Below are 72,089 nucleotides of genomic sequence, written 5' to 3'. Positions count from 1 at the left end.
CAGAAGGGAAGAGGATCTCTTGTATTAATCCCTCTTCAGCATTCAGATCCACATATTATTGTCTCATCTCTCCTTCGCGCACACACACACACACACACACACACACACACACACACACACACACACACACACACACACACACACACACACACACACGCGCGCGCCTCTGTCGATCTCCAACTCCTCGCTCCTGTGTCTTAGTTTCTCCATTGGCCGAGTGTTCAAGGTCTCTGCTCAGCTTGTGCACGAGTCTGACGAATATTCATGGATAATATTTGGTGTTGTTTGGCTCGGCTGCTGCAGCTCTTGAGGACTTCTCTTTTCCCCTCTCATCTCCACGGCCACCCAGAAGCCTACAGCTTTGAAGAGGCAGCAGCTGGGCCAATGACAAGTGATGGTTTTGGCGTGTGTGTGCGTGTGTGTGTGTGTGTGTGTGAGCGTATGTGTGTGTCTGTTTGTGTGCCTGTCTTGAGTGAGTGGGTGTTTTTTGGGAGAAGAGATGGTGTTAACATTAATGTGTGTGTGTGTGTGTGTGTGTGTGTGTGTGTGTGTGTGTGTGTGTGTGTGTGTGTGTGTGTGTGTGTGTGTGTGTGTGTGTGTGTGTGTGTGTGTGTGTGTGTGTGTGTAATGGAGTCCAGCCTCTCCACTTGCCCTGGAGGGGGGATCCCGGCCTCAGGGTTTTAGCCCAATTAAAGGGCCTTTCTCTGGGATTGGACCTCCCCCCTCCGCGCTCACCTCTTCCCCCGCTCACCCCTTCCCCTTGGGCTGAAGGAGACAGGGCCTTTGTACCAGGCTCTCATATCCAGAGGGACATCCATATTCCAAAACATCTTCAATCAGTCTGATCAGCCAATCACAGAATCCGGGGATGTGACACTGAGTAAAATAGGGGAACATGATTAGACCGGCTCTCCTGCGCAATTTATCCCATGCTGCTCGCAAGGATGAGGAGAAGGAGGAGAGTAACTCATGAATATTTTAGGGGTGGAGACTTTGAACCCACCAACCCCAAGTAGGTCATGATTGGTGCACTCCAAGGATGGGCTGTTTTGAAATTTTTTGGACTTGTTTGCCTCGCATCTTCAGGAGGAAAACATCCAAAATCTGGCAAAATATATCCCAACCGCACTAATCCTCAGTCCCAAGTCGATTTCTTTTTTATAAGTCATTATGCCAGTAAACACTGAGAAGCTCATAAACATAAATTATACAACAGGATATACTAATAAATTGTTTATTAAGATTTCATTTGAGTTGTCTGCCGCAGGTCTGGGAAATATTCCACAAATGCTCCCGAATAAGTTTGCAAAAACTCTGAAATGAACACAGATTAAGGTGAGTGTATTGCAGAGAGAGAGCCCCGTGTGCTTCTCAAGTGCTATATTTTCCAACTTTATAAGAACAAAACCAAAGCAATGCAGTAATTTGGTTTATAGCTCCATGCCTCCTAATAAAAATCTCATTTGGAAAGTCTCAAAGTAATTGTTTCCGGTTCGAGGACGACAGCAGGCCTTGGTGTTTGTTGTCAGTTTGTTATTCGTTACCTAACAACAGCTGCTCAAAGACTCTTTCTTTTAGATTTAAATACATATTTTTTCTTCTTTGGGACGGAGACGTTTTCTTTTTTGTGTGTTTTTCTTTTTCTAAAGCACTCAAAGGCTTTGCTCTGTCTTAAACAATTCATGGATGGAACTTGCTGGATGCTGAGAGTGTGACTCAGCCGCTCCACCGCGGGAGACAAGCTCTTTTTCTTTACCTTGGATTTGTGTGTTGTTTTCTGTTCGTCGAACAAATTTGTTACTCAAAATCTCCGCTTAGACACTTTGAAGCGCCGGCCAAGCCTTTTTGTTTTATGACATTGTACTAACGCAGCATATAAGGCTTCTTTGGAGGGAATAGGACATGTGCTCTCAACGGTATCTCAGTGTAATATTGAATGTTGAGCTATTTATTGCCTGTGCTGATTCGACTCACAGGGAGTCGTCGCGCTGACGTCTGAGCGTGTGTGTTTGTGTTTATTTCGCTTTCTGTTTGTGTATTTTAGTCCCACAGCATTAATTTCAAGCATAGACGACATAGACATTTCCCTCAGAGCTGAAAGTGATCCCTTTTGTGTGCGTTTGTGTGTGTGTGTGTGTGTGTATGTGTGTGTCCTGGCTCTGCACTGGCCTTGGCCATGTTAATGTCATTATAGCTGGTGTACAGACGAGAGGCCTGGCCAGTTAGTGGCATTGTTGAGTATCACCTTACGCTTACGTTGCTTCCAGCTGGCCCGCGGCTGCCAAAGCTCACTGAAATAGCCACTGTGTATAACTGTGTGTGTGTGTGTGTGTGTGTGTGTGTGTGTGTGTGAAAACCTTTTTTTCATCTAAACAGCCACAAAAGACTCCCTAAACCCACTCAAAGAAAAACACCAAGTTTGAGAGACTGGCACATTACTCCTGTTAGGGATGAAAACGCCAAAATCAGTGCGTCCCTTCTTGGTCGTTCACTGCGGCTCTAATTCATTTGAGTATAAAGTGAGAACATGTAGAAGTCTGTACGGTAAGTTATCTTAAATGTTTGACAGCTCTGCAGAGGCTCTTAATAAAGTTTACATGAAATACGATAGAAAAATAACACACCGCTTTGAAACACGAGGGACTAGTTTTCCTGTTTCCATAGAAGGTGAACACAGCGGGTGATGGCAGACGGAGTACAGGTAAATCTACAGACCCCAGAGAAGAAGGAACACAAACAGTTTTTCCTCTGTTTTCTCACTTTGCGTGATTCTGCTAACAATCACTCAACAGCGAACGTGAAATGACGTGGACACGTAGATGTTTTTAGTGTCTGTGCTCACATCATTTAACGAGTTATGGTGACCGAAGGGCTGACCGGCAGAAACCATGCTCTGTAGTCAAGGCTGCCAGCGGACCCCTCGGCAGCTTTACAAAAGTGGTTGAAATCTGTAAAAAAGAAAAAAAAAAAACCTTCACTAGATAAAAAGAAAGGAATTCATGAAAACGAATGGACCCGATTCATCACTTAAACTACATTGTCCCTACCACACAAATGTTTGCACTTGAATTGAATCATAGCTCGCCACAAATGATCCAACGGCGCTCCTCTGTTGTGTCTTGAACATGCACATTTCTTACATGATCTAATCTCAACTTTTTGCACAGTCTTGAAATTTACCAGATCTCCAAATCCCTGGCTCTTTAATTGAATGAGGCCCATTTTAGCCTACCCCGTTGCACAAAGTCGGTGGGAATGCTTTCAGTTGCTGTTGGTAGAGCGGAGTGAGTCTGGAGGAAGGCGACGAGGGAGGAAACGGTTGTATAGAAGTTTATATTGGCTCTGCTGGTGAGTTTGGTCTTTGTAGGAAGTGAGCCTGTTAAACCGACAGCTCAAACGGTTCCAAGTCTTGATTAAAGGTCACCGTAATGTTGCTGCATTTGAAGCCTGAATGATATGCATTATAATAACGTATACTACAAAGCTAAGTCTGGCACCTGCAAATAGACTGTTGAGTGTCTACTTCTTTGGGTTGGAGCCTCAAGGGGTGGAGGGGTGGAGGGCTGGAGGTGGTGGTGGCGGTGTTAAGGGCTATGAATAGGAGGCATGGTGAAAAGGAGAAGGATCGGAGGGAGGGGGGGGGGGCACAGAACAGGGCTGACTGACTGACAGCTCTATCGGCCCACAGAGAAGTCTGAAGAAGGAAAGAAAGCAAGAGAGATGAAGAAAATAGGAAGGGAGAGGGAACGCCGGGAGGAGGTTGCCAAACTTGATTGGTCCGGGAGGAGACAGTAAACGGTTGCGGGTCAGCTGGAGGCAGGCCGTGTTGGCGGTGGGCGAAGTTGTAACTGTGGTAATGAGCTCAATACGGTGTGGATGAAAAAAGGAAAAAAAAAGAAAACAGTGATGTTTGGAGCATTACCCTGGCAACGTCGGAGAGACGCAAACGCCAAGAAGAGGAGAGACCAGGCGAAACAAAAAAGAGTCGGGTGTCTCTTAAATGTAGAAACATACATTCAGCAACAACATCGGGCTGTGGAGCGGTGGAAGCGAGAGAGTGTTAAAACACACAGAAGTGAATGTTTCGCTCCCCTCTCCCGCTGTTTTTTGTTATTTAACTTGGTATTTTTAATTAGTCGTCAGTCTCAATCTCCTGCTCGCTTTAATTATTTCCCGTCCCTGCACATGTCCTTCGCTTAGTTTAATTAATTTAGTCCTTGATTCGTCGACGTGTCTGCTTTGAAGTCAAGTGCTACTCTTTTCGCTCCAATTCAGACCTGTGTTAAATAGCAATGCAAGATCAAGTACGTGATGGGTGTTTGTTTTTTTGTTTTTTTTTGTTTACCGTGTGCGACCATTCGGATACACATACAGCATGAAAAGTGTGCGTCTTCTTCGTCACTGTGATTGCCTGAACATCAGGACTGTGATTGCCTGAACATCAGGACTCCAAAACTTCTGTCAGTGACTGTTTTCAACCAGATAATCCCTCCCTCCCCGATGAAGAAAAGCATTTAGAGGACCGCGATCCAATGGAGTACACAATACAAATGGAGTCTCATGAAAGAGAAAATAAAATTTAAAAAAAAAAGTCTATAATGCAGCTCCAAGAGGCAGCGGTCCAGTATCAAACCAGCAGGCGCACGAGCCAAACCTATTTCAATCTCGACTAAACAAAGCAAAGACAGCTCCTTATTGCATTTGCCACAAGAGCTTTCAAGTAGACCAAATGTAGACCAACCGCAAATTTTGACCCAGGTCTGCTGTTAATCTGTGTTTTGGATCCGTGTACCTCTATTGATGCTGTCCTAGTCCTTTTTCCAACTCTACTTGTGCATTCGTTTTCCATCCTCCCATACACCAGGAACATTTGAACGTCTCTAACTACTTAGGATGTTTCGAAGTTGTGCGTCTGACGGTTCTGCAGAGCAAAGCATCTTAAATTCATCTATGCTAACGTTTGAATGTTTTGAGCACCAAGTTTAAACTTCCAGAAGTCTGAAAGACTCGTCATCATGAGCAGTGGCCGCTTTCACTCGTCTATTGTTCAGCACTACAAGCTTAAAAAGTACTCCTCAGTGGCCTCAAGCCCTTATTCTTGTCTCTGGTCTACTTTTCCACTTCTTCTTTTCCTCTGCTCTCTCTATCTCCCTCTGTCGCTCCCTCTTTCTCTCTTTTCTTTAGTCCTTTGTTAGGCGGTTGCTTCCTGCGGTGAGCATGGCACTGCCCAGGCACATGTTCTGTGGTGGGCCTGATTACAGCCCTGCCGTAGTGCTGACATTGGCCCGCGCCGACTCTTCATCTATAAACACATACACACATGCACACACACACACGCACGCACACACACACACACATATACACGTTGGCCCCTAAGTTCCACCAACTCTGCCAGCGGCTACCGCGGCATGACTTCACCCGGCAACCATCCCTTGCGTCAAACAAAATGCCTCTGTCACCAGAAAGAGGAGGAGAGCCGGCCCGAGAGGGAGAGGGAGAGGGAGGGAGGGGGGAGGGAAGGCAGGGTAGAAGAGAAGAGAGGAGAGGAGGAGTGTAGATGTGCGGTAGCTGTGCGGAGGGCTCTATGTTTTCCACCACAATTTGGGAGCGTGGTGGGGTAATTTTAGCTGGAAGGCCCCAAAGAAGGCTGCTTGTAGAAGTTACTTGTCTCAGAAGTGGAGTGGCAGGCAAAAGGCAGAATCAGAGAGAACGTATTGATGATGGAAGTGTGGGGAAGACACTGTTGATAAGCACGTCCCTGAACTTGTTTGGTAGCTTATCACATAACCAAACATCATGACTCATTGCCCATCATGGCTGTTGAAAAAAAAAAAAGTTGTGAAGTGAGTAAACTGCCCATTTTGGGGGCCTGCGCCTCCCTCGGTGCCAACTCAACCCTGCAATTAGTTTTATTGTCAATACCATCACAGTCATCCCTTGTGACCCAATTTAAAATATACCAGGCAGGCACAGGGACGTCATCCAGACCTTAAATAATAAGAACAGAATTGCAATTGAAAACTTATAAGAATTCAGTTTTTGGCAGCTTGCATCGTGTTTTCTCGCAACACATGTATTCGCAGCTTGCTGTAAATAACATTTATATTTTTTTGGCCTGTTGCAGGAGCGGCTGCATTATGAGACGCTGAGCCAGCACCTGGGGAAGCTCGGGGAGGATGCTGGGAAGATGGTCCATCGAGTCATTGACCTGACAAGACCAGAAGATCTGGATGGTAAGCACCTTTGCTGCTCCGTGCTGGGTTTTGTTTTTGTTTTTTTGCCTAGTTCTTCGTTTACCCTTTTTCTAGCAGATTTCTTTTGCTCTGTTAAAAGTATTTTCTACTTTTCTGACTTCTCATTTTGGTTGCTTATAACCTTGGTGATTCAGAAATATATGCAGATGCACAAAAGACATGAGAGAAAGGAAGGCTACAGGGGTGTAAAAATGGAAGGGGTTGCCGGAGCGCTGAGAAGCAGAAGCAGTCACATCCTGTTCAGACTAAATTGATACCAGTGACCCTTAACTCCGTGGGCCCCTCATAGAAGAGGCCCTACTTCTGGTGGCCTGCCATCTCAGAAATCCACAATAAAGGAGAAAGCATCTGTCAGAAATCCAGAGCATGCAGGTATTCAGAAGATACAAATATTATTGTGTTCCTCAAGGAAGCTACGGCGAAGGACACCCTCAACAGCTAAACATTGTTCAGTGTCAACAATTCACGCTCTTGAACAATTTTTTTCACTGTTATTCTTCCTGCAATAACACGACAAGAGGCTGAGTTCTCTTGAGTCTTTGTAACACAAGATCCCATCAGGTACAAGTATGCAAACAAAAGCAGGCGAGGACAGGCGACAAAGTCTCTTGTGGTTAATGTTCTGTGAGGTTTACTGAAAATGAATGATAACAAGACTTGTTACTGTTGCATAAAATACTTTCTCCGAGCCTAGTTTAAGGACACTGACTCGGTGCTAAAGTCTTTTTTCTCCCAACCCACCTGTTACTCATAAAGCACCACTGTTTACAGCCAACGAGGAGTTGAGGAGCGCTCATTGTGGTTTAGTGTAGAATCAGAGGGACTAAACACAACAGCACAGGCACTGAGATGCAAGCAGGCGGAGGCAAGACCCCCATCAGACTTTTGTTAGACTTTTGTTAAACATCCTCTCCCGAGGATCAGGGGCTGAAGACACTAACAGGAAGGGCTTATCCATATCAGCGCAATATCCTGCCTTTCAAGCGTGAAAGTATGAGAGATAAATGTGTCAATGACGGGATATATAAAGAGTGTTGTTCCTTTTTATGTCACGTAGGAAATAATATCACGGAGGCGCGAGTGTTCAGGGAGGCGCGGGGCAGAGGCAACGCAGAGCCCCACATCAAGAGGCCCATGAACGCCTTCATGGTGTGGGCCAAAGACGAGAGGAGGAAGATCCTGCAGACTTTCCCCGACATGCACAACTCCAACATCAGCAAGATCCTAGGTGAGATATTACAGATTGATCTTTGACAGGAGAGAGAGCTTTGAGTACAAAACATCCTACAACTCCTACAAGTTCCAGTCATTCTCTAAATGCTGCCTTTGGAGGACTGGACTGTCCTCATTTTTAGCTCCTTTTGAGAATATTTGTCGGCATGGTGAATTATTTTTCCTTTTCAGCTTCTCACAAAATATAGATTTGTAAATAAATATTAGGAAATTGTTGAAAAAAAGACTTATTTGTAGTAAACTGGAGAGGCCGATCATTAGCACTTTATTTGCTTGCGCTCGCCGTTTTCCTCCAAACTTTCTGTTACTGGAAGCATTTTCAGAGCCATGTACCAGCAAACTCAGTGCCTATCGGATACGTTGGGGCATAAAATCTGGGTGAAAATCAATTTAAACCAATCTTTTAAAAGGAGAAGGCTAAAGAATACTTAACCCTCAAAATGATCATCGCGTCACGTGGCCCCCTATTACTTCAATTCTTTCCTCTTCGCGCACTGTGAAGGCATGTGTGAAATAAAATGTCTTCAAGGTAGAGCTTTTTGAGGGCGAAGAATTCCTTTAGGAAATCTGCGGATTCCTCACAAAAAAACACAGACGCACGGACACACAAGTCATCGACACACAAATATTCGTGGCTACAAAAGTGGTTTTCGCCTCCTTCAACTATCCTGTTCAAAAGCACAGCGCGGTCGACGCTTAACGGTCCTCAAACCTGTACATCGTTCTTCACAGCAGCCTCTCCGCCCGTTAGGGCTGCTCCGCCTCAATATTCTACGGTTCACGGGGTCTTTCACCAGCAGCCCTGCAGACTATAAGAAGGACTAGTGTTCTTTTAAACCTGGAACACTTTCGCACAGAGCTCCACTGTCTCAGCCTGACTAGTGTGATGGATGCATTCAGTTATAAAGCAGCCGTGTTGATACTAACCTCCTCAACACAGATAGCCATTCACGCGGTGCTGAGCGTAACGGTTGTTCGTGAAAATGTACTGAAGACCTCCACTGTCCGATGCGGCGCTCTCGTGGGCTTGAGGGTCGCCGAATGTAACATTAACTAATTGCTTTTTCCTAGGTGAGTCTGTATTCCTGAGGTGAACCTTTGAATAGGCTCTGATAAAAGGTGTTTCACGAATGCTTCCTGCATTTAGATGGTGTGCAAAGTTTTCACTGATTTAAACCAGATATGTATTTCCTTTTTCTAACAAATTGTCGTAGTGAAATTACTTAAAGAAGAATGTGTTTCCCGGTAATTTATCAAGCGTCTGCGGAAAGAAAAAGGTGAATTTAAAGTGCACAATTGTGTATGTGTATATAACTGCATGTGTACAATGCATGCCTCTCCGATGTAATAACACAGCTGGGCTTTGGGGAGTGGGTGGCAGGCTTGAGAAAGAAAAAAAACCCTCCTCTCCTGTTTCCTGTGTCACAAAAGTACAAGAGCAGTTTGTGAGAAACCTTGATAAACAGAGAAGTGAGGCGCAGTGTGTATAATCAGTTGTCAGAGAGCACTGCAGATGTGCCGCGTTCCTGCGTAAATGGCCCTGTCCACTTGTTCAGAAGGTCCTCTCACAGAGGGAAAGTACACAATGTATCATTCATCTTGAGCCAAAAGGGAGCAGAGTGTATTCCTCTCCTGAGTTTAAACAGTCTCCTTTGGTTAAAGAGTCGATGGTGTCTGTTCATATGACAATATCAACCTTAAGAAACCACCAAAAATGCTGACGTCTTTATATATATATATTTTTTTATTTTTGCTGACGTCTTCGTGTATGAACCGAGGCTCTGTGGCTCGTTTGTGTGATTGATTTCATGTGCAGCTGAAGAGACAGTGTGTTAGTATTGTCCGATCACCGACTCAGTGCTCATTACATCTTTTTCACCGCAAACTCTGTACTCAACCGTCGTCGATGAAACAGTTTAGAAAAGCACGTCAAAACCTTTTATCGTCACTGCCTAAAGTCTGTGATGCATACGCATATGTTTGATGACAACGCGAGGTCAATGGAAAACTGAAAAAATAAACAAAACTAAAAAAACACGATGATTTTCCCCAGGCTCTCGCTGGAAATCCATGACCAACCAGGAGAAGCAGCCGTACTACGAGGAGCAGGCGCGTCTGAGCAAGATCCATTTGGAGAAGTACCCCAACTACAAGTACAAGCCGCGGCCCAAGAGAACCTGCATCATCGACGGCAAGAAGCTGCGCATCGGAGAGTACAAGCAGATGATGCGGTCGCGACGTCAGGAGATGAGGCAGTTCTTTGTGGGGTGAGTCCCGCCGACGGCAGATATGGTGTCCCTGAACATCACAGTTAGCTTTCTGTTTAAGTGGTTTGAAACAAAGCTGCAGTGAAATCTGAATTTTTTCAATGGAATTCTGTATGTGACAGCGACATTTTCTTATTTCAGTATGCAATGGAAAATTCCACAGAAACAGCAACATTTCTTCCTCCATCGCTGCGTTACGTTCACGTTAGAAGGATTTCTGCACATCTCTTAAGAGGCGCCATTATGCATTGACAGCCACAAGCCTTGGATCACACACAGGCTTTGTGTCTGTCTGCTTAAGAACACTTTGACTCATTTACTGTTGCACCTGTGATCTCTCAGTTCAGCTGGCTCTTTAATCCTGCTCGCCACCTTGGCCTGAATATCTCTATTTTAGCGAGAAGAATTAGTCAGATCCACATGTAATGAATTGAGGGGGCATTTCAATCATTTTAATAACGTTCTTCGCACTCTATACAAGCTCCTTTTTAATGTCACAGTATTCATTTTTCAAATATTCTGCATTCGCTAGAGATTTGCGGGGTGACCATGAGGGTTTATGGACCATTTGAGGCTTCTTCTTGAAAACCTCCGAGTTGTATCTGCAAAACCCCTTTAAGCATTCACCGAAGAGCATTTGAGTTTTTTAGATTATAGTCAGCGCACAGAGGGGAAAAACAGTGGCATTGTCTTAATAGGAACCAGCCATGGATGTGTTTAAAGCCATCACAGTGGCCTGTGCTTGAGATGGATTTACCAGAGGCCACGGCTTTGAATAGGAGCGATTTTTAATAGCTTGTCATTTATTAAATTAGGACAATGCCGGGCGCTTGCGGGCAGTGAAATTGGACACAGACAGACATAGCGGAATATGAAATGTAAGCAGATGTTTGAGAGGGAACGAGAGCGAGGCAGACGTCACGGGCTGAATGCCACATTTACTGTGTGTGGTCAAGTAAATGCAAAAAAAAACGCTTATGATTCTCAAGGCCTGCTCTTTCAATCACGGCTAAATCAAAAAGCTACAGGGAGCCAGTACGCAGCCAGTTGTCTGGCACGTTTCGTACGGCTAAATCAGTGTTGTTTAATGTGAAAATGAGTCTGTCAGAGCTCACGGCGGTAATTGTTTCAGGAGACAGAGGGGGGAAAACTGTTAGGTGAGAAAAGTGACAGCAATTTTCCTGCTTTATGTGGCTCATTTGAGGAGCCAGAGGGCCCGTTTGAGTGATGTGCGTTTACCCTCATTCCATCTATATCTTAACAGGTTATTTAACCGACGCTGCTGTGAGCTGGCAGGAGCGCTCCGTGTTAAGACATGCCCAACCAGATGAGAAGCGTTGCTGTTTAACTTAAGTGGCCTTTAGAATTAATGTTTTGTTCAAAACAGTTTGTTCAAAGGAGATCATAATGAATCGGTGTCTGACCAAACACTGATCCATCCGCCCCGCAGAGTAACCAGCTTACATGTTAACTGTTGCTAGGATGACATTCATGAAGAGTGTTACGCAGCCTTACTTTGTTTTGACATTCCCAGAGCCACAGCTCTACTTTATTTCTAGTTGTGACTAAACTGTAAGGTTGAGATGTTAAATATCATTCCTCCTAAACATCAGCACGTTAGCGTTGCGATTGCGAGCTTCCATGTTAGCCTGCTGACATTAGCATCTATCTCAAAACACAGCTGTGTAGCCCCACAGTCTGGTTTAGTTTTATTTGTACTCATTTCTTTACCTTGATATTTATTTATTCCATTTTTTCTTATGTATATCAAAGTTGTTTATTGTGTATTAAGAAACCTCTGTCTTTGTTTTTCGTCAGGCCTCAGCCGCAGATGCCTCTCGGCAACAGCCAGGCGTAGTAGGAGTTTACCCCGGCGCCATAACCATGGCAACGACAGCCACACCATCCCCACACCTGACCTCAGACTGCTCCAGCAACTCAGCCAGCCCCGACCCACCATCCAGTCATTCAGAGCACGTATGGGATAAAGTCCGAGCCTGGCGGCGGAGGCAGCAACGGCGGTGTGGTGGTCAGAGCCTTGGACCTGCCAAGCGACCCCACCAACGGAGACGACGACATGGACATGTACGAGGACTTTGAGGACGAGCCCAAGTCAGACTATAGCAGCGACCATGAGACAAGGGAGGCCGTCAGTGCCAACTGAGCGTGCTCAGGGTGTCGGTGTAAAAGCGAGAGAGAGAGAAGAAAACACTCCTGTTATACTCAGAGATACTTTTTAAAAAACAGTTTATTATAGAGACCTTCATGCAAACTTTCAGGACATGTCGCGTCGTGCACCGAGCATGCCCAGACAGGATTTACACTCAGAGGACATGCTCGGAAAGCTCTTTGACAGCATCTCGATGGATTCGAAGGAGAGGGCCGATGGGAAAACATGCGACCGGAGAAAACAACCTGGACAGACACTCAGACATCCACCTGACAATGAACTTCAGTTTCCAACACTTTGACAATCTAACAGGAGAGAAAGAGAGAGAGAGAGAGAAGAGAGAGAGAAGAGAGAGACAGAGAGAGAGAGAGAATGGGACTACAAGGACAAACGAGCGACGAACACATTGCTGTGTGGTTTGTAAGAGCATGCATGGATTTTGAAGCATCAGGAATTGGTCTTCAACAGCTATTGGTCTTAAATGTTAAGGAGTGATTTAGTTTTTATCATTATGTATTGACTTTTTTCGTGTTTTTGTTTCTTTTTTTTGTTCTATAGACTTTTTTCCTGACAGGTCGCTGCCTGTACAAACTCTGGACTGTCGAACTTGAAATTTGAAAAAGTTTTAATATAAATCCTAGCTATTGTAATCTTATAGTCTTACTTTTGTTTCTTACGGATACAGTGCATCTACATCTTGTTTTTCTGACAAACTGCTTACATTACTGTTAGTTGTTTTTTTTTTTATATCCCAGCTCAGGTATGATGTGCCAGCTTGTGAATGTGTTTTTTTTTTTTGTTTCGTTTGTTTTCATACAAAAGAGTGGTAGGACTTTTCAGACTGTCAATGACATAAAGGGAGTAGATTCCTTATATCACATTATTATTATTATTATTTTATTATTATTATATGATTTATTATTTAGTAAGTACGTAAGTAAGTAAGTACCCAGGCATTGTACAGATTTACTTCAAATGTGCCAAACCTACATTCACATTCACTCGGGATGTTGTAGTCTTAACTTCCAATGCTGCAAAAAAGTCTTACACAATCAGCTTTTTCTATCTGATGACATGAGTTCCTACTTGGTAACTGCTGGCTCCCCTCCTGACCCAATCACGGGCAGAGCTCAGGGAGGATGTGTATTCATCACGCTTGCTCAGTCACACACACACACACACACACACACACACACACACCCACACACACACACACTCACGCACTTCGATCTTTGGCAACCCCTCCTGCTTTGAGATGTACTGTCGTAAGAAGAGTCATTTCTTCAATTCCACTGCATTGTGCTTTCACGAACCACATTGCCCATAGTTCCTTGAGGCCAAACACTTAGCTCGTTATGCTGTAAGTGCAGTACGATGTAAACAAACGCCGGCATTTGGCATTTGAGTCCCTGTCCCTTCCAAACTGGCCAAAACATTTTTTTAGGCTTCATTTCTGCTGAGACACTTTAAGAGTTCAGGAGTCTTAAAAGTGCACTGCAATAGATCTGTTCATTCAGAGAGGGCGTGGATGGCCCCCAGATTACCCTACTGTAGGATAAAAGTTTCTAATATTCTGGATCCCTTCACTGTATTTTCAATTGCGTTTTGAATCGGTACGAAAATGTACAAAATGTTACTATTTTTTATTATTGATATTTGTAAATGTCTTCTCAGCGTCGCGTGGGAAAGAGACACCAAACTTTTGTTTAAGAAATAATTTATCTAGTTACAAGAAAATGGGTTTAAGAGGTCCGTTATTTCAAGAAAAGGGTACCTTTTTTCTACGTCGCATGTATATTTTGAAGACGAGTAAGTTATTAAGAGAAGAATGGAGGGAAGAGAAAAAAGGTGCAACCAGCGTCTCAGTCAAACACCAGCCGGAGCGAAGTTTTTCCACAGTCTGAGCCGAGGTGTTCCTCTTTCGTCTCGGTGCGGCCCTGTGGTCAGCACCGCGCCGGGTGTGCGCGCCTCTTTCCCTCTATTTTACTCAAACGTCACATTCTTTCTCTGAAGACACACTTATTTTTTCTTTGTCTCTTTTCACCACGCTGCATTTTTTGAACATTTTCAACACCTGTGACCTCGGGTGGTTTCTTCGGGCGCTCTGTTTAGCTGTCAGCTGTTTCACACGTCTTCATGACTCCATATTTCTGACCGTGTCTGGCAGTTTTTGTTACTTGCTTCACAAGCTGGGACTGAACATTGGTTTTTGCTTGCATCACAGTAAAAAGAGAAAAAAAAAGAAATCCTCATGCATAGACATTTCTGTTATTGTCATACGCATCCTAAGCACTGGATATAAATTCTATGTTGTCTTTTTTTTTTTTTTAGTATTGACTAATGTGAAGTTGTTGTTTGATTTTCAACATGATAAATTAGAAACAGTCAAAAGTCACATGTTTGGACTCGATAGGAAGCTGCGTACATGCCGGGCACCAGTAAACCGCCATTTCTTTAGAAGCCTTTTCGTTTATTAAAGCACGTTTTATTGCCGCAGCTCTAGTGCCGCCTGAAGGGGTCACATCACCTCTGATCTCTTTGAAAACCTCATGCTCTTGTCAGTCGTGACCTGCAGAAGCAGAACATACGTTTCCTGGTCTCATACAATTTTTTTTGTGATGAGTATTGTATTTGAAATTCAATTGTGCGTTTTAACATTTCATTGTATTTATTAGCCAGCTTTGGCTCTAAAAAGTGTCAGTACAACTTGGTGAGAAAGACAATCAAAAAAATAAATAAATAAATGAAAAGTAAAGACTTGAGATTTCCCTTACAAATCTGTCTCTTCGTCATTGTGTTTCTTCAGCGGGTTTTTTTTTGGGGGGGGGGGGTGGGTGAGACGTGCATGTTTTGAGGTGTTCCTTTGCAGAAAAGCTACCTAAGTTATAGGTAGCACCGCATACATTTTTATTTCCATTACTCGAAATGGTGCTCTTACTTTCCAGGCATCTAATAATTTCCAACACAAGGGTTTCTGTTTCCAAAGTTGAGCTATTCCATTTGGTCTTTATATTTTTGGTGGCCCATTACAGTAAATGTGGCCTATTGTTCCACTGTGTATGTGTGTGTGTGTGTGTGTGTGTGTGTGTGTGTGTGTGTGTGTGTGTGTGTGTGTGTGTGTGTGTGTGTGTGTGTGTGTGTGTGTGTGAGGTAACGCCACACATTCTGACTGTGCTGTGGTGTATACGCCACGGCGCCGCTGCTCACTGCAGCCAATCCCAGCATTTGAGAGAGAGAGAAACAGAGGCCTCAGCCATATGCAGCCACATCATAAATCTAATTGTAATTCCCAAATCAACTGTAGCGTCACCCTGCGAGGGCGCCGGCAACTTTGTCACACACTCCTTTGTGCTCAATTGTGTGTGCGTGTGTGTGTGTGTGTGTGCGCGCTATAGCTTTAAGTTGGGAGGGGGGTTTGAAATCATACTTGTGCCGCTGCCATGCTAATCTCATTAAATAAGTCATCATAATTTACATTTCCTTTTTTCCTCTCTGCAGGATGAACGTTGAACTGTTTGCAAGTTGACAGATTGTTCCTGCGTGTGCACGGTGGCGTGAGTGTATTTAAGGTTTCAGCACCTTAACAAAGGAGAGTGTAGTTCATTACAGTGCAGTCACAGTGGCAGAACTTGATACATACGCTCATATATATATATATATATATATATATATATGCATACATAGATGTCGTATACCAGGGTGAAACTTACATAATCCGCAGTTTTCCATTAAGCTCGCATGATTTCCCGGTTGTTAAAACTGTTAGCTCAACGTAACGAGCACGAGCAAATTCTAATGGAGTCAAATTTGCAAATAATTGTAAGAATTTGTGTGCATGGAGTATGAGAGGTGGGTGGGATTTGCAGCATCTGATCAATGCAAAATGTAAACATTCTTAATTTAAAACATAAAATTTCTGGAAACAAGATGTCCTTACATGTGTGAAACTAAAATGTAAGGTGAGCGCAGAGAAGCCCCCCCTCCCCTCAGTAGATGAACGTGAAACCTCTGCACATTTCTCTGAAACATCCAAGTGAAATGACAAAGAGAAGCACATTTTTTAAAGGTTTTTTGAGAACTGACAAGAAGATCCACATTTGTACATATTGTTATGTAACTAACGATGAGTCAGATTTGCAGCAACCCTTTGTTTTTGTAAAATGGATCAGCTGCTTTGTTTATTAACCGGGAAACACTGTGAGAGGTTACTGAACACACCGGATCGGCACCAAGACCGGGAAAAACGAGACAAAAAGAAGAGAGTTAAAACAGATATTTAGCAGAAAAGCTTGACAGTTACTGTGCTAAGTGTTCTGCGAAACTAATGTGGTGGTAAACTGAGCAGTGATTACGCAGACTTTGAATGTACCTTCCTTTTCTTGTGGGTTCGGTTGTGTGTGGGGATGATGAGGCATAATGACACACTTCCCTAATGAAAGGTCAGTCTTGGATCGGTCCTCTCGGCAAATTCACTTTTTAAAAAAACATCTTGAAGTGAAGAGAGAACACAATCCTTTCTTTTTTCCCCCCTCTCCTTACCAATCAAGCCTTTCACATCAAGAGAATTATAAATTGTTATTATAAAGGAGGAGCCCCCTTCGACCGTGTTGGATAGACTCTTTCAATGGGGCATCAAAGCCACCCTGTTTGTGGTCATGGAGCCTCCACCACTCATTACAGCCCACAGAAGGATCCTGGTGCTGCAGCACGCTACCATCCTCTTTGAGCTCATAATGCTTAATCATTCAGATGCTTTCGACTCAAAAGAGGAATAACTGACCCTCCATCTTCCACTGAGCTGGCCGCGCTTCACAATGAGCACAGTTTGCTTCATCTTGCAGGTAAAAAGTCACCTATAGAATATTTTTTCTTTAGACTTTCAGGTTATGTAAAACTGTTGCTGTCTGCACTTCCGCGTGAGGCAGGTTTAGTCATGGGCAGGATACATGAAATTAATCTAAAGTCATTGAAAGGTTTGGGTCATTTAGGGCAGGCAAACATTCTTTGTCTTATCATAAATCTTTATTTGCTCAGATGTGTCACAGTGTAGGTTTTTACTTTCGTCTCTTTGTGTTTTTGCCCTTTTCCTCCTGATACCGGTTCATTCACCTCACCTGCCCAGTCCGCACAGCTGCCTTCCATCAACTCATCAACTCCACTTCTTCACCTACTCCTGGCCTGATTCTTGTCTCAACCTGCGGTAGGCTATATACACTTCAGGCCTCTCTAGTTCATGTGTTTTTGTTTTTTTTCAACCTGTGGTCTTTCCGGGACACAAAACTCAAAACCTAAAGCTGTGCTAGTGAGCCTGCATTTTGGCACGCAAACAGTTGCTAATTAGCAATAAACACAGAATTCAGCTGAGGCAGATGGCATTAGTTTCGCATTTAGTCACAAACCAAAGTGAGGATGGTGCTCGATATACAAGTCACCGTTAGCTGTGTTTCCATAAACAGAACTTTGGAGATTTGCATTGAGAAGCTGAATGGAAATGGCCAAACGCGATAAGACTCACTCAAAATGCGCGTAAAAGTTTTTATGCTCACTTGATGTGGTTTTTGCCTTTTTCAAAATAGTGTTCATGCACCAAATGGGATAAGGAAACACCTCTGCCGAAACATTTAACTCACATGGAATAACATTAGACTCATCCTCTGGGGACCATAAATGTGACGGACTCTGCCATCTCTAGAGCCATAACATCAGATTCATCCTCTGGGGACCATAAATGTGACGGACTCTGCCATCTCTAGAGCCATAACATAAGATTCATCCTCTGGGGACCATACATGTGACGGACTCTGCCATCTCTAGAGCTATAACATAAGATTCATCCTCTGGGGACCATAAATGTGACAGTCTCTGCCATCTCTAGAGCCATAACACAAGATTCATCCTCTGGGGACCATAAATGTGACGGACTCTGCCATCTCTAGAGCCGTAACATAAGATTCATCCTCTGGGGACCATAAATGTGACGGACTCTGCCATCTCTAGAGCCATAACATAAGATTCATCCTCTGGGGACCATAAATGTGACGGACTCTGCCATCTCTAGAGCCATAACACAAGATTCATCCTCTGGGGACCATAAATGTGACGGACTCTGCCATCTCTAGAGCCATAACATAAGATTCATCCTCTGGGGACCATAAATGTGACGGACTCTGCTATCTCTAGAGCCATAACACAAGATTCATCCTCTGGGGACCATAAATGTGACGGACTCTGCCATCTCAAGAGCCGTAACATAAGATTCATCCTCTGGGGACCATAAATGTGACGGACTCTGCCATCTCTAGAGCCATAACATAAGATTCATCCTCTGGGGACCATAAATGTGACGGACTCTGCCATCTCTAGAGCCATAACATAAGATCCATCCTCTGGGGACCATAAATGTGATGGACTCTGCCATCTTTAGAGCCATAACATAAGATTCATCCTCTGGGGACCATAAATGTGACGGACTCTTCCATCTCTAGAGCCATAACATAAGATTCATCCTCTGGGGACCATAAATGTGACGGACTCTGCCATCTCTAGAGCGGTAACATAAGATTCATCCTCTGGGGACAATACATGTGACGGACTCTGCCATCTCTAGAGCTATAACATAAGATTCATCCTCTGGGGACCATACATGTGACGGACTCTGCCATCTCTAGAGCTATAACATAAGATTCATCCTCTGGGGACCATACATGTGACGGACTCTGCCATCTCTAGAGCTATAACATAAGATTCATCCTCTGGGGACCATACATGTGACGGACTCTGCTATCTCTAGAGCCATAACATCAGATTCATCCTCTGGGGACCATAAATGGGACGGACTCTGCCATCTCGAGAGCCATAACATAAGACTCATCCTCTGGGGACCATAAATGTGATGGACTCTGACATTTTTCTAGAGCCATAACATAAGATTCATCCTCTGGGGACCATAAATGTGACGGACTCTGCCATCTCTAGAGCCAAAACATAAGATTCATCCTCTGGGGACCATCAATGTGACGGACTCTGCCATCTTTAGAGCCATAACATAAGATTCATCCTCTGGGGACCATAAATGTGACAGACTCTGCCATCTCTCTAGAGCCATAACGTCAGCAGAGATAGAAACACTCCAACACAATGAGGTGTCAATTTTAGTTCTTACAGAATAAAGAAAATAAAAACTGGATCATTTAAAATTAATCTTAATGAAAAAATAACATAAACACTTGCTTCAATGTGCTTTCAGATACTTTGGTTGAAACAGACGTATGACTTTATATAACCCAAGAATATAAACTATGTGTTTTTAAGTAGGGCTTTCAACATTGTAAGAAACTCGTTTATTTTTTATATACTGTACATTAGCCAGTGTAACGTAAAACCTTCCCATGAATTCATTGTTGGAACATTTGTAGCAAAGGAAAATGGATAACAATTGTTAAATGAGAGGGGGCCTTATTGGAATTCCAAGGGTCAGCAGCCTTTGGAGGCCTTCAACAATAACTAAAAAGCTAAATGCAATTTCTGAATAAAAGGAAATCGTACAAAAAGCCCTTTGAAAGGAGTTACTTTGCTGCATTTGTGTTTCAATGTCTTTGAAACATTGCATAAAGGCCTATACTTTTTTTTTTTTAATGCAATTAGAAATGAAAGAAAAAAAAATCTACAGCACTTTTGCATGGGCAACGGACAAAAGGCCAATTTTTCCTTTTTTGAGGCAAAGTCCTTGGGTCTTTTTAAGTGTATTAGCCTGCTAATTAAATATTATATGTTTAACGAAAAATGCACTTTGAAAGCCGCCGGATTGTTTGACTCAAAAAACACGGCCGCAGCCTTGATGAGTGCAACTGTGTGTGACCGTGAGGAGGTAAAGAACGCCATTGTTGCCGGTCCTTTCCCTCGTTTCATCCGCCATAATCCTTTCTAACGATTTTACAATCACGTTCCCTTTTGTGCTTCCCTAAGGTAAAGACACTGGAAACAGTTATGCAGAGGGAGGCACGCATTGACATACGCAAGCACGCCTCCATTTTCCACAGTCGGATGTGTTTGTTTTTCTGTTGAGCTAAGACCGTTTGGTCACTTCCTTCACCGGAATATATATTTTTTAACCTTTAAAGCTCTCTTTATTATCATTGCCTGCTGTTTGTATACAACCGACGTCTTTACCTGCTTCGCCATAGTGAGAGAAGTTGCAGAATGTTTCGGTTACAGTGGGAATTATCTGAATCTGTGGCTCACATTTTCTCCTCTGTGGATTTTGGTCAATACTAAAATGTTTGAGAGGAAACACCACGATCACCGTTCAGCATTCTCATCTATTGTGTGATATGTTACGGAATACGACTTTCTCCTTAAAGCTTGAAAAGGCGACTGGAAATTAGGCTAAACTAAAGTTGGAATATGGTCGGGCAGCAAAAGGACTCTGTTATGATTAGAAAAAATGACGTGGTTTGGCTCAGCGCTTCCAGGGCACAAACACCGGTCGCCGGGTTGAAAGTCCCATGTTCTGGGACCCGTCCACCACCCAAAGCCACCTCCCTACACAGAGTTTAGCGGTCTTCTACGTATTACGTCACCTGATTTCCTTCTTTGCTCCGGACACAATTTCTAGAGTAATAAAAATGGTGATTACGCACAAATGAATGTACTTTAACTCATAGTTATATGTACGAAGTGAATGAAAAAAGCCTGCCATGACCCGCAGCTTATGCACAATTATGATGCAAAATCATCACTCTCGGCCGTTTCGTCAACTGTTCAAGAATAAACAATCTAAATGCCTAAGCCAAACGGGATGAGAAGTCCCAAAGCCGGCATCTAATCCAATTGAAAATGGGCACACTCCCTCTGCTGATGAAGGTAATGGGACATGATCAAAAGCTCCAGAACAGCGACTAAACCTTGGACCCTGTGGTCTTTACTCTCAACGTTTTTCACTTGTTTCTCCGCTGTATCTGGCAACTAAAGCACGATTAAGGGCTTCATGATTGTGTTTGGGCAACTCAAAGCTCTTGGTTAAGGTTCTGGAAATATTGTGGTAATGGCAAATACATCACAAGGGTAGGCAACCAAAGCACTCGGTAAAAGAAAGTTTGTGGCCTCAGTTTTATATTGAAAAAAGTCAACGTGGATTCGAAGGATTAGAGAGTCCGACTAATGAGCATTGTACACTCTGCCATCCAATGCTCCCTGCAGTATGACAAGGTCGCACTACTTTGCATTTGAGCAACGTCACCTGTGGACTTAACCCATTTCCTTTAAAATGTATTGAGTCACGCAATATACATGTACACATTTGTAGGAGACAAGGTTGTGGTACATCAATGTTAACTTCAAGTACAAGTCAAGTCAAGTCAAGAGATCTTTATTGTCCCCGGAGAGCAATTTGCAGCGAAGTCAGCAGCAAAAACAACAGTAAAATGCCTAATAATGACACATACGATGACAAAGAGCTAATATAAAAAAGAGATAGAATACACAACGACATGAGTGACATGGGACAACGATTAACAATCATCAATCAACAAAGTGCAACTGTGCCTCACTGGATTAAAAACTGGATAAAAAATAAGGAGTTAAAGTGACCACAGCCAACAGCCACTGGAACCCAGGATTTTCTAAACCTGTCAGTCCTGCATCTGGGCACATTAAACCTGCCAGTCCTGCATCTGGGCACATTAAACCTGCCAGTCCTGCATCTGGGCACATTAAACCTGCGTTTTGATGGACGCAGTTTAAATTCAGGTGCTACGGGATGGCTCAGGTGCTAAGGGATGGCTCAGGTCAGACGGGACAAGTCTCGCTAACTGTCACGTTTATTTTATTGTCAGTAATTTACCTGCACTACTGTCCCCTGAAGTTCTGCCTCCTGAAAAACATGCACACCGATAGAGGATTAACCACATTAACCACATTAGAAATGACTTTGATCCCTTTGAGCCACCTTCAAACAAGAAGCAGCTTTTCATCTATGATGATCTTGTAGCCTCAGATCCCCCGGTAAGCGGAAAAGTGAAATCTGACATGGGTGGAACCTATTAATTACACTGCTCATTTATCCCTTGATATTGTTTTGTTCATATTTTTACTTTAATGTAATTCTGAAGCATGAAAAGATCGTTTAAGCCATGTCCGAGTCCATGTTTAATGTCCATTTTGTTATTGTTTCAGGTGAAGAGCACACAGATCATAGTTAAAGAGCTCATGAGCAGCACTTCAGGATGCAGGCTGTTCATTCATCTAACCTAACTGACCCCGTTGCGGCCCCAAACATAGGACTTATTACATAGGACTTTCATCTGGGGACCGATGTTCATGTCCCAGAAGTTCATATACCAAACCAACCAAATTGTTTTGATTCCCAAACCTAACCGACACCGTAGTGGCTGACTTCTAGTAGCCGTTTCGTAAGCATATAAATCACACATATCGTACAAATTTCTGTGCATAACTAAGATATCGTACACACTTGTTGATAAAAATATGTTGCGGGGTGACAAAACATTCCCAGGAGGAAACAAAATCAAGTTGAATATCAATACGCCACACAACTACAAACTCTTCTGTCCCTTTTACTTTCGTTTTAATGTCCATGGGGTGCGTTCATAGATCCGCTCCACACTAAAAGGATGGCATATATATTATCAGTTATTATAAATTATTATAACTGTCACCTCATAGCGAGAAGGTTCCAGGTTTGCATCCCGGCTGGGGCCCTTCTGTGTGGAGTTTGCATGTTCTCCCCGTGTCTGCGTGGGTTTTCTCCCACAATCCAAAGAGGTGCACGTGTTAGGTGTGAATGGTTGTCTGTCTCTGTTCGCCTCTATGTGCCCTGCGATAGACTCACCTCGCCTCATGCTCCAGCGCCCCCGATAGGGATAAGAGTTTGAAGATGAATGAATGAAATGGTTGAGTTCAAACATTCACAGTGTTTCGGCACTCTGCTGCTCTGTCTCCTCTGCTCGGAGCGCGCTCTGCAGCTACGGGAGTGTGGTGCTCTGAACGACCCAATGGTATGATCCAAAAGAACGCTGAATTTATGAACAGTCCAGTTTGTGCCAAAGTGTACTCTGGCACTTGAAATGACTATTGACCTTACTGGTTAAAGGCCTTACCTTACTGGTACCTTAAAACACTGCACTGATCGCAGAAATCTACGGTTGATAGATCAATGAATGTATCAAAGCTTTGAGTTCCCGTAAAATAGTGGGACACATGGAGTCTTTCGTCATGAACCAAAACCTCTGCAGCCATTTTGTTCAGAGGATGAATGACTTAATCATAAGTACAATTTAATGTCAGTAACAAATGGAGCATTCTATAAATCAACTAGAAAATGAGTCCAAGTATGTTAGCTGTATATTGTCATAATATCTATCTATGTGCTTAATGTTCATGCTGGACACAACCTTGGTTTTACTGAGTGTGTCATATCCTCAGTACATACTAAGAGTGTTTCAGTTCCTGGGCCAAGCATACATAAACATAAATGAACCTAAATGGAACAGACCCGTCATTAATGCTATTAGTTATACTTGTGTTTTTCCTGCTCAGACAAGTCAAAATGTCTGCCGTGGAATAAAAGGCCTCCTACACTTTAAATCATTGGAAGCTGGTTCGACTTCAAACGTAAGTTTCCCCGCTGCCTCAGAAATGTGAGTTAACTGAAGAAAAGCTGAAGAAGTAGTTCAAAGTCTTCTCTCGTGTAAAGACGACTGAGGTAAATTCATTAAACTTCAGATATTTAGTTGAATCATCAACCGACCAAAGCTACAGACAGCGCCCTTAAATTAAAGAGTCAGTGCAGGACATTTAAACTCCGCAGTTGTGGCTTAGTTTGCGAAAAAGTCAGCTCTCTTTACAACGCAGTCTCCAGAATAAAATACGGACATTGCACTGTTCCTGTAAACCACAGACTTTTGGAACCGCAGCAACCCAGTCTCCTAACCTACTCGTCACATATCTGCACTTTTTGACGCTCCAAGGTCGTAGTTATAAACAAGATTAACGCTGTGAATTCAAGCAAAAACTATTAATGTGTAGGTTTGGTGTCCTCCTGAGTATATCATGTATTGTGCAGTGTGTCTTGTCTCTTCTATTTGTATTTATTTATATATTCAGTAGTATTTGTTTTTTTTCTATTTTTTTTTTATCAGGGTCTACAGATGCAAACTACTTTTCTACTGCACTGTCCCTAACTTGTAAAATACATTGACTGATGCAGACTGATGGGCACTGTCCCAAACAAATAAAGTAATGAAACTTTGGTTCAGGCATTAAAACCTGCATGATTTAGGTTTGGATTAAAACAAGTACGTCTCTTATGTCATTAATATTAATATTAATTAATTAATTCATTATATATATATATATATAGTGTAAAAAGAAACAAAAAATTAAATCTACTACATAATCGTACGTACATAATAGTTACATTGTCCTTCAAAAGATCTATGATTAAAAACAATGTGTCAATGTGTGAGCTGAATTAAGTGGTGAAGGCACTGATAATAGTCAGTTTTATAGTTAAGCAGCAACAGTAAATCAAACACATCCATTATTAATTCAATAAGCTGCCGTTATGTTTGCCATGCTGTGGCACTGATGAGTTATTATTTTCAGGAAGTGTAACAGCACAGTGAGCAAAGATGCAAATCAGCTGACATTGTTTTGTCATTTATAATAAATACTTTAATAAATTTAAGACTCGTCGCATTTCACTTCTTACTAAAATAAGGAAGAAGTTGTGACATGATTCATGCTGACATAATATAAATTATTTGTAACATATCAAAAAAAATAAGAATGCACAATTTTCTACAACAGCCATTGTTGCTATATTTAATATAAATCCGTCTGTGCTTTTGATTGTAAACGTTTCCTTTTATCACAGTTGTCTATTACTTTCTCTCTGCTCTCCTCAGATGACTCGCTGTTCAGCGCGGTGCACCCGATGATGCCGCACAGTGTTTAAATAGAAGCTGAACGACGTGTGATGATGATTAAATCAACCAAACGGTTTGAAATATCATCATAATCTATTTATAATGTTTTATAAGATGTACAACAACCGTATCCAGGCCTTCTTTAGGAATATCTTTAAAGAATAAGCAACAGTCCATCTCTTTTCACAGCCTCTTTATTCTCCATTAGCATCCAGTTTGGTGGGCAGCTCTCCTCACCCCGCACTCTTGGTGTCTTTTGGTTTCACAAACACACACATTCTCACTCATCCACTGCATTACAAATTTGCGGTACACTGCGATTTGCGAACATCCTGTATCCTGTTTATAAAAAATCAGCTTTACAACAATACTCTTACGGACGAAGACTTGAAATAATGCACTCCTTGGTTAAGTCAATAAGAATGAAATGAAAACTTGTTTTCCACCAGAAGTGTGGTACACACTGAATAAGCATGCAAATAAGCCTCTTATGGGTTTTATGATCAGGCTCAGTTTTTATGGCTTTATGCGACTCGGGTAAATGTGGGAACAATTAATGCGTTTGTGGCACCATCTTTGTCTCAGTTTGCCAGAAAGGCTTATCGGCGTACTGACTGTGGTACAGCAAATATTTCAAAAATCACAGTGATAGCAACACATTACCTCACAATCATAAACAATGGGGAGCACGTTTATCGGCTCCTTCTATGACCTTCATTTCCACTGTGGATTTTCACAGTACTTCAGGATGTATCAAAGGACGCTGGTCACTCTTCTTGGGCTGCCATCTGATTTCAAAACGGCTGCTCCTTGATCCTCGGTTTCTAGCGCACCGTCAATCCAAAATATTCCTCCTTCTTCTCAAAGTAGTAGTTGAGTCGTGCTATAGCGTATCTGGGAGGAGAGTAGAGAACAGAAAAAAGCCGATGAATCTACAAAGCTCTCAGTAAATGTTGTAAGATCTATACACCAATGCTGTCCTTGGGTGTTTATAGTGCATGGTCACAATGTAACGGCTTCACATGTGACCCAGGGACCTTTCCTGCGTATACCGTAACTTTCCTGTCTACCTCCATACAAAAAGCCAAATGTTTGCGTGAAGTTTTGAATCATCTGGAACGTTTTTTCCTCGGCAAGTTCATATTATATTTCATCATTCAGATCGTTTTATAGGATGGCCTTTTTTGTCATGTGTGTGTTCATACAGGCACCTGTGAAAGACACCGAAGCTCTGTCCGTTTTCTGGCATACAACTCCTTGAATACAATTTATATGAAGCGCATGAATAGACATATTGACTGAATCCCCATTTAACTACACCGGGTTCTGGCACAGTAAATGAGGGATTTGAGTTTCAATCGGATAATTCAATAACCTTTCATCTTCTCCGGTGTCATATTTGGTTTTTCAGAATTCCACAGTGTAATTAAATGATATGAATTGAGAACTTCCTCCTTGAGTGTCGCCTTGATCAAACACTCTGTACATGTAAAAAATGCGGCAATGTAGAGAAGCAAGTCAACTTTTATTGTTTTCACCAAAATAATAAGATGTAGTCTAGCTAAGGACCCCTTAGAGGATACAGAATAAACCCCCTCATGTATGTCCCTTGGAACTTATTTGATACCGTATTTTTCGGATTATAAGTCGCAGTTTTGGCCGGGGGTGCGACTTATACTCTGGAGCGACTATAACACATTAACACATTACGGTAAAATATCAAATAATAGGCCGGGCTATTATTTATGTCAGTCACGTAAGAGACTAGGCGTATATCAGCAATCGTCACACACACACGTCAACCAGTCAAAATTGGGCGGGGGCGGGTCATGGCAGAAGTGCGTTGTGAAAAAAAAGATGTTACCTGCTACTTGGAGTTGGCGGAGTTGTTCAGAAGTGACACAGAGGAAGAAGAGTTCATTGGATGTAGTGATTAGCAGTGACAGAGTGTTTGGTGAACGTAGTGCATGTTCTATATGTTATAGTTCTGTGTGATTAGTGACAGAGTGTTTGGTAAACGTAGAGCATGTTCTATATGTTATAGTTCTGTGTGATTAGTGACAGAGTGTTTGGTAAACGTAGAGCATGTTCTATATGTTATAGTTCTGTGTGATTAGTGAAAGAGTGTTTGGTAAACGTAGGGCATGTTCTATATGTTATAGTTCTGTGTCATAAGTGACAGAGTGTTTGGTAAACGTAGAGCATGTTCTATATGTTATAGTTCTGTGTGATTAGTGACAGAGTGTTTGGTAAACGTAGAGCGTGCTCTATATGTTATAGTTCTGTGTGATTAGTGACAGAGTGTTTGGTAAACGTAGAGCATGTTCTATATGTTATAGTTCTGTGTGATTAGTGACAGAGTGTTTGGTGAACGTAGAGCACGTTCTATATGTTATAGTTCTGTGTGATTAGTGACAGAGTGTTTGGTAAACGTAGAGCATGCTCTATATGTTATAGTTCTGTGTGATTAGCAGTGACAGGGTGTTTGGTAAACGTAGAGCACGTTCTATATGTTATAGTTCTGTGTGATTAGTGACAGAGTGTTTGGTAAACGTAGAGCATGTTCTATATGTTATAGTTCTGTGTGATTAGTGACAGAGTGTTTGGTAAACGTAGAGTGTGTTCTATATGTTATAGTTCTGTGTGATTAGTGACAGAGTGTTTGGTAAACCTAGAGCATGTTCTATATGTTATAGTTCTGTGTGATCAGTGACAGGGTGTTTGGTAAACGTAGAGCATGCTCTATATGTTATAGTTCTGTGTGATCAGTGACAGAGTGTTTGGTAAACGTAGAGCATGTTCTATATGTTATAGTTCTGTGTGATTAGTGACAGAGTGTTTGGTAAACGTAGAGCAGGTTCTATATGTTATAGTTCTGTGTGATTAGTGACAGAGTGTTTGGTAAACGTAGAGCATGTTCTATATGTTATAGTTCTGTGTGATTAGTGACAGAGTGTTTGGTAAACGTAGAGCATGTTCTATATGTTATAGTTCTGTGTGATTAGTGACAGAGTGTTTGGTAAACGTAGAGCATGTTCTATATGTTAGAGTTCTGTGTGATTAGTGACAGAGTGTTTGGTAAACGTAAAGCATGTTCTATATGTTATAGTTCTGTGTGATTAGTGACAGAGTGTTTGGTAAACGTAGAGCATGTTCTATATGTTATAGTTCTGTGTGATCAGTGACAGAGTGTTTGGTAAACGTAGAGCATGTTCTATATGTTATAGTTCTGTGTGATCAGTGACAGAGTGTTTGGTAAACGTAGAGCATGTTCTATATGTTATAGTTCTGTGAATGACTCTTACCGTAACATGTGACGTTAACACACCAGGCACGTTCTCAGCTCGCTGTTCATGCGTCATATAACACACACTTATTCAGCCTGTTGTTCTCTATTCTAGTTTGATTTTAAATTGCCTTTCAAGATGAAATGTCGTTTCTTGGTGTTGGATTTGATCAAATAAATTTCCCCCAAAAAACTGCGACTTATACTTGAGTGCGACTTATAGATGTTTTTTTCCTTCTTTATTCTGCATTTTCGGCTGGTGAGACTTTTACTCCAGAGCGTCTTTTAATCCGAAAAATACGGTACACTCTATTGTTTTTACACTTTTATTTAATTCTTCTTAAACACAAGGAAGAAATTCAATTTTTTGTGAGATTAGAATCTATGAACTATTTTCGATGCCACGGGTGTAAAGTGGTGGCCCTCTACCCCACCTCCAGCGCTCTTGTGCAGACCAGCCATCTACGCATTCTGTCTTCATTCTGATCAGAACTACACACCTGTAAAGTTTTGTGACTACATCCTACATTCTTGCAACAACACCATTAGGGTTAGGGTTAGAAATAAAGATCATGGGTGGGGTTAAAATCAGTGTTTTTAACGTGCATTTACAGTTGAAAGCCCAGTGCGTTTTAAACACATCTTGAACTGATGCTCAAGGGTCCCTCGTGCGTCAGTATCAAATGTCAAGGGCCGTGACAAAATGGCGGTATTTGATGCTCTGGTAATGACAACAGGCTGAGTGGAAACAATACCAGAGTCGAGGCTTGTTAAGAAATAAAGCAATTAAAGCCTTCGTCTTAAAAAATGTGACGGAACAATTGGGAATGAAAACAATAATGGCTTTGCCAAGTGTTGACTACAGGTCGCTCTGCAGGCTCGGCTCATAGCTCAAGGTGGGCACTATGTTTTATTTTTGTTTGTTTGCTAAACTTGCGTAACAATATTGCATCAAGTCTCTATTCAACAAAGCACTGCGTCTGAAAGCTGTGCCAAAGCCTCGGAACTTAACTGCAAGAAAAGTGGTTTCGCATTTGTTCAAACCATATTATCGAGCGCTCCAATAAATCTGATGTCTGAGTATGCTGTTGCCCTTGGCCATTATACTATACCCTTTGAAATTAAGTGAAGTTTCAAAAGCACAGAAAATGGAGGCACAAAGAGGAGTTTGTCCTTTAATCAGTGCTTTCACTGAACTCCTCAATGCCGAATCAGTTTTCTCTCTCTCTGTATTGCTCGCTGAGACAAAAAGATAATTCAGACACATGCCTTTTAGTTACTCGTATTCCATCACTCTGCTCCCCACCTGCATCTCTGGGTAAAACTGCTCTCTAATTATCGTGTCAGAGTTTGACTTCTGTTGTCTGCTCCTTGCAATTTTTCTTACACTTGTTTCTTTCTTGTCGTCGTGGTTCGGTGACGCTCAAAAGGCGTTTTCTCTGGACTGATATCATTTTAAATAAACTGTGTGCCTCATTGGATGATTGACAGTTGTCGGCAATACGAAGCCTTCCTAAACCCCAACTGGACATCAATTTCAACAGTCGTCATGAGCTGAGACTTTCAGTATTTTGGATGAAGTAGCTTGTAAAAAAAATAGCCCTATTAACTTTATATGTGTGTCGGTCAGATTTGCTTTTATTCTTAAGAAGGAAAGACATCGACATCAATCCCTTGATGTCGATCCATCGCATTTAGAGTAAAGCATTGCCGCTACAAGTTATGAGGACCTGGCTTTCCCTCTTTTGTGTTCACTGACACTATTTGTACTCCTACAAAAGTGAAAAATAATTAAATGGCACTGTTCATCTCAAAAAATGGATATTCAGTTAGTTAAGATTAAAAAATGAAAAGAGATACACGTTTCCTTTTTTTTACGGCTCATAGCATTTTTGTTCTGTTAATCTTATTACCCCGACGCACCCACGCCCTTCATGAGGCGAATTATATTTTAGTATACCCATTTAAAATAACAGCAACCTTCACAGGTGATCCAATTCATCCCTGTTTATATTAAGGCCGGCACCTAAAACCAGCGTGCTTAACATTTATCATCATCAGAGATGAAACTGAGACGTCTTTCTATTTAGCAGAACTAGGGGAAAATGAACTCCCTCCAAAGCAGGTATTTCATTTCACAATGTGCTTTTGTGCACAATTCCCTCAATTTTGCAGTGGGGCTATTCCAAACAGTGGGCCTCCTCCTCATTCATTTCCTCATAATAATGTCTTTGTCAAATAACGGCTCACCTTGCCAACACATCCACCAATCTAAACCGCTGACTCGCAGACACTTTCAACACGTGAATAAAATCATATGAGGAAAAATAAATATGAACGACAGAGGGAGGGCGGGTTTGCATTCCCCTTGTGGCTCCCTATTGTCACGTCTACATCTGGCCCTGGTTAAAGCACAAGGTCTGGGCGACGCCTGTCACTCGTTGGGAAGTCTGCAGAGATTTGGCTCAGGGGGGGATAACAGTGGGAGGAAACACACACACACATGTTCAGGGTTTAACACAAACTTCCTATCTCTTTCCTCAAAAAGGAGTTGTTTATCACAAAAGCCATAAAGCAGCGGTGCATTTTGTGTGTTCTCTCTCAAGTTAAGGGAACACTGTGTGGTGAAGCTAATGGTAATGCTTTGGTGCATTTAATTTGAAGAGGTCTTGCAGTAATTAACCCACTGAGAATTATCTCCCAACTTTCTTACTTACTAACGGGTGGCAGTAGCTCAGTCTGTAGGGACGTGGCTTCAGAACCGGAGAATAGCCAGTTCAATTCCTGGTACAGTGTCTGGACTGGTAGCTATAGAGAGGGACCAATTCACCTCTCCCAATGTACCCTTGAGCAAGAAATTTAACCTATAATTATTAAGGGCACTGAACTACACGTGTGTGTAAATCAAGAAAGATACGCTGTACATCAACTGCCCAGAACAAAATGGGGAACAGAAAAGGTAGCGGCTAACTCATGAAAAATGTTTAGCCAGCCTCTTAAGCAGTTTAGGATGTTAGATATTATTTTCAGAAATTACTGTTAACTAAAACATGAGGTTATTAAGAGAGTTGTCCAACTAAAGTAGCTAGCATGTTAGCTTACTTAAGCCCAACCTATCTTGGACCGCTATTCTCGAGTAGCCAAAAATCTTCTTGATAAACAACTTTAAACTTTTTAATTGGCTTCGGTTAAAGTAAGCCAATGTTGACTGTTGGTGGTAGACAGATCTCTGATGATGCCTCACACTTAAAGGGATAGTTTGGCTGTTTTTGCAGCGAGTGGTAGGAGGTCCAAAGTGGCGGCGTGCTAACCGACCTTTACTATACTATAGGTAACACACTGACTATCAGATAGGTACCTGATACGACCCCACTTCAAAATAGCCTAACTATCGCTTTTTAAGGGGTGGTCAAACCCGACACCTGATGACTTGCAGGGCTAGTTGGTGAACGACGTTAGCTTGGCAAGCTATTTGCAAACATGCGGGAGCACATCTTTGTTTAAAGCAATGGAAGTAAGGGGAAACTTGCCATCCGCATTGTTTCCTTCTTTACAGCAAAAATGATTAAGAAAATGAGTGTTGGCATAGGGAGCTACTGCAGGAGCTACTGTAGGATGTAGACCTGTAAATGTGCGTATGGATAGAGGATGGCTGGTAGTGATGCCTACAGACCTGGTTCCCCATCGTTACTGTTGCTCTCTGAGCTCATTTAAGTCTAAACCTCCAGTTAAAGAAAGGTAACCCGACCCTCACCATGCACTTTAGGACAACCTCAGCCGGCAGCTTAGAGGAGCAGACGTCTAGCAAGCGCATGTGGCTCAGCCAGGGATGAGAGACGTATATGTAAGGGAGGACCGACGGCACAGGAACAATAGTGCCTCTGTGCCTCGGCACCCCTCTGGATCACATTTCCTTCGAGGTCCAGATCGAAATGAGGCGGGGGCCCTGTCGCTGATCTAGCAAGCGAGCAAAGAAAGCCACACAGAGGGGAGGGTGCCGTATGTCAATAGTGATTAGGATCATGATCACAACTGTGGCGGGTGTGGGGCGCGCAGAGAAGGGAGAAGGGAAGAAAAAGTGGGGGTGAGGGGAAACTTTTTGCCCTCCTGAACTTTATTGTCTGGTTGTTGGTAGTGAGGAATGTCTCCTGGACTTGTTTAAAGATAACTACGTTGATAGTTATTCATTTAAAAAATAAAATAAATGAATTTAGACTTCTTTAGAGAGTTTTTGTGAAAGCTGAAACATTCACGTCTTCATGATTTGTGGTTTAAGAGTGAAGAAAGAAGAGTTTTCACGTGTAAATAGTTTCTCTGCTTTTAGGAGATGTGTGCTTGCACTGCCTGTTTTATACCAGATTCTGGAAACACACAGTCTTGAAAGAAATGGTGGAAAAAAAACTAAAATATTTCCACACTCCGGGCTCAAGTTCCCAGTCCTTTATTGCAATTCCTCTGCCAACACATTCTTTGTCAGGCAATCCTAATGAAGATCCTGTTTGTCTAAACATTGCAATAAAAGCGCTTGAATTCAATGGACGGGATATATTTTTCCATTTGTGAGTATTTACCGTAAGTGATGTACGATCATAAGTAATAAGATGCGTGAAAATGTACTGAAGTCATAATTTCCTTTGTGGTTTCATGTGTTTCTACATTGAATAGTTGCTGAGGGGGTGTTAATGTGAAGGTAGTGCTTAATGTCAGGAGGATGTTAATTTCAATATAAACAGTTTGTAGTGTCTCGATTTTATGCAGCATTCAGTGCAGGAAATGTCACAACCGCAGCGCTTCAGGAAACAATGTTTATACAAAGAGACACCCAGAAGCACTCCTCCAACTGTGGGCACAAGGTGACCACATGGAAAAGGTTTTTTTTTTCTACTTTATGGGACCTTTTTAAGCCGACTGTGTCAGGAATACAAACCTTTGGAAGTCAAAGTCAATCGAGGAGAACCGTGATTGCAGGATGGCCCAAAGACCCCAGAAGAAGTTGGATGCCTGGTGGAAGAGAGAGGGGGGAAACAATTAAGGACCATACTTGTAGTTTTTATGCTTTAGACCAGAGTTTCCCAAAGGTTTCATTTTTAATTGTCTCCTTTTTTAAAAAAAATGGCGATTGGTTGGAAGAGATAGTTTTGATAAACCACAACGTCTTTAATGGATGTGTTCTTGAAAACATAAGCTATGTTATGTTAAACACTTAATCAGGTAATGCATTAAGGCAGAGGTAACTGGCTCTAACTTGTATTTCCTCTCATCAGCAAAACAGACAGAATAAGTGCATTCTCCTTATTTCTTCTCGTAGTCGGAATAATAAATACATGAGGGATGGGACAATAATTCGTTTTATCAGGGGTTGTGATTTCAAAAACACTCACAATTAATTAATGAATCATGGTAAATATCCATTATGGGTGATATTTTTGTGATTTGTGAATATCCTCATGACAGCCTTGACCGGCACATTGACAGCAGTTAACTACAGTTTTTCCTCTAACTGTAGCATTAATTAAGCCATACCCCGTACGTTACAGTTCAAATCAAGAAGAGCAAGTGTTTGTTTAGTGTACAATTTAACATTGCTGTGTATTTATCAACCACAGCAACATCTGAAATAAAATACTTTTTTTTTTATTCTAAACATTTATTTGGTGACCCGAATGAAATCTCCTGCAACCCATGTCTGATTAACTGCTTTTGACCATTTACTAGTTTTCCAAGAATGTTTGGAGTGGTTTTTTTTTTAATTTTTTTTAGCTGCAACCAACTCCATAGCTTCTTCTTTCAGTTGGTTGGTTGGTCAGTTGGTCCAAAAAAATCCCACCCTTTGGCAGCTGCAGTTTTCATCCTAGGCTTGGAGGTCAAACGTATGTGAGGTTGTGTGTGTGAATGCATGAACGCGTAGATGCATGCATGCATGTGCTGTATGTTGTCGCTACTCCGTGAACATGTTTTTCTGCTTTTCCAGGTTCCAGTTGTCATGGTCGCAAGACTGTGTGTCTGACATGCAATTCTCATGTGCCATCTCCATGATTCAATTAAAGCTTCAAAAGCACACTTGTTCTTGCCCCCCCTGCAGGCGGGTCACAGTGGGGTCAGATGTCAGTGTCTTCAGCAGGGCAAATGTTGGCTGACAAAGACTGAATTGAAGCCATCTACCTAAATGACAGAGTCCTTAACTACATGCAGCTAGTCCATGGTACTCCATAGTACTGGAAGATATTTCAAGTGTGTAAATCTGGATTATGTTTGTGGTATTTGTATGTCAAAAGCTCTAAATCAGATATAAGGTGGTCCCTGTGCCACAGAGCAGAACTGTAAAAAACACGCTTCAGTGACCTCTAGTTGTCGTGTTATAGCTGCTGCTGCTGCTCCATGCCATCTGCATGCTGCTCCGTCAGAATGACAAACCTCTGTATTGAATGGTTCCCTCCTTAATGGCTTTGCTCACTTAGGCTTGTGGACTTCCATGCCTCCATAAATTTCTGTTGTTCTCCACCCTTATTGTAAATCTTCATGGTAGGACCACTAATAGCAAGTCCTAATAAGATCCAGACAGGCCTCAGTTCAGTGGCCCAGTGATATAATCACATTTTTATTTGATAATCAAATAAAGGGTGGAATGAAATACTTGAAGAGCAATGTGCGGTTTCTCCTTGGCTTTTTTCCCCTCTCTGGCAGATTTTCATCTCTAATCTCTGTCTTGAGATGGAGAGCGAGAGATTGAGCTTGTTTCCATTATGATTAATAACTGCTCTCCATTAAGAGAGCATCAGTCAAACACTAAGCAGAGGCCGTCAGTGACAGGGTGCCATTGAGAAAAACGAAGATGAGAGATGTGTGGGCAGAGTGACATCACAGGGCCGCGGGCTTTAGCCTCGACATCACGGGGGAGCCCTGCGAGGGGAGGAGAGTCGCAAAGATCCCACTGCGTCTTAGCACAGCTCGCCAGGGATTAAGCTTCGAAAGAAGCAGCTTCACGCTGTAGAGCTTTGGCAACCAGCCAGGCTTTGTCGATGGCACACAGCTTCCTTCAGTGCAGACTGGTTTCCTTGGTTTTGACTATTCATCCGTTCTCTCATCTACTGAGATTTAACTATAGTGTACATTCAATGTAGTTTGATTATTTCAAGCAATTATATGGAAATATTAAAATGACACAAAAGGATAAAATGGCACGGATCTAATTCATAAAGACAAGGGAATACAAAAAAAACCTGCACAAAACTATTAAAAGCCATCAGACTGAACTGATGATTATTTCTGTTTTGGAAATTTTCCAAAGCCGTTTATCATCTGGTTTTACCAGCTGTGATAAGAACCAATTAAAAACCTCACTGACATCTTTATGGTGCAGATACGTGGTCGGAAATAGTTTGGACACAACTTCTGATGGTAAAGGGATGCAACTAACAATTGTTTTTATTTTCATATACTCCAACAATAGTTGTCTTCATGAATTGTTTGATCCATGAATTTCAGAAAATAATGAAAATCTCCCATCAAATAAGTTGAAATTGTTTGTTTCCTCAGACAAAATTGTCCAGAACACAAAATCATGTCACTGACTATTATAGAAAATTGAATGAATACACATTTATTCTGCTTTTTAAAAAAAACGATTTAAACAATTCATCAATAATCAAAATTGTCATTGTCGTGTCAGCTTTGAAAGGAATTCTATTTTTGGGGTCATCATAATGTTTGATGTTATAAGAGGAATAGTGCTTATTTTGTTTTCTTTTGTCTCATGACAAAAGGAAAACAAGGAAGAGAAGCGTCTGAGGATACAATTAAGTTTAGTGGGTCAGATGAGGCTATTTGTGAATATATAGTTAAACAGAGACGTCTCAGCTCAGTTCCTTGACATAATGAAAAATAGACCCTGTGATTCTTTCGTTTTTTTTGGGCTCAGTTTCCCTCATTTTGACACACAGCTTGTCAAAATGAGCCGAGCTGGAAACTTGGCTTGTTAAGCATCAGTGATCAATTTCTCCCACTTCCCTCGAGTCAAGAGTCCTCCTCGGTTTGTCATAGAAAATCTGATTTCAATCAACATGATGTTATCGCCTCTCTCTCGCTCCATTCCATGCTTTATTTCTTTTCCCCGCTCTCACTTCTCCCTCTGCTTTTGGCCGAGGCACAAGTTATTTTAAAAAGTAATATGCTTCCTCATCATTTCTGGGCTATTTCAAGAGACATTCACACCAACCCCAAAATTGGTCAGAACAATTCTGCATGTTGTGTTGAGCTATGAAAGCACTTTCAGACAGATAACCCAGCACCACTTGAGCCACCAAAGAATGAAAATTGTGGTCATAAGAAAAATAATTTTGGCTGCTGTCTTTCATTTTTTCCCTGCGGCAGCTTCTAATCAACTCAGATGGAGTCCATCAAACTTTGAACATTGGTGGGTCAGCTGTGGATTGGTTCGGGGAGTTTTTTTTCTGCTTCTGGGAGCTGGAAAAGTAAATTGTTAAAATGTGATGGCGAGGTGTTGCCGCCCTGTCATTTCAGAGGTCTGCACACATATGGATATTGTTGAAATGCACACACTAATCTCATAATATCGAGATGGTTGAGTCCCTCCAAGACCAGAACTTAGAAAAAGGAAATAACTGTTGAGAGATTTGTCACTTTCCGCAGTCTTTCCAAAGTGTTGAGGCACTGCATAATGGCACATTTCAACATTTCAACAAAGTCGGCGGGAGCAGACTCTTACCAGTGAGAATTTGCAGACTTGAATGTAGAGCTGCGTAACTTCTGCCTCTGTAACAGTGACCTCACGTCCCGCGCTGTGCTTGTAACTCTCCAGATAGGCCGTCAGCCAGTCTCTCTGCAGCTCCCGGCCCGGGTAAAGGCTGTAGTTCACATCATTCACACCTCCAGACCCACCAAAAAAAAACACATTTGCACGTTAGTGGAACTACTGTCAGTGTTACAATTCAACACAACGCCTAAACTAGCTGATAGTTTTGAATATGTGCCACCGAGCTATATCAGCTCAGCACCTCAGTTCCACATAAACTGTTCCAATGTTCTTGTCCCCATCTGTGTAGAGTACTTAAACACATATATTAAGTTACAACAAGCAAGCGTGGGAACAGCACCTACAGTTGAACACGGATTTTAAAAATGAAATGAATTAATGGTTATTGTCATTGTGCCAGTTTAGGTACAAAGAGATAAGGATTCAAATAATGATTATTTTCAATGTAAAAAAGAATATTTGCAATTCATCTGCGGGCTTAAAAATGTCAGAAAATAGGGAAAAATATCCTTTGAAATATTGATGTCATATACACATACTGCCTGCGCTCTAATGCACAGATTTTACTTGAGTGTATTAATGAAACAGTACAACAATCACAGGGACAAGTGCACGCTTTCAAATGTTCGATTTTTACTTTCAAGTGAAATTCCAACGTTAAATCATCCCAGGGTCTTTAACGCCAAATACACTCAACTAATAGGCCATCGAGACAATTTTTCTTTCGTGTAACAACTATAAACGGAGAAATCCCGGAGAGTCGCTAACAGAATGCGGCTAACAGTTATTAGCTCGAGGCAGCGCAGTGAAGGCATTAAAACGGCTGCTCAAATTAACCTCAAACCTCTGCAGTAGCATGAGAAGAGTCCTTACACATTAACTGAAGCATCAATGGGCTCCTTCCTTTTGGATTGCATTTGCTAATTGACTTGACTGGACTTTACTATGAGAGGAGCTGGTACCGGAGCCAGTAGGTAAATCTTTCTAAACACTCTTCAACTGTTAGCAACTGTCTGGGATATCTCTGTTAATAGTTTTACACGAAAATAATTATTTCGATGGCTTATTTGATGAATTCATTTGCCGAAAAATTCCCTGGGATGATTTTATGCCAAAATTATTATTTACCTACATACATGTAACATGTCTTTTAATGCAGGACTGTTACATGTAAACAGAGTATTATTTTTACACAGTGGTATTGTTACTTTGACTTCAGTAAAGTCCCTGACATACTTCTGCACCGCTGACTGTATATTAAACTTTAGTGAGATACGTATGGTGCAAATGAAGAAACTGGATTGAGTTTTTTTATCATTGACTGCTTTTTAAGTTCCACCGTGTGAACAATTGTGTGCATTTTTGTGCCATTTGTCTCATTTCATCACGATTATTTAAGGGTTGAACCAACCATTATTCCCCTCATTATACCAATCATTTGAAGTTAGCATGTTTTAACATGGAAGCTGCCACGATATGCTTCTTCAAAACTATCTAAAAGTGATAAATTGATGATTGTTCCACAAATGTTCGAATGAACCCTGTCCGGCTTCGCTGTGACACAGCTGGTACATCAAAGCCACTTTTATTACCACGCAGAATACACACTGAATACAGCGATTTGTCCCGGCAGCTTCAGAAGAAGGACATTTTCATGGTACGTGATGGCAGAAAGATAAAATGATATCTCAGTCAAAGAGACAGCACAAACTGGACAAAGGTTCTGCATACAATTTACTGTATCAACTCACTCAATATTCCACATTAGGCAATCTTATATGTTCTCGCCGTGAAAGCGATTCTGAGGCAAATTGAACTTCTTCTCGTCGCAAACACACGGACCTACCGGCAAATTCATTGAAGTGATTGCCAATATCGAAAGCCTGGTAGTTGTAATCGGCATACTCGTAGTCAATGAATTTCACGATTCCTGATGGAGGAAGAGAGGGAAAGGAGAGAAGCAGCGGTTACCAGGACAACGTGATGAACTTATCTTACGTATGGACATACAACCGACGGCTCTCCTTCCTTTGTATTCAAAAGTACAGAACCTTGTGGGAGTCAAAGGAACAAGGAGTCTCTTTTGAGTATCATCCTGGGCCTCCTTGTACAAATATGAAATAAACTCATAATAAAAGCACACAACAAATGAGGTAAGATATTGAATAAAGTGAACACGTTTTTCAGTTTTGCAAATGTTTCTTTCTGTATGCAAAATAAAGGAGGAGGTATGCGGTGAGCTGCGTGCTTTCAGAGTGATGAAAAGAAACTCATTCATCCATTTTAACATTAGCTCCGGCTTAGTTTAACGGACTGAGACTCCTTTATCACAGAGGCACAACAGAAGAGTTTAGCACAAGTCAGTCTTTTATTCTCGACAGTATTCAGTTGCTTTTATCGCTTCGGTTTAATGGAAATCTGCTACATGTCAATAATTCGAGCGTGTTTGTTGTATTGTGTGCAGCATGTTTTCCAGTGTCGGTGATGTGCACGGCTGTGCCTCACCCTCTTTGTGGTTGTAGATAATGTTTTTGGTGAGAAGGTCGTTGTGGCAGAGGACAGTTGGCGAGTCGATCTGAGAGAGGTGTCTCTTCAATGACTCCATTTCGACTGACAAAGTCTCAAAGCTGGGCACCTCGCGTAGAGCCACCGGACTGCAAAAGGTAAAACCACTGAAATTACACGTTTTCACAAGGATGAGGCAAGATCGTCTTTGACAAATGTGTCACGAAAGGCGAGTGTCTTCATTGGTAATCGGGCACATTTGATGTCACCTTAAACATTCATGATTATTAACTTTACCAGTGTGTGATGTTTTCCACCAAAGGTTGCAGAAAAGACAAGAGCTGCAGATTTTGGATCACGGGATCACAGGAGCTGCCAGGGGCATCGAGTGTGTGTGGGGTGGGGCCCTTACCTACTCTCTGGGGCTCTTGCTCGGATCACACCCATCTTCAAACATAGCCTACATTTTGATCCCAACTACACACCTGTAAAGTTTTTTTGGGGCAGAAGCAACATATTGTTGATGTAGTCAAGCTGGAGATAATTTTGACTACCTTTCATATACTTTTAGGTAGTTTAATCTGTTACAGTGTGTGAAATTATAATAAGATGATCATGTTTGCTTTGAAATGTAACTTTAAAAATAGTAAGTAAATTAAAAAGAGAGAGTGCGACTGAATTGGTCTTTTGTCATCCATCCTGATGGCTCATGCTGTAATTGTATTGTGTCAGTCTATTCTGTACACATGACATTTACAGTATTGCACATTTGTCCATCCAGGGAGAGGGATCCCTGCTCTGTTTTTCTTCCTGAGATTTCTTCATTCTTAACCACTTTAATTTTTTTTGGGGGGGGGGGGGGGGGGGGTCTCCTCAACTCAATCGATGGTCTGTGCTGTCCAGATCTTGAAGCTTATTTGTAATATTGGGCTATGTAAATGAAATTGTTTGACTTTGACTGTACTTACACCCCACCAGCAGGGATAGTCTTTAGAAGTACGGGACATGGGAGGGGTCTTTCTTAATTATAACAAGACAAAGAAGACAGACTAATTAAGTTACTAGAAAGCCATTTTTAAAGCAGTATGTGTCATTGTAATGTGGTACTACGTTTTGATGTTTTTGTAAAGGCTCAGTCCATCCCGAAAAATCCCCCTCACACATGGTGACTCACCTGCCTTTAGAAATTGTTCACCGTAAAAGAATTTGAATTGTCTGGATTTCAGCAAAGTGTTTGCGTCCAGTCGTCTACTGTGACCGCTGTTTCAGAGGGTTGTCATCAGCCATGGGAAAATACAAGACGGCTTGCATAAAAACCCAGGATTTCAGTCTTAAAATCCTTGCATTTTTTTGAACATTTGACGACTAAAGCATTAGATAAAGAAAGGAAATCATCTGGAACTAAACTTGTATCAATGGAGGGGACACAACACTCTTTATGGCGTACAGTTGTCAGAGGGAGTAAGGCAGGAAACTCCGCACTCTTCTTCTCGGAGCAACATGTTTGTAAACTCCAGCAGTTCACCGTGCCTCATTGAGAGGTTACATGCCTTGTTTTTCACTCTGGTGATTACTCCATCCATCAAAAGGAGGTACTAATGTCCTTGGACGTCAGTGCAAAATGCACCTGGAAGAAATGCCGCGCAAGCATCCGTCTCCTAATTAATTTTTGTGTTTCCTTTTCAGTCGCCGGGCCACGATAAGAGGGTAATTTAAACAGTGTAATTTAAACACTACCTATTTATTCGAGGGGGGAACAAACAGACGCTCTGGTATTATACACACTCGGAGACATAATTTAGTGAGGCCTGTTAGGAACGCACAATAAAAGCAGAGGAGCACAGCCTTGTTTATAGTCGTGACAGAGGCTCTGCTGCTTTATACAACTCCTGCACGTCCTCAACAACACAAGTCATTTTTGTATATTATCCTTCATTCACTCACTTCTCCTTCCTGCTGTGGAAAGGCAGACTGAGGAGGGACTGAATGAATAAGAGTTGTACCTACAAACAAGTATGCATGAAAAATAAAATTCCTTTCCCCTGCGTTTCTATGTCTGATTTGATTTATTGTCAACCGAAATGGTGCAAATACTGTAAATATTAAATCCAAATTGCATTTTTCTAAAAAGGTCTACGGCTGGTGTATATCTGTGTTTAATTTGCATCCACTTGCCTATGAAATCTTTCTGTTATTTAAAGTCGACCCCCTCTGACATGCATAATTTATCTATCTCTTTTCTAATATGAATTAAAAACATACAGTTGAATGGTGAATCACCCTGATTCCTTTTCAAACCAGCCATTGCTTGAAACCTCACAGACTGACTTTACCATAGAAAAAACCCACGGTTGCTCCGAGTCAAAAGCGAAATGAAAGACTTTCATTGACTTTAAATGGAAACCTGTCGTCTTGCCATCAGATCTTTTCCTCTCTTTTCTGTCCTTTTCATGAGAAACAGTTTGTCGAGTGCGTTCACCTCCTGCTCCTTGTCAAGTCTCTGTAAGGTAATTAGTGGAATTTCCTCCTCTGGCGCTTCATTATCAATGTGGCTTATTTACATATGATTTCAAACACCAGCCGAGCGCTGATTTTTTTTTTTTTCTCATTTATTTTTTTCCTTTTTGCAGTTTTCTGCCATTCGTGGGAGTGCGAACGGGAGACGCAGCGGGGGGCCTTTGGGAGAAGAAGAGGTTGCACTCTTGCTTTCCATTGCTTTTCTCTCTTTTCTCTGCCATCTCTGCCTTCTACTGTGCCGTCTCTCTCTGAACCTCACAGCTGCTGCAGCCTCTTTCGCTCTCTCTCTCTCTCTCTCTCTCTCTCCCTCTTTCTCTCTGTCTCTCTCTCTTCTCTCTATTTGTCTCTCTCCTTTGCACAGCGGGTGGCTTAAGAGCTGAAGACCTCCTCTGCAGGTGCAGCCTCTTCCTGCTCTCTCTCTCTCTTTCTCTCTCTCTCTCCGCCTTTCTTTTACCATTTCCTCTGAAGATCACATTCATACCAGCACTCATACATTTGCAAGAACAAAAGTTTCTCTGATGCCCGTTAAAACCACTTTTGCTTTTTTTTATTATCCTTAGTCTCTCTCTCTCTCTCTGTGCATGTGTACGTGTGTCTTACCACTCATGTAGTCGCATATTCAAGAGACCAGTGAATAAACAAACACACACACACACACACACACACACACACACACACACACACACACCAGAAATTAGTTTTAACCATAAACCAACCTCTTAATTCTCGTCTCTTTTTTCTCAAATCTCATAATATATGCTTTATTGTCCTTTCCCCAAAACTCTTTATTATATATATTTATATTATATTATAATTATTGATATTTCCCTGATCATATTGGAGCTGTTCTGTATGTTTGTGTTTGAGCAGCAGTGGACTGTCAAGCCCCTCAGTCACACAGAACGCCAAATGTCTCACAATATAGCACCATCTATTGGGCCTCTCAATGTGGTGCAGCCTACTTCTGTAGATGAGTAATACAGTGAGCATCCTGATTCATCCATACACTCACTTTTGGTATCATCTTGTATATAAAATCCCCCATTGTACGAATTAGGAGTTTTAAAACAAAAAGAGATCCTTAACTAAAGCTTGACAGTGCAAAAAAAGTCAAATGTTGGTGCTCATTTAATAGTCCACTACTTGTCACTCCATGTCACTCTCTGTGCCTTACTTTGGTTGTGTATCCTGTTATGCATCATTATATTTGGGTGAATTTCAAACATTTTAGACGTTCACTCAATGAAGTAAAATTCAAATGTTTGACTTAATGAAAATGTCTTTCAGCATGAGGAGATCAAAGGTTGTTTTAAAGCATTATAACTGGTCATATTTGCTCATATATGCTCTTGAAACAACAACTAAAAACAACCAAACATCTGTAGATTTCTCGTGGGATAATAGAAGTGCACTAAGATGAATGTATTTATAATGACGCACCAGACAAATAGTGAGAAAAGTTGCCTGAGTATTGTCTTCCTGATGACAGATACGTTGAGTCACACTGGCTTTTACTTAGATATTTGTGGGACTTTTGTTTTTCTGAATCCTGGCAGCTAAAACTCTTTATCATAAGAGTGAACTCCACGGTCCCTTTCTTTAATGGATGACTCACTCTGCTACCAAACGCTTTCTGCTTAAATTCAAAGGAGAAACTCCAGTTGTTCCAAAGAGACTCTAGGCTTTCCAGCTTCGGTTTGCGTGGACTTCCGACCCCTCCGCTGCATACATAAACAAGGCTGAACGTTTGACCGATAAGGGAGAGCTCTGCAGGAAGCTCGTGCCCGAGCGTCTGTTTCTTTGTAGTGTCTGGAAAGGCCCCCTCTCACCTCTCACCCGGTGACCCCTGTCAGAGATGATGCAAAGTCACTGCCAGGGAGGCCACTCCCCCGTCCACCCTCTGACCAATGACATCCCACAGTGACAGCGGCCTCTATCCACATGGTGAGAGGTGAGTGTGCAATTCCAGCACCGACTGACTGTTCAGTTACTTAAAAGACAATATGTGGAGAGGAGAGGAGCGCTGAGGGCAGGTTTGAAAAATGTACATTTGGCATGTGAGAAAATGATAAGGCATCAGTGGAAGTGCTGCTGCCTGAAAGATAAAGATGTAAAAAATGTTGCTGGTTTCTATCAAAGGGATGACTGCACAAATCTAACACTGAGGTATTTGACCACTGAGGTAGCCTCTCAACACCATCTCAATCAGTATTTGTTTAAAAGAAGGTATACTTTTAATTATTAATCCCACAAGGGGAAACTGATGCATTTACACCAAATCAGTCAACTGAAACAATATGTTCTCGATTTCAGACAGAGGAAGACAAAAGCACACTTCTCAATAATGGTTAGTAACTGTTGCAGGTAGATCTAATCAGCTGTAGCACCAATCATAATTAAGCTAAAGTTATCTCAATGAATTGGTATAAAACACCAGATGTCTCCAGATGTCTCCATCTTGAACTCAAGGCTCCATTCAATGATCTAATAGGATCTTAAATATGCCCTTGATGGCTGCATACATGAAATACTCAGGCACAAGAAAAGGCTCCCACGCAGTGTGAAACACTACACAGTAGACGAGATAATCATCAATGGATCTTTTTTTGAATGTAACCCCATAAACTAATGCTGTTCGCTGATGATGTGCTCCTTGGCCTCTGAAGTGATGTTGGATGGTATGAAGCTCATTTGCCAGGCATATTTATTTAATCACTTTATGTGAGAGGAGATCAACGGCTCAACATTGCCTTTCTATTGTGATTATGGGGCAAAGTAAACCACTAAGGTGGTAGATATTGTCTGACACCAGAGAGATTGCCACTGTCCCAGAATCTTAGTTTCAATAATTCTGAGGTGCTAAACATCTCGTAGAGTTACAGAGTCATACTCCATTTTATATCTTTACATCCTAAAATTGTTGTAAAGGTTTAAGGTGGAGGGCTGTGTCATCAGCTTAACATTCCTTTGGCGAAGCAAGCAAGTCACTGACAACAATCAATTCTCCAGCCTTAATTTTATGGAGAAGAACTGAGCTTGCAATGTGTAGTTTGGCTGAGCAAAGCTACCGCCGAGGTGCTCTTGAGCAATGTAAGTAGTCCTCACCCGCTCTGGTGCTCATGGCTGACTGTGGGAGTCTGTGGTTGCACAAAGTAAATGTACTGGGATGACTATTTTATGATGTCTGAAATACATTGAGCATTGTACCTCTTTGTGCAGCGCTGCTCAGCTGGGCTGCTGTTGATACTGCTCTGCACCAGCGTGAGAAAGTGGGACATTTTTGTCCAGAGAAGCGGTTCAACAGGCAGACCACATTTTGGCTGGATAGAGTGGACTCTCCCCATCTCTGCTGCGATCAATCTGCGGAGTGAAAACATTTTCTCAGATGAGCCTGGCCGACGCTGTTATTGCACAAACAACCATTATCAGAGTAGAAACACAACTCCCTTTCCATTTAGCGCTCTTATCTTGTTCTTCTTTTCCAAAAAAATGGGCCTTGTTGCATTCGTGACCTTTTGACTACTTGAGTGCTCATTCTCGAGGCATCTAAGCGGTGACATTAAGTTTTCCGGGTATTCCCTCGCAGAGCAGGGTTGATTGATGTGTATCGTGGCCCTGGCTGTTCAGCCCTGGCTGGCTGTGTTGTGTCCTACTGTCCTGTGGTGAGAATAATGACGCCAGCCTGTTATCATGAGGATGATGAATGAAACCGGGGGCATGACTAAACAACATTGCTCAACATGAAACATGACTTAAAAAATAAAAAAAACACCTGCACATGACCTGCAACGGTCATTAACTGTTTTCTTTGAAAAGGAATGATCAAGGTTGCACATTACTCTCAATAAAACCTGTTGAATCTATACAGTTTGAGCCCTGGAAGGACCTGGAAATAATAGTTATTGCTGCTATTTGGCGATTTTTATTGATGGCATTGTATAGTCAACCTTCACACTCAACTAAACTGTGTTTATCTTGTGTTTATTTATTTCTAATGTTTGAACTTTAAACATTTAAACTTCAAATCGTAGCCTTTTTAAAATGATAAATTCCATAATATTATGTTATATCATTACAGCCACAGGTCATTATGACTTTGACTGATGTAATAATAACTCATTTAAGGTGCTTAAGAAAATGTTATTTTCCCACATAGAAATTACAGAAATGACAGTTGAATGAACGACATCTTTGGAGCAAGGTATTTCAAAATAAATACATATTTTAAACAGTGTAAAGTGTTGGTGTGAGTTCAAATTTTTACTGGTTTCATGTTAAAATATATTGTTTTTTTTAATTTAAAGCTGATTTTCAATCGTGCTTTTCAATAGAGGGCTTTTATTTTGAAAACGTCATCACTATAAGGCAAACTTAGTGGTAAAGCTGATTCTCATTAAAAAAATCTTTAATGTGAGCAGGCCTTGTTTCAGATCACCTTCTTTCCCTTTTAAGGCCAAATTACTACAGTGGATGATGTTGATCATAGCACAGTTTCCATCTGTGAATGTGAACCAGGACATTCCCAAAAAGGAACACATGCTCTCAGCACACCGCCTCTGATCAAATCAACTTCCTAAGAGAAGAACGTGAACATTTGAAAGCTGTTCTGGCAGAGACCTGTAGATGGAGGGCTGCCGGAGGAGCTCATCATCCAGTACCGTCCCTTGAACAAACTCGTAGCAGATGCCATTCTGGAAGCTGCAATAGATCTCAGGGCCGCACCCGTGGGCGTGGAAGACCTGGAACATCTCCACCTCCCGGTCTCTGTTCACGAAGAGCTCAGTCATTCTACCGTACAGTCGCACCAGAACACAACCGGGCTCCTGGAGAGAGGCCGTGTAGCAGCCGATCAGCTGGTTGGTGATGCCTTCTGTGAATGTCTAGAAGGACGAGGAGATCAAATGGAATATGCGCACAGACGATAAATCAGCTTATCAACTGGATAACATTTTACACGTCCCTATAAGAGTTCATAACACTTAAATCAACCCAGACGCAACATAGTAAATTGGTGCTTATGTGTAACTTTACACATAAAAATGATAACACTGTAGAAACCAAAAAAAGAACATTTCTCTGTGATAGCATTCATGACCTTACTGGTATGTGCACAATACAGTTTCAGCATGCTCTAGCCATTCATGCGTGTATAACAGGCAGTCATAAGCCTGTTCTGTAACTATTGTGAGTGAAATATATGCAAAGTTCAATGGGTCACTCTGCTAGCCCTCAGTCTGAGTTACTCTTTATCCATGACAATGTTGGACAAATCACTCAAAACACGGTTGCACTCGGAGCTTTCTGTTTGTTTTGAGGACTCAAACCTGGACTTATGATAGCATATCATCTTACAGGCTTCTAATTTACCACCGTTATGGCTCATTTACCTCAAATTTAATATATGAATATACCAATGTTAAAGACAAAGTCTTCATGAAATATGGAAAGAGAGAGATCATTTACCAGCTAATGCCCTTGAAAAGAAACTTTGCTTTGCACATTTAATTCTGAAGTTCTCAAATATTAAGTTATAGTATATTATAGTTCTTTAAGTTATTTTGGAACCACAATGTGCAAGACACGGAGGATCAGCAGTGGTGGAAGATGTATTAAGACCTTAAAAACTGTGAAATATAGCAAAACAACAGTTTAAAAAATATTCAACACTTATCAATACCACAAGTAAAAGTCCCATATTAAAAATAAACTTTACTGAAGTAAAAGTACATAAGTGTTTGCAGAAAAAGGTATTCAAAAGTATAATAAAGTTACATTCCACTACTAAGAATCAGCCGATCCCAGCTGACATCCGGCGTGAGACGAGGTACACCGTGGACAGGACGCCAGCCTATCGCAGGGCACATAGAGATGAACAGAGACAGACAACCATTCACACCTACGGGCAATTTAGAGTCATCAGTTAACCTAACACGTGCAGGTCTATGGACTGTGAGAGGAAGACGTAGAAACCCAGAGAAAACCCACGCAGACACAGGGAGAACATACAAACTCCACACAGAAGGGCCCCGTCCCAGATTCAAACCAGGAAACCTCTTGCTGTGAGGCAACAGTGCTAACCACCACACCACCGTGCCGCCCTGCAGCCTGAACTCGTAGATGTTAAAGATCACACTTTCAGCACAGCCCTTACTACTTTGTATGTGTACATACAACAATCCCACAGTGACCACTGTTTGCCGGCAAAGGCCCCATCGGACATTTGTTGCCATTCAGTGGTTTTTTAAAGTCTCTCATTCTCTGCCACAGTCTCCAGGGGTATTTTCTGGGCCTCAGATGAGCCCTGCACACAACAGTTTTTTAATCTAGATGGAAAGTGGACAAACATGCCCACCTTGACATCTGATCAAGTATTTATACAGTGGATGGAGCGCCACTTGGATACTTTCCACTGGCTTTGACATTGTTATTAAACTCCCTTTGTGTCATTTTTGCACACATTATCTTTACACAAAAGCTAGTCCAATTTTCAGATGTACTATGTTTTATTTTACATAATCATTTATTGTCATGTGAAAACAAAAATGCTCGATTTAAAGCAATTTGTTAAGTTAGTTTTGGACACATTTAAATGTCCTGTGGAGTAAAATACGCTTCTCAAATACTTATGTTTGCCTTTTAAAATGAATTAATGTCATTTATTTTCTGTGAAGCGGTTTGACATTGTCTCTTTCAGTTTTAAACAGTGTATTCCTTTTGTTTGTAATGCCTTTTGACGTTAAAGTGCATGTAAAACACTCAAATTGCCATGAGTTTGTCAAAAAAAGGAACAAAAAAAGATTAAATAGATATAATAAAGTATAAAACTCTCACAAGCAACACAGCTACAAGCACAGGTGTAAGAGCAGGAACCGTCTGCCCTTCCCTGCACATTCAGACCAACACAATACATCATTAAAGGAACTGTCGGGATCCGAGGGCTGAAGGGAAACATCCACTCCTTTGTGTACACTACTGGACCTAGAGTAGATTGAGAGGTCACCCGCCCGATGTGCTGTCACCTTACAAACATAAACCCTATTTCTCTGAAAGATTGGACCTTGTGTTTGCACATGGGACCAGAATGGGATTATCCTGTTCTGAACAGATGCTCTGACAACACTCCACATCTGTGTCCAGGGTTAATAAAATAAAATGGCTACTTTTGTTGTCATGTTACCTTGGCTTTTCTGCTGGTTTTTATATGTTTGTCCTTCTATATGGGGCCATGTATTTCAAAAGATGAGACATTTCAGTTTTGTGTCACATTTTATCACCACGTTTGCTTGTAGTTCCTCAATTCCATTTTGAGGCCTTTATTTTGAAAATTAAAACATGTCAGCAAGTTGTACTTTGGACGCAGTCGCAACTTTTCCATTTTAAAGCACACTGGTGGCAAAAATATATATATAAAGTCCAAAACCATCAATGTCTTAGTCTTTTAGACTTAGACTTTTAGAAACATCTCCCAAATATACGTAGATTTTTGTTAAGGGCTAAATAACGTCCTAAAACATTACTGAAGACAGGTCATACTCTATTCCGTGGTTACTATTTTTAGCTGCAGATTTGGTGCAATATTATTTACCAGAAGAAGAACTTTAAAAATCCCGCAATGGGGAAATTCATTTTTTTTACTCTATTATTATTCATGTTACACAAACACAGGCCCGAAATACACACACATGCACAGACAGGACCTATATATGCAATTAATGGAGAGATGTCAGAGCGAGGGGGCTGCCAGTGACCGGCGCCCAGAGCAGTTGGGGGTTCCGTGCCTTGCTCAACAGCACCTCGGCAGTGCCCAGGAGATGAACTGGTACCTCTCCAGCCACCAGTCCATGCTCCATTCATGGTCCACACAGGGACTCGAACTAGCGACCCTCCGGTTCCCAGCCGAGTCACCCGCCCCAACAACACAACAACAGGACGGTCGTTCATCTCATCCACAGTTAAACCATGCACCTTTGGTGTTTAGGGGAAATGTTTGCTCACTTCTGTACAGTTTGGTTCTGCTCACACAGGTTTCACTTGCCTGACCATTGAAGAAGAATAAGAGCACTTTCCCTTTAAAATGTCTGTGTAGGTAATATTTCTTTTGTAATGTTAGTTAGTGGGTTTGTTTGAGGACTTGTTGGTTCAAGAAGGGAATGTTTACTTAGTCCTCAACTTCAGTAACTATGTATCATATGTTTTTCTTCTGAGGAGGTGAATTTGAATAGCACTTTTGTCAAAGAACACACGATGCTGCATCAAATGAGGGTAGATTGATGCCACCTGGGTCAAAGTGACACTAATTACAGAGATTCTCCCTGATTGGCCGCAGACAGCAGGTGACAGAGCATAAAAGGATTTGGAGGGCAGGGAACTTGTTGGTCTATTTTTCTCCCAGAGAATGAAGGAAGGGCAGAGTTTTATGTGTGAAGGTTTTTTCTCTTCTAATTTGTGGCATCCCTCAATATATTTTCTTTATCTTTAATAATCAACGCCTGCATGCTGGCCCATCCTTCCTAGTCACACTACTAACCATCCTCAAGTACCACACACATATAGTATCTGATGTCCTCCTCCAAAAAAAATGCTTATAACTAGTTGTATCTACTGTATGTGTGTTATTAGGAGACACTCTAGTTGCAGTAGTAGAACAAGGAAGTGAGGTGATATAGTATAAGAGCACCCAAGTCAGTGTGGGGGCAAGGTCAGGGTGATGATCAAACACAGGGCTTTGACCTAGGACACTCTTGTGATTTCCACACCTCACGAGTGATAAAAAATTATCTCCGTCCACATGAAACCGCAAAATCCGCCAAAAACAATGTCATGCACATGCCAAAGCAGTAGGCCATTTTAGCCAATCACAAGGCTGGAAAAATTCATACCGGAAAAACAAACAATGGCAAACTGAGGCCAGGCAGATTCCTCCGTAGACTAGAACCACTGTGGGTGGGAGCGTCGTTGGTATCGGTATGTTTGGGTATGCACAAAGACTGTTTAAATAATGGACGTAGCACACTCGTCGAGGTCCGTTCTCTCAACTTGATCCATTCATACTCACTTAAGGGAGTCACCATCTTTTCAGACTTAGACTCCGCCTCATTTCCTTTTACAAAAAAAGGGCATTGATGTGACGTTGGGTAGAGGGAGATACCCACATTCGTATGGATGGCCCCTGAGTTTCTCTGTTGTTTGTTGTGATGGATGGTCAGGCCACACGTGCACGTTCAATGTATTCTCATGAACAGGTTCGTTTGACATTGTACGAAACAGCGAACAGAGGTCACGAGACCACAGCAGACCAGAAGTGGATGGCCACAGTTGCCTTTTGTCGTTTAGGTTACAAATTGTGACAGTTAGGCATTAAAACGACTGGGTAAGGATTAGTAAAAAAGGTTGTGGCTTGGTGTAGTATTTTGGGACCCATACATCACCTCAACCTGCCTCCTGAAGCGGAGATTTGTCGTCTTATACTATGTCCCCTGCTTTAATAAGTTGAATACATACAGCACACACCAAATACTGTGCATTCTTTTAACATACAAGCACGTGAAAAATTGTCATTATTTAAAGCACTGGGGTCAGAGCTGTGTGGAGGTAATCACAGCCCACTATGTGGGAAGGGAACATTTAATTAAGCTTTTATTTTGAAAAAGGAGACATGTATTCATTATTCAGTGCAAATCTAAGGTTTTGAATGCAGTTTAATTTTTCAAGACTAACATTTTAAAGACAAACCTTTTTACACTAACAAAAAAAAAAAATCAAACAGTACAAATATTTCTGCCCTCAAAAGTGTTGTAACTTGTTTTGGCTGATTACGTTACTAAAGAACAGGCAGCGTGCTGGAAGAGCACAGCTAACAGGTGCATCATCAGGCCTGCTCAGAGCAGTGTCGGCCCACTCAGCCTGTAACTGAGAACATCTGTGGTGAGTTAACACATGAGCACTTGCACTTGTAGGTTTGGTAAAACCAGGAAGGCACTTGTTATTAATCTGGTACATTTTGGTACACAACGCAAACTCAAAGTACACATTTAACCAGCCTTTCTGAACGTCCAGAACACATTTGACAATTCCAATGAAGATAATTTAACAACAATTTCAATTTAAGTAAGAAGAAAAATATGGAACTGCCCGTGGCTGGAAAATGCAGATAATACTGTTCAGTTTTTATTTTAACAATCTCAGTCAAGACTGCAGTTTTAAAATATTATTCCAATAATATTAAAATTATTTTGTAACAGTTTATGAAGGATCTTTTGACAGCAGCCATGAGGGAAATCGTACCGTGGAACTGCTCAACTTACAGTGAGTGAAATGTTTCCCTGTATCTGTAAAATAATCTCATTATAATTTTACATTTTAACAACTTAGATGTTACAGGGAGAACATATTAAACTTAAAGTTTACCTCTTTTTTTCTAATCTTTTGTCCATGCAGCCTTTTGTCTGAAGATTCTGAACAAACACAGTTGAATAGAAAGTATTTACAAATGTCACAGTGACATCCATGATGCAGTCACAGTGTCAACAAAGGGGCATTGAGATTTTCATAATAATAAAATGGTATTCGTCATCTGCCACAGCCGCCCCGTGCCAACAGATTGAACGGACTTTTAATATTTAAATCGTAAGAACGCCCACACCCCACGATTCATTTAAGATGCAAAATCAAACAGTTGCGGTTCTAATAAATGACTTCTGAGTGGCAAGCCCAGGGATTTACAGGATTGACAGGATTAAACGTGACTGCAAAGCTAACAGTGACGCTTCCTCGTCAGCTTGCTCTCATTGACTATTGCAGCTTCGTAATTGGGAAGACTCTGGTCTAATCGGTTACATTAAGGGCGCACTCACACTGTCCTTCCGCACCGCTCCCCGGGCTTTAGGGTACTTGTCCCCCCTCCCTCTCCCCCCCACTGCCTGGGCCTCGCGCAAATGCTTCTTGCTGTTCATACGTCATCACGCCGTAACATGTCACACGCATTGATTGACGTCATCGCAATGCGTCGCTTTGTTTACAAATCTTTCCATAGACCTTGGAGTTTTTGTGCGTCTCACACCACAAGAACCTTTCGCCGCCTCGTACATGTGCAAACGCGCTCTACAAAAGCCTCTCTCAGGCGGGCTGTGGACGGCCCGCTGGCCGCAGTTGTGCGCGGAGCGGGTGCACTCACACTGGTCAAACGCACTAGGCTTTAGCCGAAAAACTGGTTTTGGCCCGGTGCGGAAGGACAGTGTGAGTGCGCCCTAAGATTATACCTGTAATCAGCTCACACTACTAGATTTTTTAGAATTTGGGCCGATAATCAGTTCAGACCAGCCAAACTCAAAATGCAGTGATAGCTGGAAGGGGTGAATCAGATCCCAAATCAGCTGATATATCAGTCAGTGTGGGTTCAGTAAAGGGCAGAAACATGGTCCACGCAATTAGGTTATTGAAAATAATGCCTGGCCCAGCTGGCACATACGCACGTCCCCAGTGAAGATACGCAACGTGTGCTTTTACGCACCAGCGGAGGTAACAAACGACAGTCTTCAGGGGGGCAATACGGAGCTAATCAGAGCGTCTCCATGACCACACACAAACGGGCCATCTTCAGAGAAATGTGTTCTACTGTACTTTCTGCACAGAGAGACGAAAAAGGAAAGCATAAGACAATAAGAAGTGTCACAAATGAGTCTGCCGTTAATATTTTGAGCAGAAGTGAACACACAGAATTAGGCAGCTTTCCCTTATTGTTTCATGTTGTAGTGCACGTTGGATGTTTGTCACCCTGTCCCAATCCCATCCTTGCAGCTACGATCCAATCAGGGGTTGTCTGATGGAAGAACAACACACCACAACATGAACCTTGAACTAACCTTTCTTTACAAAGTGGTGCCTACAAGGAAGCATTATTTCATGTGCAATGCTCGATTAGTGCAATACAAAGTCCCAGGATGAGAAGTTCATCTGAATAACCACGCTTCAGACAAACCTTCCCAACAACCAATGGACAGATAATAGTGGATATTGAGATACAATACTCTTCTATACAGACACACAGTCATCATTGAATCACAGATACTGAGACACAAACATTCACTTGCCTTCATTTGAATGTCCTGTGCCTTCCAACGAGGACGAAGTCTCCGGAGGAGATCCAGGATTCCTCTACGAGGTTCATGCTCATCAATATGGAGGTCCACATGGAGAAGCTGATTCCCAGAACCAGCACAGGAACTGTCCATTTTCAACCAAGCGGATGGGAAGTTTTTGGGTTGTTTTTTTTACCTTCAAATAGTTTGAGGTCCAGAACTTGCTTGTACCAAACTCCTACTCTCTTTGAAGCCCAAACTCCATAATTCTCGAAAGACAAATGTGAGTTTACTCTTGAAACGAGACAAAAATAAATAAAACGAACTTAAATGATGTTAAAAAAGCCTGATTGATGATGCTGTTATCCAAAACGGAGCTCTAAGAGATGCTTTTATCAAAATTATTCAAGAGCCATGTGGTTTGAGGCATGGTATTTGCAGGTCACTGAAATGAGCCATGTGTGTGTCCAGTGACTCAGCAGTCCAGCTTGCTTATCAGGGGCCAATGTTCCTATGGGCATCTTCATCCCCTCTCATGCAAAGCTTACATATTAACCACTGGTGCTCAAAACTCTGGCAGGCACACGTAGTGTAAAAACAGAATTCAATGAGAAAAGTCATTGGGAGAAATCAACCTTGATTTTGTGCCCTGTGATGACTTTGTGCTTCAGTAGACCACCTTTACTGCATCAGAGTCTTTCAGAGGCACAATTATAGATAATAAGTCACTGGAAATGAAATCACTTTTACATACAATGTCCAATGAATTTCAAATGAATTCACTTTTCATTATGGTATGTCTGTGATCCATCCACAGAGCTGTCAGGCACAAAGACATTAGCCTGGAAACAAAATGAATCTGCTAAACTCATGTCTCACTTGTTCTGGCAGATACGTCCGGCCCCTATACAGACAAATATCCAGCCGACCTGGCCCCTGGCGGACCAACACAACCGTTTATCTCGCGGGGCGGATTTAAGACGTAGACTGACAGTGTCACTGTCCAGTTTGCAGGTCCGTTCAGTGCAGTTTTTCAGACACATGAAACTCAGATCAAACTGTCAAACTATCAGCGCAGAGCCAAATGTGACTTAATAGTCTGCTACTGTATTTTTAGGAAAAGCATTTTAATGTGGCCGACTGTGGCTTAGTGAAAGAGTGGGTCGTCCTCCATTCGAGAAATTGGCAGTTCTATCCCCACCTTCCCCGGTCCACATGTCAAAGTGTCCTTGGGCAAGACACTGAACCCCAAATTGCTCCCCGTGCTGCACATGGGTGTGTAAATGTGGTGTGAATGGTTAGATTAGATTAGATGGTCCTTAGATGTCCACTGCCGTCAGTGTGAATGTCTGTGGGAACTGGTGAATGTGACAAACACTGTGAAAGTGCCTTGGGTAGTCAGAAGACTAGAAAGGCGCTATATAAGTACAAGTCCAAGTCCATGTACTGTTTAGCTGTAATTTGAGCGTGGGCCACCATCGTTTTCCACTGTCCAGGCACAGCTATTTTGATGCCATGGTTGGTTGTAGGTCCATCGAATGGCTTTTTACTCTGCACTTTTGTTAATGCTCCTTGGAAATAAAAAAATAAAAACTGAGAGGGCACAGGCTAATATGTATTTGTGATTAGTCTGGTGATGCCAAGCTACAAGGACATGCCACTTTTGTCCAAATCGAGCTCAGCATATTTTCTCTCCAAGCACTGAGCTCTCTTTGCAGTCGATTTGAGCAGAGCTCTCTGATACTCGATGCCTCACCATGTTGTTCTATCATGAGCCTGCTGCAAAACATCAATCCCCACAGGCCGCATGCAGAATTTAGGTTACAGTTTAATTTATTGAACCTCATTCAAGCTAAAAAAGTAAGCACTCAGCAAAAATCTGGCTGATAAGACGACTTTTGATTCCGTAAAATAATTTCCAGATGCGTTACATTTGGCTGCACCAGCAAACACTTTAAACGGGTGGAGTCTATTGTCTGACCCGTGTAATCGAGAGTAACCATTTAAATATCATAGAATTGGTTCATTCAAACATGACCTTTTATGCTAGCTCAATGCCATGGAACATTTCAGCACGATCACTCTGTAAACACAAAACGAATTTCATAAACATTGGAGCAGTATGTTTTCAGTCTGTTAAATTATTTAGATGTTGGGCCAATGTTTACCATTTTGCATCATTACAGTAATTGCCTAGAAGTCACGAACGTGGTGATCATCTTGAACCAAATACTTTGCAAGCTTTTAGATGAAAATGAAATTCACTTGCCATCAAAGAGCGTCTCATCATCAAAGATGTTGTGTATATTGAAAGAGAGATGAGTGTCTCGATTAAAAATGTAAGGGTCAGGCGGTAGAATAGAGTAGCGGAGTCAGTGTTTGTGTTATTGCATGTACCTCTCAAGTACAGCTGCAGAAGAGGACGGGTTGAAAAAGAGATGACACACACAATAACCCGGGCATGCAGACATATACTGTTATGACACTTTTCAGACAGCTTCACTTACTGGGTGTCTGGCTTCTCTTTCTTTCTTGTTCCTTGTGATTGTCGGTATGAATAATGCAAGGATTAACATTTGGGCCTTTGAGCCTTGAGAATTAGTCAATTATGAAAGGACGAACAAAGTACCAGTTTTGTTGAAGGCAGCATGAAGGAATAAACTGAGTTAATGTTGCTGGAGTTTCGCATGACTTCTTGACCGTGGGTCTTTTTCATTGGTGTTGTTTTAAGCACTGAAATCAAGAGATATATCTATTCAACTAAATATGGAAATAAATTGAGTAGAGGGAGAATAATGCAGGAGAATTTTCCAAGATTTCTGGATAAAGAATCGGTTCCATGGAGACATTTCACTCAAAACCATGAACGGTGGCACTAGAGGAAAAAGTCAGGGGATCACATAAGTCAGTATGATTCATCATCTGGGCACAATGAACGACTGCACAAGTGTGCTGGCAATCCATCCAAATATTTGAGATATTTCACTGGAATAGTGAATACTTTGACTTAATGGTGGCGCCAGATGAAAAAAAACCCATTAACATTCATCTTGTGGGGACCATGAATATCTCTACCTGATGTAATGACAATCCATCCATTCGTGAGATATATGCAATTGTTCCACTGAATGGTATGACTTGACCATAGAAATTAATTTGAATAGAAAGGACATTCCCATGCAAAGCAACACAGAAGAATGGTAGTAGCGGCAGCCATTTTTAAAAAATGTTTTTGCCAAGCAACCAATGAACTTCCATATAAACCAAGTAGTAGCAAGTTGTGGATTCGAAGCTTCGCAATGGCCAAACAAGCAGTGGAGTAGGGACTTTAAGACCGTGCATGAAACATGTTACTATCACCAGTTAGTCTGGCGTTGAGGTATGACAGAGTTAGCAAGCTAGCTAACTAGCCAACTGTCTACTGGTTAGTTGCTTGCTTGCTGGATCCACCGTGTTTGTTCAGAAAATCTCCTCCTTATTCCCTGCCACTCTGGACAATGTCTCCTCCCTAGTTAGCCGAGGCACACTTTATTTCCCCCACTGATGTGTCTTCTCAACATTACAACTAACAAAAATCTAGTAGTCAAATTACCACGATCATAGCTCAATGTTCTTTCTATCCAGTTTAATGTCTACGGGCTCTACTCTCGTTGTGGATAGTACCTGGTACCTTGTTTTGATACCAGCTCAGTCAAGGTTTCAAATGAGCTGAGCTGATACAAGGAGGTGGCGTTGAAACACCGCAGAGCAATGATTGGTCGGAGAGAGTCACAAGCACAACATAGGCCACCCTGCATAAACTCCCCATATTTAGATAGCCAAGCTACTAAGTGGTACTGCAATTTTATTTATTCATGTATTTATTTTATTTTTTCAAACCAGATTCTTAAAAATGTCAGCCTGCATAAATACAGTGATGAATTGACAGTGCAGACGTCCCTCTGTTTGGTTGTTGATGAAAGGATTCAGCGAGCGAGTGTCACCTTGAAGACAATTTCAGGGCAGTTCCATGTGGCGTGGCTACAGCGATCCGCTGAGAATGCCGCCTACTCTGAGATGGTACTATCCGCAGTATAAAACAGACCTTCATGTGAGGAAAATTGCATCTTATTTGGATGAATTGAAATGTGTGGAATAGAAATTAAAACAGTTATGTCTGCTACTTATTTAGGGTCTAAAAAAGTTGCTTTTACAAACAGCCTCTTAATGCGACTGAAATAGGGAAGGAATACATAGCCATTGATCGCACAGTATCAAAGCAAGTGTAAAATGTAGAAGAAGTGAGGGAAAAAAATCAAAAGAAGTGTCTAAAATCTCTTCAGTTGCCTGAGATTGTGCTGTGGGTGTGTCCAGTACAGAGCCATTATACTGTAGGACAGGACAGTGTATGAAGGATGACCTTGGGCCTTCAATACGAAGAACTGAGAGCATGTTAATGTGAAATTGAATGAGATCAGATTTAAAATGTTGTATGACTTGTTGATCAATTCTACAGAGGAAGTTGGGAGAAGTTCTCAAGAAGTTCTGACTCTCGTTCAAGTAGAGTCTACATTCATTAACACCACCAAAGACTAGTTCTGAAGGAATAATGGGAAGAAGAGTGTGTCTGCTTAGGCGCTAGGTTGTGTGTTAGTTTCTGTTTTCAGTTTGGTATTGCAACATTTATGTACTGTTTTGATATTACATTGTTAATGCCACTTAATACTAGTTTTTGGTTGCTAAGATTTGGTGTTTTAGACCATTTTGCAAAAAAGAAATGACCTCTTTTTAAAGGTAATTAGTTATTTATTTCTCTAATAACTCAATTATTTTGAGATTAACTGCCCTTATAAAGAAGTGTTTCATAAATAACATTAATACTACACTGCCCCAATATATGGCAGAGATGCCGCCATGTTTATAAATGGTACACATGGCCAACTAAAAAAAAAAATAGTGGAAAAATGCAAATAATATATAATTATCCTCGCATTACATATGTTTCCAAAATGGCAAGAAAAGGGTGATGTTATCTAGCGCGACGAGAACGCGTATACATCTCACCACATCATCAACTGTCTTAACAATTTCAAATGAATTTGTCCTTCACGGCACAACACTTGCAACACAAAATGCTCCGGCTTCTTTCTTCCCCGGGCTTCTCGCTGTCTTTCAGAAGTTTTGAAAAGAGAAAATTTCCTTTTATTACAAGGCAAACAGTTGTTGGTGTCCTTTATCAGACAGCTCTTTGAAGAGAAAAAGAGAGAGAGAGCTATGCAGACATTAACCTTTTTATATAGTCTCACAATTGGGGCTCTCAAGGCCTTTCATTTGTGAAGTTCCTGTGGAAAAATCAGGGAGCTTGGACTCATTACATCTACCAGTACAGTATATTTATATTTCAGCTCCAATCAAAGCTAGCCAATATGCCATCCCTATGTATTTTCTCCTCTGAGCCCTGCCTCCCCACTATAATTTCCACCGACATTTTGTGTGCAAATGCAGTAATAGACACATTTATCACATCAAAAGGGATTCAATTTTCTTTTCAATCATCCACCGGTATGAATAGCGCCACATCCTCTGCGGCCAACAATGAGGGGCCATTACCGTGAGCCAAAGGATGGCTTTGCGTTCTCTATGCATTCAAGGGGAAAGTGTGTCAAACTGTTAGCTGACGCCAACATTTGTTCTAGGCAAATGGAGACAGCTTTCAGACAGGTTAGTATCCAATTTTATTGTCAGACAAATGTCATTTTTGTTTGGGGCCACGGTAATCATTGGGCTCAGACACCGGTGTTCCTTGACAGTAAAGCCAGCAGTTAGTCCATTTAATACTCTAACTCTCATGTCAGTAACACATTGCCAAGTCCAGACATGACACCCGCTGTCTCCTCATTATATGAAGAGGGTGACATGCAGGATTCAGGCCGCAGCCCCCTGGGGGAGGGGGTTGGAGGGGCTGATTAGCCGAGACATTGTTGATCTACATGGGGAGAGTAAATACTTTGCAACTGCAATTAATTCTCCCGTTGCACTGACGGATCAGAGATGTGGACAGCATGTTTTCTGTCAGATTTATCTGCAGCGACATGCGTCACGTCGCGGAGTGGCTGCGGGAGCGCGGTGCTTGCAGTTACCGTGCATCATTTGACTGACATTTACAGCTGCACTTTTGGCCTGCACTGATGCTGCAGGTCTGTGACGTAAAAATAACTTCAGTCAGCAGTGACAATTTGCTAAGAATGAATAAAACCAAAATGAAATATGCTTCTTCATACCACTGCATAATTCCTAATTCCTATCTCAAAACGTATGGACTTCAAAGCAGAATGTGGAGTTTTGCCAATATACTATATATGCCTTTACTTGAATTGTAGTCTGTATTTTTAGTCCGTGTCAAATCTGGCAAGGAAAACATTTTTAAAGTTTTTGTACTCTACGTTTCAGTATCAGTGACACTACGACTAATTCTGACCTTTTTAGATAGTAAACCATGAGGGGTTACCTTCAAAAGAGACATGTGCAATGATTGTTGTCCAGATGGTTCAAGAAGACCAAGTTTTTTATTCAATTATGGCCGATAATCCTTTGCTTGCATTTCACTTTATTGGCAGGTTAATTTAAGACTCTTGTCATTTTATTCCCTCTGCCATATCAGAAAAGACTGATCATTATATTTTTAACATTATACTCTGGATTGTGTATTTCAGCCACACTGAGCAAGTTCACATTTGTATAAAGCTTAATTTATTGTCATAAACAAGTGCATAGTTTTACATGTATATGATTCTTTGAAGGATTTCGACCCCCAAATGCTTCCAAAGCATTATTCTTGTTGACTTAATTCTACCAAATCAAGCGTTTAAGGATAAACCGTTGCCAGTGTTGGCACCAACGCGCTCTTTCTCTTGCAGAAAACATCTCTGCTGTGTTTTCTGTCATCTCCTGCCACAGCTTACACATGGTCCCTGGTTGCCAAACCACCCAAGCCACAGCTGATGAGGTCATGCGTGTAGCCAGCACTGGACGGGCCCTGAAAGCTCTGCTTAATCTGATATCATTGGCAGAGAGACGCTTAACCAGCTCCATCTCTCACCACACTATTTCGGGGTGTGCACCGTTCAATAATGCTGTCTTGTCTTGCCCGTGTGGATTCTTCGGGGCCCGCTCGTAAAGCTAAATCGTTCTCAATGCGTACGTTTGAAGTCAGGAGCTTGTGATGCCGTTTGCAAGGACCGGTGCGGCGGTTGGGACGAGGTTTATAGAGCATGGCGGCATAACGCTTTAACGATGTCAAAATGAAGAACGAGCCACGAAACCACGTCAGCACATGAGGCAGAGGTAGCCCGTTTACTTTCATGTTGAGTGGAGTGTTTCTAGTTGTGGTCTGGCTACCGAATTATGTTGGAAGTTGAGGAAATGAACAATCATTCTCCGGGTTGAGACCCTGCAAACTTAAAGAAAAATAACAACCCAAAACATTTCTTATTAATGACACATTGAAAATAATAAATAATGCAGCGTAAAGATGCAACGCGAGGATTTATTTGACTGCCTAATTTATTTCACCGGATGAAATGAGCAACAGCAGCTGCGGATGATATATTAAAATACAGTACAGTCGCACACTATACGTTCACGTTCTGTCTTTCTCCATTAAATATGAATTGCATAGGCTCGGGCGTCTGACCTTGGCTTGGGAGAGAGAGCACATCATTTCATCTTGGAATAAAAAAGAGAGACTGCCAGCAATTATAGCACGTTAATTACATATTCACTTTCATCTCCGAGAAAATCACACAGATCTGCCCTCAATGCTGCTGTTGGGTCTCGTTTGATGGGGGAGAAAAAGCGCTGTACTGTATTTGAAAAACATCTGTCAAGTGCCCTGTCTAGTTAATATCTACTTGTCCTCACCTGTTTCGGTTACAGGATCTGCTCTTGTTTAATCTCTGATGAGGAAAAAAAAAATACTTCAAAGTTGATTTGACATACTCGGGGCTGAATACTCGCATGAATTAGGCCTCACGGACACGGGGACGGTCTCGTGATCTAGTATTAAACATAGACACAGTTCCTCAGACTGTACCATCTGTGGGGAAACATCGGACCTTTTGGAAAATACACACATCCTTAAACACACACTCTTTCCCCCTCTTAAAGAAAGACCCTTTATTCTGTCCACAAGTGTCTCTAACAGAAAAGGCCAGACCGGCTCTCGTGTTTGTAATTTCCCCTGTCAGGAGGAGCCGGAGGGGTTTGACAAACACTCTGCACCCTCGTTCCCGTGTGTGTGTGTGTGTGTGTGTGTGTGTGTGTGTGTGTGTGTGTGTGTGTGTGTGTGTGTGTGTGTGTGTGTGTGTGTGTGTGTGTGTGTGTGTGTGTGTGTGTGTGTGTGTGTGTGTGTGTGTGTGTGTGTGTGTGTGTGTGTGTGTGTGTGTGTGTGTGTGTGTGTGTGTGTCAAAGAGCAATTTACATAGAGATGGTAATATCGCTGCCATGTTAGATCGGAGGGCAGAAGCGGCGAAGGAGAGAACAGAGACTTTTTCTAGTGGGATGGACAGAATTCAGTCCGCGTGTAGAAATTTTACAGAGCGACAGAAAGGAAATAAAAGAAAAAACGGGGATTTGAATTGAAATGTACCCAATAAAAGATGTTGAATAGTCTATCCGAAGATGTGAGGTGTTTTTTTTTATTTTATTGAGCCACAGATGAAAATGGCATTTGTGAGGCTGTGTGTGTGTGTGTTTGGATAGAATATGACTTTGTATAGAAACACAGAAAGTGAGGAGCTCAAATCCGAGCCAAATTCAAAGTTATATCGTAATCCTCGTCTGCCATCTTTGTCACAAACTGTTGCGACCAATGGTTTGATGAAAATGCCATGACTCTGTAACTGCCATGTTAACTGGACAATGAAGACATGATGTATTCTAAGTTTCACTGCTTTTTATTTTAGCAAAACTCTCACAAAACTCACAGCTTCCACAAACCAAAACTGTTGCTAGATGCAATTATTTCTATTTGTGTTTTAGAAGGTTATTCAGCCTCATTATGGTACAACTCTTGTGTTTATTTACCACTAATCTGCAACAACAAATACATTTTTAAAGATATAATGGTATACATGCCATACAATCACATAGGGAAAAAATGTTTGTACTGAACAAATCCTCAAAGCTGCAAAACATTAATAAATGTATCTACAAAGTGTTAACTGGATTCTTTTTTACTACAGAAGCTACATTTGTGATTAAATACTGTCTCGGAGCGACAAAAGCATGATTAACGTTTATTAGATTCATGTGTAGGCACTCTAAGTGCTTGGTTTAGGTTAGAGAAAGATCTTAATAAAAGTCAAAAGTGACTTGTGATAGGAGTGATGTGTTTGTTATTAACATCTTCCCCTAACCTTTACCTCTGTTGCCTAAACTGAACCACAACTCTAGTGTCAAAGTCCTGTGTGGTAGCATTTCTATAACTCGGAAAAACAACTGAACCGAACACAGCCAGAGCAATAATTACCCCCCGAAACATATTTGGAAAAGAAAATTAGTAGAATAAAAATGCATTTTCTAGGAGACAATGTTGCTCTCTGTGCTAATGTTTTAAACACAGCTGTATTAAAACGTATTCAAGACAACTTATTATGACAGCTGAGGGTCATACATGACCTCACAAACAGCACAGTTTTGAAAACTTGCGCGCACACACACACACACACACACACACACACACACATACACACACAAACAGACAGACAGTTATTCAGTTACTCCAGGGCAAACTCAATCAGCCACCCTTCTTAATGTTTAACCAGCATAGTCACTTTAGGATACTGGATGTGACACACACGAGACTGTGACTCTCTATATTTACTGTTACTGTCATATTTTCTGTGTGTGAGTAACAAAAAAATACATTCAAAAACAACTAAAGAAAAAACAACTGAAATCTTGATGAGAAGAAGGAATAAAAACGATAACATTCATATAACATAGGGGCATTTTTTTGAGCAGCTCAGTCTTTGGAGAAGACATTCCCACAACATGTCACTCAAAATACAAATACCCTGGAGTCCACGAAACTGCTCCTGCCAATCCAAAACAGTGTCAAACATACTCACGCTTGTTAGACATATAAAACCTAAAGGCTACAGATACTCGGGCTGTTACATGATACACTCCGTCATAACAACTGTGGACATAGACAGTTAACACACACACACACACACACACACACACACAGTCCGGCGGTTTGCTACTGTCTGCAGTTACAGGCAGCGCTACAGAAAAAACAAACACAATTCTGCAGCCCAGTCGTCTGCAGGAGAAAAGAAATCTCTCCGCAAATCCTGTGAGACGCTGGATGGAGGGAGAGGAAGGGGGAGTGTGCGTGGTGGGGGGGAGTTGGGTGGACTGGAGGACCTAAATGGAGAAGGCGTGCTGCAGTGGCCTGTTAATGGTGAGGAGGGCTCAGAGGACCAGAGAGAGGGGAGTGAGTGAGTGTGTGTGTGTGTGTGGACAATTATGGATGCTGGGTGATTTGCTGGGGAACAGAAGAGTGTGTTAACAGAGGTAGTAAACAGGGGTCAAGTGAGGCTGTTCTGTACAAGCCTGGTGGTTTGGAAATAGACAGAGGAACATTTTGTGTGTGTACATTTTTGTATGCACGTGTTGATGAAAAAGTTCCTGGTCTTCTATTGTTGTGAGAACCAGTTTGAGAGTTAGCCCATAAAACTGGGGACATTTGACCTGGTTTCACTTTTCCAAAGAAACTTTAAAAAAAGGTTAAAACCTGGATTTAGATCTCGATTTGAATACGGTTTAGTTTGAAGGTCCCCTCAGAGTTCATAAACACTAGCAGAGCTTTTATAGAGCAACGTTTTCGGGGGGTAGACATGGATGTGAATGCGCAGGTGGATGGTTACATGCGAAGAAGACTGCTGGCTAACAAACACTGATGTAAACATTACAGGTTTTTAAAAATACTTAAAAACTTTGCAAATGTTTTATGCAGAAGGAAATGCACTCAACATGATGTTTTGTGCACTGAAAGAAAATATGCTTTATGTGGTTAAGAAGTAAACACGGCGCAGTTGATCCAAAGTGTACAAGACTGAAAAAACCATAGATGGATAAAATGGATAAAGCCTCTAACTTACTAACAACTAACTAAATGTTCTTTTCAATGAGAAATGGTCATGCAGTTTCACTCACGTCCACTGTATTGAGGTGGGACTTGGATAAATAAGAACAAAACTATCTGAAAGGATAAATGGAAAGTGAGAAAATAAAAAAGTAAAAACATCAACACATCATCAGTGAGGAGGAAAGGATTGTCAGACGGTAGTGTACGTCAAGGGTCCGGGTTAGTGGACATGTAGATATGATGGTTTAGAGCAGGGGTGTCAGAGTGATCCAGTAAAGGGCCGTGTGGCTGCAGGTTTTCATTCTAACCAATCAAAAACACACCTGGTCCAACAAATCAACTGTATGAAGACAGTTCAGGTGATTGAGTAAGTCGAGTCAGGTGTGTTCTTGCTTGGTTAGAATGAAAACCTGCAGCCACACGGCCCTTTACTGGATCACTTTGACACCCCTGCTTTAGAGACTAAAATCAATGAGGTCACTGAGGGTCCTCATAGGTTCAGAGGTGCAAATGTGTTTGTGGTGATGTTCAAGGCCATTTTTCTCTGCTGGAATTGCCCCAATCCTTAAAGAACAGCAGTCTCTCTTTATGTGTCTGTCTCTCTCTCTCTTTCACACACACACACACACACACACACAAACACACACACACACACACACACACACACACACACACACACACACACACACACACACACACTAGAACACAGATATACAGACTGAATAAAAACACCCTTTGACACTAACAAGACTGTGCCTGCTCAAATTTTAATCACCACATTTCATTAATTTATTCCTTTTTTTTCCAAACTCTCCGTCCAATGAGCTGCAGCACACTCCAGAGTTATTTTTGTGAGAGAGAGAGAGATTCAAAATGTTCATTTTCTGTCACTGAAAAGTAATCACCATTGTTTGTCTTCTACTTTTACCACGTGAAAAAAATAAATTGCAGCCCTGAGTGTGCTGAACATTTATCAAGGCCGCACGTCTTGGGACAAAAAGGAGTTGTTTGAGCATTTATTTGAGAGTCAATTGTGACCCACACAGAGCGACCTCCCGCTATCCTGCCTGGCACATACAAATTAAGGTGCACTCAGGCAACAATTGAAGAAATTCATGGCAGTCCACTAGGAATTCTGCTGAACACAAAGAAAACATAGTTTTGTTTTTACCTTGAAGGTTTATAAAAGTAAAGTTTATTGTACAATACGGACTGCCTGACTTGATTTCGCCTCTTTTAGATTTTCGTTGTAGCTTCTTGTAAGTACGGGGTTTTAATCTTGATGCATTTTAAATGGTGCCAAAATGAACTATATAGATTTTTATTACCAAAAAAAATAATTCAGGATATTGCCTGCATTGGATTCTGGCTAAATACGGATTTTATTTACAGTACTGCACTATAATACGACTTTCTATTGAATGCCATAAAACGGGTTCATTTGACATCTTACCAAATATGACACCTTTATTTATTACCAACAAAAGAAAGAGCTTCTCTGTGATTCTCATATGTTGTTCCACAGCTCTGTGTCAGCGCTGGAGAACGGTGTGGCTGCACGAGTTAACATTCTGGTTCAAGACAGATGTCCGTCCTCCACAGAGCTGGGTCTGTTCCATGTTCCTGCCTGTTAAAGGGAACATTGTCATTGCCACTGCGTGCACAAGATTGCTGGATAAATACTGTATATAGATATTATTATAATTATAATAGATATTGCGACTTGCTGCTGCTCATGGAGGAATTTTTGGGTCTCATTAATATGGCGCCGTTGCAAAATAGATAGTGGAGATTGCCGACGGGGCAAATAATGCTTGATACTGTGTTTTCAGGCAATGGCAATACATTCATTCATCTTCAACTGCTTGTCCCTGTCGGGGTCGCGGGGGGGCTGGAGCCGATCCCAGCTGATATCGGGCGTGAGGCGGGGTACACCCTGGACAGGACGCCAGTCTATCGCAGGACACATAGAGACAAACAGAGACAGACAACCATTCACACCTACGGGCAATTTTATTTTTTATCCTTTAAAATGTTAAATAGCACACAGTGGCATTCAACATTATAACTCCTGCTACACAACAACCAAGGAAGAAGGTCTAGAGTATATTTTTATCAGTAATATCGCGGCACATTAAGTGGAATAAATCATGAATCCTCCAGAACAGTGTTTTATTATTTATTACAGTGTTAAGTTTTACTTTATAATGTACTAATGCATGACAGCTACAAGATAAAGCCATATGACCACTCTACTCAAACCCCTGAGCGTTTGTGGCTTTAGGCTTTTACCCTCCACTGACTTTGGTCAAAAGTTGTGAACGCAAAGTGCTGGTATTAATTTATGCTCGATGTTGTGGTTGTACTTCAGCAATTAAAATCCCCACTGGGTCCTCTAATGGGAGCCAGCTGGGGACTGGACTAGAGATATCAGTAAACAGGAATATTACGCTCTTAATTGGCTGTCCAACAGGTGATGGCACTTAAGATATAATTAGCCGTTATACTGTGAGGTCTATATGTGCTGCAGTAGGCTTCGAATGTGGGACTTTATTAATGTGAGTAAATGAAAGTCCTCGTTTAAACAGAAGAGCTGCAGATGTGGAATTAAAGCAGTGGCATATCTGCACCCTGTTAATTTGTCCAAAAGTAAATATTGTACACAAAATCAAAGCTCTGCGGTGAACAAAGTTTATGTTATAGTTACATGTTACAGTTTTAGGATTTGTGAAAAACGTAAAAAAATCATCAGGAGTAAAAAAAAAAAAAAAAAAGCTTACATTAGGCTATAAACGAACTACACCACCCACTAGCTAACAACCGGATTAATCTTGTCCGTCGTGATGACGTTTGTATCATATAGCAGCTTGTTAGCAACTGCCCTTTTAACATGTATTAACATTATCAAGCGGCGTATTTACTGCTGTATTTTATGCAGTAGAACAAATTGTTAAATTCAAGACAAGGGAGCCTGAAGTGCAAAAATGCTGACTCACTTCTGGGTTTTAGGGCTCTATGGGGATTGACTTGCTTTTGAAATCAGCCTCAAGGAACTGCATCTTTGTGCCCCAGAGGTAGTAGCACGGGAAAATAGATATACATTTTAAACATATCATTGACAAACATATGAATATGTTAGGCATCAAAAAAGGACTACAGAAATGAGTGAACCAACTAAATGTTCTATTCAACTCAGCTCTCCAACAATTAATGAAGACAGCTAGCTAGCTATAGATTTTCAGCTTCAGGACTCTTTCCTCAAAGCGTTTCAAAGCGTTAACAATGCGTTCCCCATGTTTAAAACGGCAACCGAGGGCAACATGTGTTTGACACTTAGGGCCACCCAGGGCATTGACAAGCAGGGAAGTGGATGGGTTGAATAAAACACTGTCTGACACTTGTTAACAAACTGGAAGTAAGCAATGCTGCAAAAGTAGCTCATTTAGTTTTAGATAATTATCAGGTTTGACTACGAGGCTGCAGCGGGGGCTACCATCTTGGAACAATGCGATTCTGATTTTGCGCGAATGCAGCATTAAACCACTTATTTAGATATCAAGCTAATTGTGTTTTTGACAATAACACAAGTTCGATTTGAAGGCAGTAAAAACCAAGAAGCCCCTTTTATGGCATTTGAGGTTGTGCCCTCTGGGACGAACTGACGCTGCCATAGAACTGGTGGCATCCATGTTGAGCCAAATATACCAAGTGCTTCTTAACACACCTTCAGTATAATATCACCTTGTTCAGGGAGCTGTTTGGGGCACCTTTAAAATAACCCTCTGTTGATATAGTCCTTGGGCCTCTGATCAGCTGCATCTAAAGTGCACTTGGTCATAAGACTAACAGTGGAAACGAGGTCCACACTTCTTTGTGTGCATCTTAAATATATGTGAAGACTTGCATCCCGTTTGATCTCTTGACTTTTAAGTTTGGGCCAAATTATTTCATCCTAATTTGTGAGGTTTGCAAAAGTAAAGTCTAATGTATCAACTTCTGAGAGCGGTTTCAAAGAAGCCTTCACTCATTTCCAACCCTCTCAGAGAAAACGAGTCAGACAGAGGAAAACTTTTCTTTGACCCTTAAAATATTGAAATCTCAGAGTCACAGAGGAGAGTTCCCTCAGATCCTTTTCTTACACAAAGTGTCTGTGATTTATGGTTAGAGACAGTGGAGATGACATGAACATGATTCCTTTCATTGTGAAAATTATCTTGTAACTTGCAGACTGTGTCGATGGGGTGATTAGAGTGAACTTTACCATTATCTAACCAGCACCTTGAAACTTTGAAACAATACAGATGGAAATCACATACACAGAGGGACAATGGAGAGGGAGGGAGAGTAAAGTTTAAAAGCTTAGAAGCTGAGAAAACTCAGAAACCCAGAGCTACAATACTTGGCATCGTGGTCACGGTCGAACCCAAACAATATCAAAAGAACCTGTGTTTTTAGGCCGTCTGTTTAGTTCTCCTCTGTGTCGATACATATTTCAGTGGGTCTCAACAAAGCGAGGCAGGAGCATATTCTATCACAAAGGCCTCTGAACACAGTCCCACGTGTATGCTGGACAACACACACACACACACACACACACACACACACAAAGCAGCTGAATTGTCTCAACTCTGGGTTGAGTGTAACAAGTCCAGGCTCAGCATAAGTGCCCTTAGGTTAAAAAGAAGCTACTGAGAAAGCAAGAAGACCCTCAATTGTCTCTCCAAGGACAGGAAGGCTTATGAAAAAAAAAACCTGAGTGTTTTTTTTATCAGAGATGACAATACAAAGGACAAGTTTTGCAGATGAGCCCTGACATTTGTATTTTATTAACAATAAGATAATCATCTTTTGCTGCATGATGTCCCAATCACTGAACGTGTAAAAACACCTCTGCAGTGCTCGGGCTCATGAACCCCTTTCAAATCCATTGTGCCTGAATGAATAATTAGATTCTGAATGTGTGAAAAGATGACATGTCGATGACAAGTTTCTTCTAATGCTCACAGCTATACTCTGTACTGGTGTTCCTCCCAACGAGACCCAGTGTTTTTAGGAAAGTTGGAGGCTCATGTTGCAGATGCCCCTCCTGTTTGTATATATTTTTTTTTTGTAGAGGACCGGGCGATTCACCGAGGACCAACAGGTAGACCTTTGGGTCCATCTCTTCCTACTCTCTTAGCCTCTTTCTTTTCTCTCTGAATCTCACTCAAAGGCTTTTCTCATACTTGTGCCTGCATGTTGAGCAGAAGGCAGAATGTGAGAGCACAGTTCCTCGGAGATAGCTGGAGATCGAGGCGCCCTGCAAGGAATTTTAGCAGCGTGGAGCCCGACCGCACTCACACTGCAATTGCAATTGCAAAAGTATGAACTTGTTTTAATGTGGTGTTTGCACTGGTCAGTGTGACCGCAATAAATATGACCAGAAGTTCAATTGTTTTTTAATTTAAAGTTTTTATCCGTAAGAGTTGAGATACGTTGTTTCTAGCAGCCTCTTTGGCGGTAAGATGTAAGAGAGAGGGGGAATGATGTAAAAAAGTGTCACAAACTGTGCGGCGCATTTGATTTTAGTGCGGGAAAGTCGCCTCCGATGGTGTCTCTCTGCAAAGCAACAAATGCAAGCACTTTCATTAGTGGGTCATGTGATCAATCACTATTGTTTTAATTCCCTCTTTGAGGAAGAAGAAGAAGAAGAATTTCTTTTATGAATCCCGCAACGGGAAATTCGATGTTTTCACTCTATTATTATTCATGTTACACACACACAGGCCCGAAATACACACACATGCACAAACAGGACCTATAAACATGCAATTAATAAAGTCAGAGCGAGGGGGCTGCCAGTGGACCAGCACCTCGGCAGTGCCCGGGAGATAAACTGGCATCTCTCCAGCTAACCGGTTCCCAGCCGAGTCACCTATGGACTGAGCTACTGCCGATAGAGAGTAACTTAACAGACTGTTTACATGTTACCTTAAATGTCCAATAACTAATTCTTGGCCATTCGGCAGCAAAACAAGTTAGAAATACAACACTGACATAAGGCAAACTTGTTCTGAAACCATCACTTATTTCCACATCCAGCACAGAGGAACATTATTTTTCATTTGGACGTGTTTCCATTCACCTGGCAAATATAAGCTCAATAGTGACTCTTTTAGTCTGTACCAACTCCTGAGGGAAATATGTCTCTTTAACTGTTAAATGCTCTACTATGTTCACCTGCTGGTCTCTAACTGTGTCAGTCTGCTGGTGAGCAGGTAGTGGACGGTGTTATTTTTTAGAGCCTTTTTAATTGAAAACTGTGCTGTGAGTGAACTAAAACGCTATATGGACCAACAAAGCAGCTAAACTATGAGATGACACTCTATCTACACTTCTATAAATCTCAGTAAAGTCAAGGGGAGCTGCAGGTTTGGGTGATAATTCAGTGTAGGTTCAGCACTACCAGTGACCCCTTTCACGTCTTCATATTGAGAGAGTTCTCAGCATGGACGGATGATGAGCCAATGGGCCCCTGGGCACAGTCATGTAAGAGCCCCCCCACTCCTTCTATGTGGGAACAAAAAGCCCTAATTCAGAGGATCTCCTTTTAGTTGTTTTGTAGTAATATTTGACCTCTTTGTGGTCATTGTGCACTTACTTTTAGACAGTTTTCTATGTGGTCATTTTGTTTCTCTTTCTGGTCATTATATCATCATTTGTAGTGGTTTTGTGCGTCTTTGTAATTGTTTTGCATCTCTGTGATTGTTTTGCATCTACTTTGAGACATTTTTACATTTCTATGTAGTCATTTTGTTTCTCCCTGTGGTCATTTTACATCTATTTTTAACCATTTAGCAAGTCTTTGTTGTCGTTTTTGACTGTAGTCATTTTGTGTCTAATTTCAGTCATTTAGCATCTCTTCGTGGTCGTTTTGCATCCCCATA

At 41.6% G+C, this 72,089-nt stretch overlaps 2 protein-coding genes across 2 annotated transcripts in view; one reads left to right on the top strand and one right to left on the bottom strand.

The window, feature by feature from the left end:
• Positions 1–12,235, top strand: part of LOC310949396 (transcription factor SOX-6-like) — a 105,925-nt gene extending 93,690 nt beyond the window's left edge. Inside the window, 6 exon segments of the mRNA XM_083916848.1 lie at positions 6,125–6,233; positions 7,312–7,482; positions 9,541–9,754; positions 11,573–11,601; positions 11,604–11,712; positions 11,714–12,235. Coding sequence (XP_083772974.1) covers positions 6,125–6,233; positions 7,312–7,482; positions 9,541–9,754; positions 11,573–11,601; positions 11,604–11,712; positions 11,714–11,918 — 837 coding nt within the window. The 3' untranslated portion in view covers positions 11,919–12,235.
• Positions 12,236–25,695: 13,460 nt separating this feature from the next.
• Positions 25,696–54,182, bottom strand: LOC310949061 (ethanolamine kinase 1; the record flags this gene model as incomplete). Its single annotated transcript, XM_083916394.1, has 8 exons — positions 25,696–25,765; positions 33,085–33,158; positions 36,883–37,043; positions 38,777–38,860; positions 39,436–39,584; positions 45,160–45,312; positions 46,570–46,832; positions 54,042–54,182. 8 exons carry the CDS (start codon positions 54,180–54,182, stop codon positions 25,696–25,698), a joined length of 1,095 nt encoding a protein of 364 aa, XP_083772520.1.
• Positions 54,183–72,089: the final 17,907 nt, after the last annotated feature.

Source organism: Echiichthys vipera, assembly GCF_963691815.1.
Source record: "Echiichthys vipera genome assembly, chromosome: 7".
Lineage (NCBI taxonomy): Eukaryota > Metazoa > Chordata > Actinopteri > Perciformes > Trachinidae > Echiichthys > Echiichthys vipera.
Note: the sequence above shows the minus strand (reverse complement) of the source record. Positions and strands in the feature narration are given on the sequence as shown.